Source organism: Camellia sinensis, chromosome 10 (genome assembly GCF_055761805.1).
Source record: "Camellia sinensis isolate YWXY chromosome 10, ASM5576180v1, whole genome shotgun sequence".
In the NCBI taxonomy this organism is placed as follows: Eukaryota; Viridiplantae; Streptophyta; class Magnoliopsida; order Ericales; family Theaceae; genus Camellia; species Camellia sinensis.
In genome coordinates, this window is record NC_138970.1 from 142,944,888 (window position 1) to 143,016,976 (window position 72,089).

The following is a 72,089-nucleotide window of genomic DNA, read 5'->3' on the forward strand; positions in this document are numbered from 1 at the left end:
AGAAATCAAATGAATTTTAAAATGCATTTGAGCATATTGTATATATATATTGCATCATGATCATTTTATGATGGTGGAGCATGTTTAGTTTTTGAAATATTCTCTACTGGCTTTATGCTCACCCTACGTGGCTGAAAATATTTTTCTAGTGTACATGTGTAGATGTGGAGTGTGACGTAAAGTTGTGTTCGAAACTGTGTTGGGTGATTTAGTTATTTGTAGGCCATGAGCCATTTATGTTATTTATTGGCCGTGTGCCATTCTTATAAGGGTTACACCCTTTGTGTATGATGTAAGCCTCAGGGCGTTCAATTTAATTTATAACATCTGTGTATGTTTTAGTTGCAGAACATTCATTTGACTTAAATGTTGTATATAGGAATGTATGAAATCGGATAAAGACATGTATTGTATGACTATATTGTATTCATTTGCGTGAGAGTTGTTATCTATTGTTCATCGTTGGCTGGTTTATTCACGTGAGCCGGACCGTGTAAATCCGGGGCGTGACAATCGGACTACGCCGAGAAGATCTATTGTGAGTCTCCTTTTGTCATGGCTTATGGCATAGAAGCTATCATTCCACTGGAGATTGGCATTCCTGGAATCAAAACCCAAGGAATGGAGAATAGAACAAATGAGGCATTTTGTAGACACCCTATTTTGACCGCCTTTAAGACTTGGCCGCTTCATTCCAAACACCCGATGATGAAAATTTATGTTGTGTGATCTTCTTAAAAGGAATCCGAATTCAAGCTCTAATCCCAACCTTACACCCCATTTTGACCAAAACCCCATTTTCAAAGCATTTCTTGCTAAAGTTTCAAAGTATATTTCAGATACTCAAGGGTGTCAGGATTGAGGTTTGATAACTAAGAAGACACTCCTCTTTCAAGAGGTAGAGCTTTGCTTTCTTTTCATCTACATCTTTTTTACTCTTTTCCTTTCTTTTTCTTGTTTTGTATACTGTTTTTGAGGTGTTTTGCGGGGCTGAAATATGTGATTGAGGTTACAAAAAGTGGAGGGGTTAGCCACCCTTCCTTAGGGTTGATTACTAGTTGTTAACTCTAACTTCTTTTTTTCCTTGTTTTCTCTTGTTTTTTTTTTTGGTATTTGTGGGCTATTTAGTATGTTAATTAATTATGCTTTGAATATTGTAGTTGCACTGTTGTAATGGCGTAATAGTCTTCGCGAATTTGGTGTGTTTAGGATGTAGCCACCAATTCGTTTGAGTTGACAGTTTTTTTGTTTTTTGTTTTTATTGCTTTTATTAATTGCGTAATAGTCCTCGCAGGTTTGGTGTGTTTAGGATGTAACCGCCAATCCGTTTGAGTTGATAGCTTCTTTTTTTTTTTTTTTTTGTCTTTATAGCTTTTCTTATGTATATTGGAACCTTGTGGTCATGGGAGGTTTAGAGCTTAGCCACCTCACCATAAGTTTGATTAACTAGTTGTAAATCTTTCTATTCCATGATATTGTTGTTTACGTTGAAGTTAGGTGATAGTTTCCATGTCAAAAGTGTTGAAAAACTCTCTTTTCGATCATTGTCAGAACATGGAAATAGATGTCTCATTCTTGTTCTATGAATAAAAGAGGAGTTATCAAAAACTTTGATGAGTTATGTGTTTAAATTTTGATAGTTATCTTGTTTTTTGAGTTGTTCTATTTGTTTTCTTTTAGTTTTATTTATTTATTTATTATTATTTTGTTCTCTTCAAAGCAAAACAAGAGCTCTTTCATTGAAAGGAATAGAGACTCTCTTCTAGTTCCATTTTGAAGCATGGAAATGGATATTAATCCATGTTCCATGAGTAGAGAGAGGAGTCTCTAATTCCTTTGTTCAATGATGCAACCTCTTGTTTCCAAGGCCTTTACCTAAAATGGTTCTAATTAACCTATTCTCTCTAATTCGAGTACTCATGGTACTCTTATTCACTATGAGAGGTAGTAGGTTTGAGTCATTTCTTCATTTGAAGTTTCAAGCTTTAATTCTCATTATGTGTTAGATCTTTCATCTTGTTGCTCCACTAATCATCATGTAATACCCTTGGGATGTTTGATGATTTGAGAAACAAACCTATTTCCTCTTTGAATATCTTCATGATAGGAGGAAGCAGGAAGGATGGACATTCTTTAAAAATACTCTGTTTGCACTGTTGTTCCTTACTGCATAAAACAGGTTTTTTGATTGAAACTGAAGCAAGGCCGACCCTTATTGGACCTAGCCGGAACTCATTATGGAACGAACGAGCCTCAGAGTGTGCAAACAGGGTATTATTGTTAGCAAAACAGAGAAGTGGCAGGGGGTAAAACAAAACAGTTCTCCCAAAAGCAGACAGAGCAGTTTTTGGAGGATGTTCTCATTCTTTATTTAGCTTCTTTAGGTTAGCTATTGTTTGTAATTGCAATTTGTATATGTAATAATTAGTTAATTCATTTGGTGTTGTAATAATTAGTTGATTAGGTCATTCGGATCCTCTTGTAAGAGGGAAAATTTGTAACACTTGATGTATGTCTTTCAACCTTCATTTCTTTCTTCATTTTATTTACATACTTACCGTGGTTGCATAAAACATTATGTTTTCCTTTATCATTCCCATGCCTCACATCCATTTTTGCGTGCATTAAGGTTTGGCTCATCATACTTGATGTTGTTATCATTTCCTATTTGATTACGTACGCTACCTCAAGTTTTGAAATTGATTCACGTGTCATGTTAATAGCCAAATTTAATAGTTGCATTTTGTATATGTTGCATTAATCATGTGCATTTTTGGGATAATGCATTTTTTTTTTTTCTAATCATATTTTTTTCTTTGGCTTGTTGAGGATGAATACTAGGTGAGCATTTTTTACTTTAGCATATCATATGTATGTGTTTGTGCTACCATGTTGAGCATATTATCATGAGGCTATTTGCTTACTTGAAATAAACCTATGAATGTCTATGGATGGAGGCTATTTTGCTTAAGTTGGAATGACTTGGATTGTTGTATATATGAGCTCATTTTTCCTTTGAGTTGTACATATTCAAAACTCTTTCAGAATTGTATAAGATCAAAACATTCCAAAGTACGTGACGTAGTCTATACTTGTTTGCATCACATAATAACGTTAGCATATTAATAAATTAGATTATGAGCATACAATGTCTATAAAATTGACATCATGATTTAGTAGAGGCCGATCTTTGATCGGGTGAGTGGGGTACTCAATTCATGACCTTTCTCTCTCATACCTAAGTTCCTGAACCGAGACAACTTTGGTTATGACGAACAAGTGGCCTTTGGTACAAGTCACGAGTTTCCTAATTCTTCCAAAAATATTAGGTGGCGACTTTGAAATCTGGCAATACAATCTATTTTTGGCATCTCTTGCAATTAGTGGATTTCTAGGATTTGCCAGATTTGGACTCTCATTTTCTTTTGTTTCTGACGACTCTGCTGGGGAGTAATAAATAAGAGAACTTGACTTGAACTTCATGATGTGAAATTTTATCTACATATATATGTTCATTGCATTGCATTTACATGGTGCTCTTAAGACACTGTGTTTTCCATCTGCTATTCCTGGATGGCTTGCTGAAGGCTGGCCAATCGTGGGCTTTGCAATGTTGGAAACACAACCCTCAGATCTGGATTATCGCCGTACCGCTTGATCCTCCTTTCACTTCTCGATGTTAGGTATAAGAGGTATATTAGGTAATCTTGCTGAGGTATCCTCTTTTTTTTAACCAATCGACCTAGTGCATATAGTAAGCTCTAGTGACCTTTCAAACTAAGACAGGTTGCTCTCCCATTTTCAGGATGTTGTGATACCGCTTGCTTGAATTAGTGAAACTCTAGATCGTTCCAAGGCTAGGACAGGGTAACCCCACCCCTCATAGGGGTGTTTTGCTCTTTTTACCTGTTATGTGTTATGCATTGGATCTATACAACGGTTCTTGAATTCATATCAGTGATTCAGTAATATCAGTTTGTGGGGCAGAATTCCGCGGGGAGTACAGTCATTCAGCTATGATCATATATGTTCTAGTGAAAATAGGCAAAGGTGCTGTCCATTTTTTTATTTTATTTTTCTTTTATTGCTTTGGTTAGGTATTCCTGTAATCATAGCTTCAGAAAGACCTGATATCCCCCAAGTTTTGTGGACTCGCACTGGTAGGCTTTGCAAGATCAGAGATCTAGTTGAAGGCGAAGCAATGTTAGTCTCTCTTCTATCAGTAGTCCGAAGAAAAAGGATTAGGCAATTGCCACCAGTACAATGCACTCACCAGTCCTCTCTTGGTTCTCACCCACTTAGCTTTCCAACAACTGATTCTTCTAGATCTGTAATGGCACAAAGTGTAGAAGAAGTTGTGGCTATGATGACGGCCTTTTAAAAGGCCATGGATACGCTAAACAATAAGATTGCTGCTCAGGATGAGACCATTGCTGAATTGCGCCACCCATCTAGGGCGTCTACTGCTCATTCTATTCCGAGCACCCAACCGAATCCTGACCCACCTTTGCCAATTGAAGATTTGCAGGGTCCAGATCTTTGAGAAGGTTTGTACAAGCTTGGGTTTTCAGACCTTTGGCACAGCCTAATGAGGGACTTTTCCTCCTTGATATTAATGATCTCGACCTGACCTTGTTAAAAATTGCTAAACTTGAGAAGGGGATCAACTCCATCCCGGATATTAAGGATGGGTACAGAGGCTTCCATAAGGCTCCCAGACATATTCAAAATGCCACACATTGACCATTTTGACGGATCTGGAGATCCTATGGTACATATCTGGCTTTTCTCAAACATCTTGAAACCAATAGGTTTGACTAGGCCTCAGAAACTCTCTTTGTGTGGAAGAACCCTATTGGAACCACTTGGTACGCCAAGTTGGAGGATAAAGTGAAGCAAAATTGAGAAGAATTGGCTGAAGCATTTGTCGGTCAGTATTCTTACAACACGCAAATTGAAATGACGACCTGAGAGCTTGAAACTACCCACTAGAATCCCAAGGAACCTTTTGTGGAATTTGTTGTAAGGTGGAAAGCAAAGGCAGCACAGACGACAAATTGACCTCCTAAAAGGGACCAAGTTCGGATAGTGATTCAGAACCTTGAGCCTGATATTTTACAAAAGTTAATAGTCACTCCATTGTTTACTTTCAAAGATTTGCATGAATTGGAAGTGCAGATCGAGAGTGCGTTTAACAAAAGGATCCTTCCAAGAACAAGTGAACTAGCGAAAAGGGCATTTACCAGAAGTAATAATGCCAGTAGTAGCACTATCTCCAAGCCCACTGAAATCAATACCGTCGCCACCAATCCCAAGATTGCCGATCCTTTTGCCAGCATAAGCCCAAAGACAACCTACTTGGCTCGAACCGAACTTAGAACCTTTGCCCCTCTCCACATGAGCCCAACTTGCGCACTAAAAGTCCTGATGGAGAGAGGGTATCTCAAACCCCTTGATCCCCGACCTCGTCCTGACCCATTCCCTACTAAGCATGACCCTACCCAATATTGTGTATACCATCAGAAGCATGGTCATCATACCGGTCGTTGCTTCTGCCTTCGTCATGAGATCTAGGATCTCATTGACAATAAGACTATCACTACAAGAAATAGCACATTCAGCGACTAATTTTGCCGACTAAACTAAATTTAGTAGTCAAAGGTATATGCATTAGCTACTAAAAATTTGTTTGTCGCCAATGGTACACACATTAGCTACTAAACAATATTTGGTTTCCAAAGGTAGATGCATTAGCTACTAAAATTATTTGGTCAGCAAAAGTCCACTATTTAGCTACTAAGAATAAATTTAGTCGGTATTGTCTTCACTTTTGGTGACTAATTACGTGTTAGTCATTAAAAGTATCATTTTGGCCGACTAAACATCAACGAGCTCCTCCACAGGCTTCCCTCTGACCAGCTCGTCCTCATCTCGGACGTCAAGCCCTTCAATGATCATTGCCTCCTTTAGCTTGACTTCTTTGAGTGAGGCGACATAACACTCCCTGGCAACTGTCTACTCTCCCCTCACTGTCCTAACCCCCAGATCGGTGGGGAATTTAATGGCAAGGTGGTAAGTTGATGTGATAACTTGAAAAGTGTTTAGGGCGGTGCGACCAAGGATGATATTGTAGGCGGAGGGGCAGTCGACAACAAGGAAGGTGAGCAACTTTGTGGTCTGCCGCGGGTACTCGCCAAGTGTGATAGGAAGATCGATGGAGCCGATGGAGTTGATGGAGGTCACTCGGTCACCAGTAAAACCGACCAAAGGGGTCTAGAGAGGAGACAGACTTTCCTCCCCAATCTTGAGCTGGCGAAAGCAATTGAGGAAAATGATGTCTGAAGAACTGACGTTGTCGATGAGAACTCGTCTGACCTTGTAGTTGAAGAGGAGGGAAGAAATGATGAGAGGGTCATCATGAGGGTAGCGGATGCCTGCGCAATCGGCGTCCGTGAAGGTGATAGGCTCATTCCCCTGCTTGGGCGGTTTGGAGGGTCGATCCACCATGGCAACTGCTTTGTCTGAGCCCTGCCTTATCTTTCTGAGCTTTGCTTTCTGAGCCGAGTGGGATGGTCCCCCACAAGCAAGGCTGCCCGAAATAACTTTGATTTCTCCAACAGGTGGGGGGGATTACCTTGCGGTCGAGGCTGCTGTGGAGGGCGATCATGGCCTGGGTTAAGTTGGGCTGGCTGCCGGGGGGGTGCGCCGGTGGTTGTTTCTGGGGGGCTCATTCATTTGCCTCAGTTGAGGGCAAGTGTCCGTGAACCAGTTGGTCGCTAATTCCACAATGTTTAGATATTATAAATTTATTTTATTGGTATTTATTTCATTTTTGGCTAGTAATTGTGTGTTAGTCGTGTAAAATCAACTTTTGGGCGACTAAATGTTATTTTGGTCACTAAATTTGCAATCTTTACCGACTATAATTTAGTAGCCAAACGTGACAAAAATTTGTGGAGGGAATATTAAAATTTTCATAAAAACATTAGCGACGAAAATGGAATTTTGGTCGGGAAAAATTGGGTGTCGTTTTATTCTTATTGCAATACAATACAAGTGCATTACCCTCCCTCTCTCACTCCCGCCTCTATCACTGCTTTGTCTCCATCGCCATCATCGCAAGGGTTGCTCGATCATCACTTTGTCTCCCTCCCAAGTATGTCCCCTATTTCGTCTCTCTCTCTATCTCTCTGCGTCTCCCTCTCGATTTCTGTCTCCTTCTCACAGAGGCCTCTCGATTTCCCTCTTTCTCTCTCTCGCTGTTTACACACACACAAACATACATGCATATATATACACACATACACACAAATCATATATACACAACCTTGATCCCATATATAATCGATTATACACTGGTACACTCACGCCTCTGTGACTGCGTCTCACTCACGCCTTTGCCCTCTTCTCTATAGCTTTGTCTCCATCATCATCACCACAAGGGTTGCTGGATCATCGCTTTGTCTCCCTCCCAGGTATGTCCTCTATTTCGCATTTCTCTCTCCCTCTCTCTGTATTTCCCTCTCGATTTCTGTTTCTTTCTCATTGTCTCCCTGTCGATTTCCCTCTCTCTTTCTCTCTGCCTCTGTTTACACACACACACACACACACACACACATACATACATATATATATATACACAAAAATCATATAGGAAATGCTGAAAAGTAGGGCATTGTTATTGAAATGTTATTGAAATTAAAAATTAGGGCAATGCTTGGGGTGAGATGTTATTGAAATTAAAAAACAATGTTATTGAATTTGGGTGAACAAATTACAGAAATGCTGAAGTTAGGGCAATCATTTACCATATGCTGTAAATTATAAATAAATAAATAAGTAGTTTAATTTGCCCAGAATTGTGGGCATATCATTTACCATATGCTGTAAAAGAAAATCTAAAATATGCAACCATGCTAGGTGGGTTCTACCACCATTTTGTTAGATTATTAGTTTTGTTACAATTAGAATGTATTAGAGGATTCCTCTCCGTTCTTGTGTCTTCTACATGGCTTGCTAATAATATTATTGAATTGCTTTAATGATGAGAAATGTAAAGTTTTCTAATCAGCTAGGCATTTGATAGCTTTTTATCCATTTTTTTTTAATAGATTAATGTTTTTCCACCTTTATATGTATGATTAAACTTATATTTTAGCAGTTTATGTTCTACCTTTTTGAAGTCAACAAAGTTTCTCCTCAGTGAGCCTTATGTTAGAATAAGACAAATAGCTTACTGTTTCCCTGGCTTGTTCTTGATACATTTGTTCTCACAATCTATTCAAATTTCAATGAAATTGTTTTGACTGCCGGTTGCTCCTGTGCAGCCCACATTCCCTATTATCTGTACGCTTTTGTTAATACAACAAGCAAATCAAGGCCATTTGAATACTTAAGGCTTACTTCCTTAGGTGTCATCGGTGCTTTGGTGAAGGTGCTTCTTCCTGCTGACATATATTTGTCTGTGTGTTGTCATGACTATTTCTGTCTTTTTTTTATATAATAGTGTGAAACATTATATTTGGAGGTGGATATGTTTATTTAAAGTTGATTTATGTACTAAATTTTAAATAAAAATCAGTTTAAAAGAACATTAATTAACTACTATTGACACTGTTGAGAGCATGAAAGGAATTTGATTCTTTTGATATATCATTCTATTATTGACCATATGGTTTCAGTAGTGGCAGTGCTTTACTAATTATGTTGTCTAGTGGTCCAAAATTAGGGGTTATTTCTTAAATTAAAAGAAACTAATTACTCAATTCACGGTACAAATTGTTTCATTTGGTCCCACCCTAAAAGAGATTTATATGAAAAGCCAAACAATGAATGAAAAAACAACACAATCTATCTCAACTTGACACGCGTGTTCTCATTTGTTCCTCGGTTAATCTTTGCTTGAGTTGTAGGTGACAAAAAATGGACAAGAGTTAGATGACGATAAATAATAGGTTGACTAGTAAAGAGTATCAACAAGGGGTGACGTCATTCCTTGATTTTGCTATGGCAAATTTAGGCGTAGAGGATGAAATTAGGTGTTCGTGTGTCGATTGCATTAATGGCACAAAATATAGTAGACAAGTTGTGTGGATGCACTTGATCCGTAGAGGACTGGCATCTTCGTATATAACTTGGGTGCACCACGGGGAACATGTTCCCGTGTCTCATCCTAGTGTATCAAATGACCAATGTGGAGGTAGTGGCGAATGTATGATAGATATCGATGATCCGGTCATGGGTGAATTGCTTATTATGTTGGAAGAAATTTACGTGAGTGGTCTTATGGGTGATCATACCGACGAGGAACCTAATGGTTTGAAGAGGGATGATTTGCATAAGTTAATTAGGTTATTCGAAGATGCATCATGCAAAGTTTACCCGACATGTGAAAAATTCTTTGTGTTATCATTCGTCATTAAGATGTTTCATGTGAAGGTGTACAACAAATGGAGCAACAAGTCATTCGATATGGTTATGCAGGTATTCAAGGACATTCTACCAGAATGTGATCGAACTGTTCCATGGACAATCTATGATGCTAAGAAGTTCTTACGTGACTTGGGTTTGGGATATGAAATGTAATGCCCTCAAAATAATATAATAAACCTATCTATCATGCGGAAGAATATAACAGAAATACAATACTTTCATTCATTAGAGTTTACTGTTTAACAACCAGTTAAATGCCATGTAGGCTTATATCTTCCCAAGTCATTGCTTGGTTGCACAAAGTGAGTCTCGCTCATTACATCTTAAGCCCTTGGCTTTACAAATAACAAACATACACACAACAAGACATAATTAAGAAGCTCTTGCTTCCCGAAAGTCCATCCCCGCTATTGCTTTGGAGGAAACATCTCACCTGCACCTGAAAATGGTATTCCCGTATAGGGTGAGCCAACAACCCAGTAGAAATAATCTAACACAATATATGAGGTTTAGAAAAGGTATAAATACCACGTGTATAAACAATACCGATACTAAAACATCCATGAGGCATGCATATTCATATGCCACTAAAACCAAACCTCATTTCCATTTTCCTTCAATTCATTTCAAGTTCATATATGCTACTTAATTCATGAGTTAAATTCATTATCATTCAACAACCAAAATGAGACTACGACTCAATGGTTTCCAATTATGCAAAACATACATAAACACTTCAAATCTGCCATTTTACGGATATTTCATCCGAAGGAATCGGCACCCATTTATATATAAAATTTCAGGTCTCTCACCCAGGACACTTCGGCCAACTTGCTTTAAATGGAGTCCATCCCCTTTCTCATCCCAAACAAATATACATATGCAATGTATTTATAAACATAATCACATATGGAGTACATCTCATTTTTCCTCCCAATAAACATACATATACAATGTATTTATAACATGGTCATATTCAATGACACCAATAATGGATTAGCATTAAATCGCCTAATTCTCATGTAATTTCTACAACAATCATAGCTATCCTCCACCGATAGCCCATTACATTTATCTCTAAACAGATATTCAATCTCAAGATAAATAGTTTATTCACAACTTCTAAAAGTGTAAGGTAATATATATCTAATTTCACCATCTATACCCATAACCTTCCAATTTCACATTTTCAATGCTAATCCCAATTATTTATACAAAATAATACTTTAATCAAAATTAGGACAAAATCTCCCTCTTTCCAAATATCAACCCAAACACCAAAATCAACTATTTTGGCGCAACATGATCTTATATTCAAGCCTCATACTTGTTTACCTTATATTCATCAAAACCCCTCTTTTCATTCCACAACCAAATCTCATCATCTATACACAATAGCAAATAACTTAGCTAAAAACCATATTAGAGTGTAGAAAATCCCTACCTCAAGCTAAGAAGAGAAGATGAGCAAAACAAGGTTAAAAATCCAAAGATGTCGAAACCAACTTCTACTTGGATCAAAACGAAACTCTTGACAAGCTCTACGCTTAATCTCAAAGGAGCAAGGCAAGGAGATGCTTCCAAGAGAGTAGATCTAAAGATCTTTGAGCAAAAAGTGATTTTGGAGAGGGAGAGAGTGACTCACGGCTTAGAGAAGGAAAAAGAGAAGAAAAGGTTAAATGAGGGACCTATTTATAGTGCTAGGTCATAATGAAATAAAGTCCCAAGTCAACCCAAAAGATCAAGTCAAAATCCCCAAAAAGTAGGCCCAAAACCGGACTGAAATCTAGAAAAAAAGTCTGCAGGGGTCGACCCTTGCAACACAGGGGTCGACCTTATGAAGAAACTTATGTTTGACAACATGCAAGAGGGTCGACCCTTAGACAGGAGGGGGTCGACCCTATTTTCCAGCAACTAACACACCATAAGAGGGTCGGCCCTCCCCAGACTGGTGTCTACCCTATTTTCTAGCAACACTTCCGAAAACTTCACCACAGGTATGGGTCGACCCTTAGGAAGGTTGGTGTCGACCCTAGAATAGAATTTCTAAGTCTCCAAGGAACTTTTGACAAGAACAAGTGCGAACAACCAAACCCAACAAGTTTAAATCGGATTATACTCCTCCAAAATCAACCCATAACAACACCAAAGATTTCCAAAATAAAAAAAAAAGGATTCGAATACACTTCCCAAAAGCTTTGAAGGACACAAGTGTTACAACCTCCCCACCTTAGGAAATTTCGTCCCTGAAATTACAAATCAGGCCCTAAAACATAATTGAACTATTCATAACCATGTTATTCCCACAAGTTCAACACCATGACCCATTCTCCGGTCATCTATTCACACCGACTCGATTCACAAGTCCCAAATTAAAATGAAATTTTCAATTTCCCAAAACATTTACAATGTTTAACGAAAGTCCAAATTTTCAAAAAATCGTACATAGCATATACAATGCTTCAAAAAATGATACAACATCATCAATATTCCATATTCTCAAAACACAAGCAATGTTTATATTGAATCCATGTTCTTCCCAAACAACCATAACATATACAATGTTTTCATAAGTTAAAACAATGCTTAGACTTTTCATTAATACAATAAATTCTCAATACATGCTTATGCATCAACAAACAAATCCAGATATTTCTCTCGGACTTGTAATTCACGTTCCCAAGTCGCTTCCTCAACTCCGTGATGTTTCCACAACACTTTTACCAAGGGAATTGCCTTGCCTCGCAAAACTTGATCTCGTCTATCCAAGACTTCCACCGGTCTCTCCTCATACGAGGCATCCTTTTCTACCTCTAAGTCGGTCCAATCCAACACGTGCAATGGATCCGGCTCATATTTTTGAAGCATACAAATATGAAACACGTCATGAACCTTGAAAATTTGTGGTGGTAACGCTAAATGGTAAGCAACCTTCCCAATCCGCTCAAGGATCTCAAAAGGGCCAATAAACCGAGGGGACAACTTCCCACTCTTCCCAAACCCCATCAAACCCTGTCTAGGTGATATCTTCAAAAAGACATGATCTCCCACTTCAAAAGACAAAGGTCTCCTCATACGGTCGGCATAACTTTTCTGGCGACTTTGAGCTGTAGCTAGCCTCTTACGAATAAGTGCCACTTTCTCCATCGTTTCTCGAACCAACACACAGGGGATCTACATGGTCGACCATACAAGGCTCAAACGATGCCATGCCAATACTCGATTGGAAACTATTGTTATAGGCAAATTCCACTAAAAGCAAATTCCACTAAGGGCAAATGCCTCTCCCATGAACCCTTAAAGTCAAGGACAAAGCCTCGAAGCATATCCTCAAGGATCTGAACAGTATGCTCGGACTGCCCATCAGTCTGAGGATGATACGCAATACTAAAAGTCAATCTAGTGCCCAAGGCACTCTGCAAACTCTGCCACAACCGAGCAGTGAAACGCGGATCTTTATCCGAAACAATCGTCACAGAGACCCCGTGCAACCTCACTATGTCCCTAATGTACAAGTCGGCCAGATAATCTATCGAGTCACTTACACGCATAGAAATAAAATACGCCGACTTAGTCAATCGGTCAACGACTACCCAAATGGAATCACTATCCTGTTGAGTCCTCGGAAGGCCCACAATGAAGTCCATCGTAACATGCTCCTACTTCCACTCAGCTATAGGCAAGGTTTACAACAAACCCGCTGGTCTCTGATGCTGGGCCTTCACTTGTTGACAAGTAAGGCACTTTAATACAAACACAGCCACATCCTTTTTCATACCTCTCTACCAAAACTGGCGACTAAGATCATGATACATCTTTGTGCCTCCCGGACGCACCGCAAGGCGCGAATTATGAAACTCTCAGAGTACTTCCTCTCGGCAAGACTCTAGTACAAACAAACGGTCACGGTATCTCACACTTTGGTCGGATACACAGTCAAACCTCTTTTTACTTTCCCATTGGAAATCTTCTCTTGAAAGGATTCCACCTCAAGGTCACCCCTTTGCGCTTCCAACACTCGATTCACAAGTATAGGTCGTGCAACTACTGAAAACAAAGATGCGAATTCAACAGACTCGCCCAGTTGCAAGTCAAACTCATTAAGAGTACCCAACATTTCCCATTCTCGGATGGCGATAGAAGCTGCACTGCTAACTGGCTTTCTACTCAAAGTATTGGCCACAACATTAGCCTTCCCGATATGATAATACAACTCAAAATCATAATCCTCTATGAATTCCATCCACCTCCTCTGTCTTGAATTTAAGTCTTTCTGTGTAAACAGATATTTCAGACTCTTGTGATCAGAGAACACTTCAAATTTCTCACCATACAGATAGTGTCTCCAAATCTTCAAGGCAAATATCACTGCTACTAACTCTAGGTCATGGGTGGGATAATTTCTCTCATGTGTTTTCAATTGCTGTGAGCCATAGGCTACCACTTTACCCTCTTGCATCAATACACAATCTAAACCTTCTCGTAAAGTATCACAATAAACTGAATAACTCGAACATCTCTCCGGTATAATCAATACTGGAGCAATGGTGAGTCTAATCTTGAGCTCTTGGAACGACCTTTCACAAGTCTCACTCCACACAAACTTGATTTCCTTTCTAGTCAACTTAGTCAAAATTGAAGCTAGTCTAGAGAAATCCTTCACAAATCGACTGTAATACCCGACTAACCCCAAGAAACTACAAATATTGAAAGCATTCTTAGGTTGTGCCAAATCTTGCACTGCTTTTAGCTTGGATGAATCTATAGTCACCCCTTCCCTTGACACTACATGCCCTAGGAATTTAACCTCTTCTAGCCAAAAGTCACATTTTCCAAACTTAGTATACAGAGCTCTAAGTAACTCGAGTACTACTCGTAAATGTTCTTCGTGTTCCTCCTCTGAAGGTGAATAAATCAAAATGTCGTCCACAAAGACAACCACAAAACGATCTAAGAATTCACCGAAGATCCGATTCATTAAATCCATAAACACAACTGGAGCATTAGTTAGCCCAAAAGGCATCATAAGAAACTCATAATGGCCATACTGCGTACGGAATGCCATCTTTGGGATATCCTCCTCCCTTACCCTCAACTGATGATAACCCAATCTTAGGTCTATCTTAGAGAAACAACAAAACCCCTTCAACTGATCAAACAGATCATCTATACGAGGCATTGGGAACTTTTTCTTAATAGTAGTTCAACTTTCTGTAATCAATACAAAGCCATAATACTTCATCTTTCTTTTTTGCAAAGAGAGCCGGCGCTCCCCAAGGTGAAGTACTAGGGCGAATAAAACCCTTATCTAACAATTTTTGGAGTTGAATCTTCAACTCACTCAATTCAGTAGGTGCAAATCTATATGGAGCCATAGAAACCGATGCCATGCCAGGCACTAAATCAATAGAGAACTCGATCTCTCAATGAGACGGTAAACTGACAAGATCCTCAGGAAAAACATCCGAGTATTCACAAACTACCCTCGGCAATTCAACTCGAATTTCATCACACTCACTTCTCAAAAAGCTAGCAAGGAGACAATTAAGTTCACTCCGCCCACGCGGATCATATATCGTTGATAAGACTCTATCCACTTGGTCTCCCAAGAAATAAAAGCAATCATCGCTCAAGGTACATACTGTAACCTTCGACGGTAGCAATCTATAACAGCCCGGTATGACGATAACCAGTCCATACCCAATATGACATCAAATAAGCATGTTAATCAATACAAATGCAAAAGGTAATCGATGACCAGCAACCCCGATGTCACAGCCTCGACATCCCTGTCTCAAGACAGTCTGACCACCAATAGGTGACTCTACACAAATAGGAGATGCTAACTGTGCCAACTCCAAACCCAAAACTGACGCATACACATGAAATAAAAGAATGGGATGCACCCTTATTAATCAACACATTAGTAACTGAATTGCAAAATAAAAAGGTACCTCTCACTACAAAAGGAGTAGTTATAAGATCTGGCCCTACAACTGTATACATATGTCCAGTAGGCCTCTGCTCAACCTGCTCACCCCTCAGAGCATAAGCCTGATGCACAGACTGAGTCGAAGAGACTCCCTGATTGACCTTCGAGGCCTGTGCTAATGGTGTTGGTTGGTAACTCTGTATTTGTCTTGAACCAGATGCACCAGGTGTACCACCCAACTGTGGGCAAAACCTCTTCAGGTGCCCCGCCTGGCCGCACTGATAACAAGTGAGCGGCTAGCCTTTTCCCTGACTCTGGCTCTGAAAACGAACCAAAGATGATGCTGTTCGCTGTCCTCCTCCTCTCTAAGGACAAGATGGAGACTTGTGGCCCAACTAACCACACTTAAAGCAAGTAAAATCTCCCTGCCCATCTCTTCCAGGACCTGAACTTGGTATTGGAAAAGTAAACCTCGACTGAGTTCCCTGGGATTGCTGAGGGTGGGAACCCCTCTGCCTCTTACTGTCTCCCTGACTATCCTAACCCCTCCAAGAGCCCCTCATCCTTTCATCTTCTGTCTGCATAATAGTTTCAAGGTGGGCTGCAGACTGCACAAGGCACCCATAATCTCTAGTCATGGAACCGACAACTTTATACATTAGCCCGATCCTTAACCTCTTTTCAAACTCCAAACAACGACGCTCCTCAATCGCCACCATCTCAGGTGCAAACCTCGACAGACTAGTAAAGGTTGCCTCAAACTCAGCCACTGGTGTGTTCAACAGCAACAATTTAGAGAATTGATCTTTCAACTTCTCCCTAACCGTGGGAGGTAGAAATTTATCCTAGAACGCCTCAACAAAAGCCTCCCAAGTTCTTCCAATGCGCCCACGCGCATACTTCCACCACTGACCCGCATCCCCCTTCAACTGGAAAGACACCAAAGTCACTTTCAACTGATCATCCTTGATGCCAAGCTTCTCAAATGTCTTCACTAACTGTTCTAGCCACTCATCTGCCTTCAGTGGCTCCCTGGGATCACCCACAAACTCACTCGGATTTGACCGGAAGAACTCCCTCTTCAGAAAAGATGGCCCTGCTTCAGCTACTTGGGCATGGACCTGATTCTCAGCCCTGAGAATGTCCATAGATTCCCTCAATGCTCTGGCCATTTCACGGGCTAAGGCACCCATAGCCTGATGACCAACTGGTTCAGCCACATTGGCTTGACCAATTCCTTTCTTCTGTGCCGGAATGTCATCCGGTATCGGCATTTTATGCCCCATAGGTCTACCACGTCTACCACCACCACGTCCATGTCCAGACAACCTAATAAAGGTAACAACAGGAGATTAGCACATTCACAAATGTAATGACGCTAACTCACTTGTGTCCTAATACATTGGACAACAATAAATCATTCCATGTAAGCACATAGTCACAGAAACACATACGAATTTTATTCTCAGATAATGACCGTCTCACGGCGTTGCTAGAGTTCTAATTAGAAATAGCAGTGATCAAGTGCCCTTCCAATAGGACTTCCAGAAAACCTAAACTCAATCAACATCTTAGGAACTAAATCCCATACTCACATAAGCACATAAGCAAGTTATCACATAAGCATACAATACATGCTAATGTCTCAATCAAGCAAGACAAACCCATTGTGGTACTAACCACTTCCCACGTACCCAAAGTATTCAAACCTGGTACGCTCTGGTACCAAGTTGTAACGCCCCCAAAATAATACAATAAACTTATCTATCATGCGGAAGAATATAACAGAAATACAATACTTTCATTCATCAGAGTTTACTATTTAACAACCAGTTAAATGCCATGTAGGCTTATATCTTCCCATGTCATTGCTTGGTTGCATAAAGTGAGTATCACTCGTTACATCTTAAGCCCTTGGCTTTACAAATAACAAACATACACACAACAAGACATAATTAAGAAGCTCTTGCTTCCCGAAAGTCCATCCCCGCTATTGCTTTGGAGGAAACATCTCACCTGCACCTGAAAATGGTATTCCCGTATAGGGTGAGCCAACAACCCAGTAGAAATAATCTAACACAATATATGAGGTTTAGAAAAGGTATAAATACCACGTGTATAAACAATACCGATACTAAAACATCCACAAGACCTGCATATTCATATGCCACTAAGACCAAACCTCATTTCCATTTTCCTTCTATTCATTTCAAGTTCATATATGCAACTCAATTCATGAGTTAAATTCATTATCATTCAACAACCAAAATGAGACTACGACTCAATGGTTTCCAATTATGCAAAACACACATAAACACTTCAAATCTGTCATTTTACGGATATTTCGTCCGAAGGAATCGACACCCATTTATATATAAAATTTCAGGTCTTTCACCTAGGACACTCCGGCCAACTTGCTTTAAATGGAGTCCATCCCCTTTTTCCTCCCAAACAAATATACATATGCAATGTATTTATAAACATAATCACATATGGAGTACATCCCCTTTCTCCTCCCAATAAACATACATATACAATGTATTTATAACATGGTCATATTCAATGACACTAACAATGGATTAGCATTAAATCGCCTAATCCTCATGTAATTTCTACAACAATCATAGCTATCCTCCATCGATAGCCCAATACATTTATCTCTAAACAGATATTCAATCTCAAGATAAATAGTTTATTCACAACTTTCAAAAGTGTAAGATAATACATATCTAATTTCACCATCTATACCCATAACCTTCCAATTTCACATTTTCAATGCTAATCCCAATTATTTATACAAAATAATAATTTAATCAAAATTAGGGAAAAATCTCCCTCTTTCCAAATATCAACCCAAACACCAAGATCAACTATTTTGGCACAACATGATCTTATATTCAAGCCTCATACTCGTTTACCTCATATTCATTAAAACCCCTCTTTTCATTTCACACCCAAATCCTAGATTTGTCCAAACCACAACCAAATCTCATCATCTATACACAATAGTAAATAACTTAGCTAAAAACTATAGACACCCCATTTTTGACCGCCCTTAAGACTTGGGCGCTACTGATTGTTTACTTGGTGATGAAAGTTGTGCAGTGCAAAAGTTTGATTTCTTCAGCAAGAAGAGCGTCAAACCCCAACCTCACACCCCTTTTTGGACCAAAACGATTTTGACCAAAAGATTTTAGACCTTAAAACCCTTTCTTTCAAAATATTTTTGAAAAAGTTCCTACGATGTTCTGAGGCTCGCATTTCGTTAAACGTTTCGCTTTTCGGTAAACTGATCAAGGACAAAGTGAAAATGAATGAAAGAGAGATGAAATCTTTGAAAAACATTTCAAAACACCTTATTTAGGGGTTTGGGGTTGAAGAAAAGAGCAGAGGAGGGAAGAGAACTAGCTGACGAGAAGTTAGGCATGAATCCGGTTAAACTGAAACTAAGAAGTCTTCACTAAAATGATCATAACGTTTTCCACACTTGGAATTTTGATGTGAGGATGCCACCATTGGAAAGAAGACTTCAAGGGCTTAAATTTAGGCTCAAGAATGACCTGAAAATGAGTCCAGATGAAGGAGATATTCCCGTTTGAAGTTGGGCCCAAAAAGCAGATTTTTCTGGCCAACCAGAGGAGGAGGTTTCTGGCCATGAATGGGCTTTGCCGGCCATGTGCCGGCCATGTGCCGGCCATGAATGGCCCATGCTGGCTAGGTGTCGTCCAAGAGTGACCCTTTCCGGCCATAAATGGACATGTGCCGGCCATCAATGATGGCTTGCCGACCATTGATGGAAAAAGTTAGATTTTTGCAGATACTTGTGTTCCAGCTGTTCCAGCTGTACATTTTGGGATATTTTTGACCTCAAGCTTCATTTGTCTATATATAAAGAGCCTTCTCTATTATTTTCAAGGTTAGAACATTTGAGGAAGAAAAATTTTGAGAGCCTCTCTCTCTATAATTCTCTCTCTACATTTCTCTCTCTCTTGAACCTTTGTGCATAAGTGCATACAAGTGTAGATACACTTCTCCTTTGCCTATACATCCTTGACCAAAGTTGGTTATCTTGGAGCTGAGGTTCTAGAAGGTCTTCTTGGAGCTCTTGAAGGTGATTTTGCTTGGTTTGGTTGCCTAAAATTGTGTTGTGCTTCAAGAGGTATAACGCTCTCCCTTTAAGCTTGTTTTTCATACTTGATTTGCCATCTTTTTCCACCATTTCAAGGCTGGTTTTGGCATGTAAAAAGTTATGTTTTTCAATTCTAAAAGTGGTGGTTTGAGCCTTTGTGAGTTAGGGGGTTGTCCCCCCCTTTTTGCTCTGTAGCTTGTTAAGCTTTTTGCACCATTTCTAATCACCTTCAAATCAAACTTTTTGGGCCTTTTTACCACTGAAACTCAGAGGTTTTTTAGTGACAAAAACCATATTTTGAGGTCCAAAATAGGAGGGGTTGGCCTCCCCTCCTTGTGTCTTATTTGTATGAGTAGATAGCCTAACATGTGAGAATGTTTTTTTACCATTTTGTGACTTGATCTCAGCATGTTTTTGATACTTTTTTGACTTTTCTAAGCTCTATTTTGAGCTAGTTTGTCCACTTGAGGCTTATGTTGCATGGTTGTAGTGCAAATGCCTTCACTAGCTTAGTGTTTTAAGGCCTCTAACATGTTGTGCATGTGTTGATTGCATGTTGTAGCATCATTTAGCATGTGATTTCAGTGCATATAACTGTGTCACACTCTCACTTATTTCACTTTTTCATTGCTTTTGAGAGTTGTGCCTTGAGCCTTGTTTGTAGCCTAACATGTGAGCATGTTTTTCTTGCCTTTTGTACTTCCATCTCAGCATATTTTAGCCACTGTTCTGACATGTTTTAGCTCTGCCTAGAGCTGGTTTGGTCATTTGAGCTTGATATTGCATGCCTCTAGTGTAGTGCTCTTCACTAGTTTAATGCTTTTGGCTTTTGAACATGTTGTGCATGTGTTGCTTGCATGGTTTAGTGCCATTTTTCATGCTATATCAGCATTAAAAAGTCTGCAACCTCCCTCATTTCTTCACTTTTCATTTGTTTTGAGGTTGGTAAGCCTTAAGGTTGTGTTTAAGCTTGGGATTGAGACTTGTGCTTAATGGTTTTAATCCTTTTTTGAGGGTTTTTACTAACCAAAGCATGATCTCTCTCATGTCTTAAATCACCCTTTGGTTGACCCCTCTCTCATTAGAGGACAATCACTTTGGACTTAACCAGTTAAAGAATGGCTTGGTAATGCTAAAATGTGTAAACAAGAATTGGACAAGTAAAACATGACCAAGATAAGCATGTTGTGTTTGCATTGCATGTGTTCAATCAGACGTTATATTGAACACAAGGTAGATTGGTCCATTTCATACTCAAAGTGATGAAATGAGCCAAGCTCTTTTGTCACCATCACCCTTGATCGTGCATGATAAAATGGTGGTCTTTAGAGTCTTGTTTTGTGCATTGATTGAAAGTGTACAACTTGGATCTTTGGCTATCATGCATTGAAAATTCTTAATTGGTGGTTTTGGATCCAAGAGTGCCACTCATTTGATGTTTTGAGATGATAAGGACGGTCACAGTACAAACATACCCTTGAAAAACCCTCCATTTTTCTCTGTCTGTGCTCTGTTGTAGTGTGGTGATTCAGCACACCAGTGGCCGTCAGTGGCTCACTGATGGCTGGCAGTGCTTCATCCTTGGTCGGCAGATGGCCGGCAGCAAGCACACATGGCCGGTAGGCCACTGGTGTATTCCTCAGCATTGGTTTGGTAAGGTGGAGCAGAAAGTTCCTGGAGTAACCCTGCAGACAGAGCCTCTCGAGAGCAAACCGGTGGGCTTTTCGGGGCGAAAACTGAGTGCATGCATATTCAAATTCCTAAAGCAGAGTTGAGGCAGTGTAGTTAATGCTTTATATGTTTAGTGTACATTGGTTTTGTAATTTAATTAATTAGTTTGCTAATTAGTTAAGTGTTGTAATAATTAGTAAGTAGTTTACTAGTTATCCGATTGGTTTGTAATAATTAGTCTAATTAGTTTAATTAGATTAGTTTAACTAGATTAACTTAGCTTAGTGTGGCTTAGCTTATTCATTCGAACCCTCCTTCGCGAGGGCGTAATGTTGTAATAAGTGTGCGTGCATGTGTGTGTGCATGTCTTCCAACCCCACGTCTTTCTCCCTTTTATTTAACTGCTTTCGATGGTTAGTTTAGGGACACGTTTTGATTAGCATACCTTATGCTTGCATGTTTGTATCATTCATTTGTATTGCATGCGCCGGGCTCGGTGCATCATTCAAACTGCATCGCAATTTCAGTACACTTATTTGAATACGTGTTTAAAAGCATGTTATCAAAGTGTTGCAAATACCATGATTAGGTAGCCGAGCCTATTTACATAGCATATTGCATGTGTTGCATTAGGCATTTTGAATAGTTAGGATCATGCATATTTTTCTAACTTTGTTTTCCTAGCTTAAAGTACTCGGTAAGCTTTTGTGCTTTAGCATACTTGCGTGAGTGTGAGTGATGCCATGATAGCATGCTTGCCATGAGGTTATGTGCTTATATGATAAACTGCATGAATGCCTGTGGGTGAAGGCTTGTTGTTTGAATTGGAACAATGCGATAAATGTGAGTTTTAAGCCCACTTTGCGAAGTGGCAAAATCATGTTTTAAGCCCACCCGAGGGTGGCAAATCTGCGTTTTAGCCCACTTGAGAGTGGCCCCTTCAAACTATTTTCGAAAACAAACATGAGTTGTTTTGTTCCAATTCTCGCGATTTAGTCTATACTTGTGTGTATACGTCACATAGTAAAGTTAGCTAATAACTGGATAAGAACACATGAGGTTTATAAAACAACATATCATACTTAGTAGAGGCCGATCCTTTGATCGGACGAGCGAGGGTGCTCATTTCAGGACCTTTCCCTCTCGTACCCAAGTTCCCGAGCCGAGGCAACTTTGGTGATGACGGACACGTGGCCTTTGGCACGAGTCAGGGTTTCCTAAATTTCCAAAAAAAAAAATATTTAGGTGGCGACTCTGTAATCTGGAAAAACAGTCCATGTTTGGCGCTTTTTGATTCAAAATTTGATTTTCCAAAATGATTTGCCGGATTGGACTCTTTGGTGTTTATCAGTCTCACATTGCATTTTGTGAGATTAGATTCAGAACCGTGACAGGAGTCCTAACTGTAGGACCAATTCGAGCTCTCCGAAAGGGGGGCGCGAAGAAAGTCGAGTCTACGAAAACCATATTAGAGTGTAGAAAATCCCTACCTCAAGCTTAGAAGAGAAGATGAGCAAAACAAGGTTGAAAATCCAAAGATGTTGAAACCAACTTCTACTTGGATCAAAACGAAGCTCTTGACAAAATCTACACTTAATCTCAAAGGAGCAAGGCAAGGAGATGCTTCCAAGAGAGTAGATCTAAAGATCTTTGAGCAAAAAGTGATTTTGGAGGGGGAGAGAGTGACTCACGGCTTGGAGAAGGAAAAAGAGAAGAAAAATAAAGAAAATGGTAAGTGAGGGACCTATTTATAGTGCTAGGTCATAATGAAATAAAGTCTCAAAGTCAACCCAAAAGATCAAGTCAAAATCCCCAAAAAATAGACCCAAAACCGGACTGAAATCTGGAAAAAAAAGTCTGCAGGGGTCAACCCTTGCAACACAGGAGTCAAACCTATGGAGAAACTTATGTTTGACAGTATGCAAGAGGGTCGACCCTTAGATAGGAGGGGGTCGACCCTACTTTCCAGCAACTAACACAAAGACATAAGAGGGTCGACCCTCCCCAGATTGGTGTCTACCTTATTTTCCAGCAACACTTTCAGAAACTTCACCAACAGGTAAGGGTCGACCCTTAGGAAGGCTGGTGTCGACCCTAGAATAGAATTTCTAAGTCTCCAAGGAACTTTTGACAAGAACAAGTGTGAACAACCAAACCCAACAAGTTTAAATCAGATTATACTCCTCCAAAACCAACCCATAACAACACCAAAGATTTCCAAAATAAAGATAAAGTATTCGAATACACTTCCCAAAAGCTTTGAAAGACACAAGTGTTACATGAAACCATTCATTCGTGCAAGAATGATTGTGCACTATTTTGGAAGGAGAATGCAAATTTGGAGAAATGCCCTACATGCGACGAGCGTAGATACAAGTTAAACGATGATGGTGGTAAAAAGATTCCACACAAGGTATTGCAGTACTTTCCTTTGACACTGAGGTTGAAAACACTGTATCTGTCCAAAAAAACAGCCGCAGATATGAGATGGCACAATGAGAAGCGTGTGGATGATGACATATTAAGGCATCTGGCCGATGGTGAACCATGGAAGGACTTTGATAAGCAACATTCGACGTTTTCTGATGACTCTTGAAATGTAAGGCTAGGGCTGGCAACAGATGGTTTCAATCCATTTGGAAATATGAGCACATCATATAGCTTGGGGCCCGTAATCTTAATACCTTACAATCTCCCACCGTAGAAGTGTATGAAAGAGCCATTTTTCATGATGTCATTGCTTATTCCTAGACGTTCGACACCTAGAAGAGACATTGATGTGTACTTGCAGCCATTAATAGAAGAATTTATGGGAGCATGGTGTGCAAACATGTGATGCATCGAATGGGCAAATTTTTAGAATGCATGCGGCGGTAATGTGGACCATTAATGACTTCCCTGCATATGGTAACATGTCAGGGTGGAGTACAAAGGGTTACTTGGCTTGCCCTAATTGTAACAATAATGCATCATCCCACGGTTTACGAAGTAAAATAGGATATATGGGTGCTCGTTGCCACTTGCCTGAGAACCACACTTGGCGAACAAGTAAGCTCTTCAACGGTCAAATTGAGTATAGGTCCAAACCTTTGGACTTATCGGGGGAACAAATACTAGAGAAAATTGATTCTGGGACTTACAAGCCGTATGGAAAGTAGCCACAAAATCAAAAACGACAAAGGAATGAAAATCTAAATTTGAATTTGACCAAGAGAAGCATTATGTTTGACTTGCCCTATTGGAAAACGTTGAAGCTTCGACACAACCTTGATGTCATGCATGTTGAGAAGAATATATGTGACAATGTTATTGGGACACTTTAGAGTGTAGATGGAAAGAACAAGGACATGGATGAACCACGCTTAGATTTGGAGGACATGAGAATACGTAAAGAGTTATACTTGAAAGAGGCGTTCTAATGGGTCCTTTGAGAAGCCTTCCACATTGTACACATTGTCTCTAAAAGAGAGAGAAGGCTTTTGTGATTTTTTGAAATCAATTAAGTACCCTGATGGCTATGCAGTAAATATCTCCAATTGCGTGACCGCTCAAGCTGGTAAATTATCTGGCCTCAAAAGTCATGACTGTCATGTCCTTATACAACGACTTCTTCCAATTGGGATGTGTGGCTACCTTACTAAGGAAATTGGAACGACACTTTTTGAGTTGGTAAATTTCTTCAAACAATTGTGTTCAAAGACATTGAGGTGTTTAGATTTGGAGAAATTGGATGAACAAATCGTACTCATACTTTGTAAGCTTGAAAAGATTTTCCCGCTGGCTTTTTTTGATGTCATGGTCCACTTGGCAATTCACTTGCCTCAGGAGGCTATGCTTGGAGGCCCAGTGCAATATCGATGGATGTACCCAATTGAGAGGTATTAACTCAGCCCTCTTATTAGTGTCAAATTTTAATTAACGCTTTAGTGCTGATATAAAGATTGCAGTATAACATTGTCGTCAGCTTGATCGTTAGGTTGTTTGGTCGTCTAAAAGGGTTTGTGGCCAACAAAGCTCATCCTGAAGGTTCTATTGCCAAGGCTTACATTTCCAAAGAATGTACAACATTTTGTTCAATGTATTTGTATGGAGTTGAAACATTGTTTAACCGCCCAGAAATGAATTATGACATGGGTGACCGTGGCCCAGGGTTGGCGGTATTCACTCAAAATGTCCGTCCCTTTGGTCTAATGACAAGGGCGTCCGATGTGTCCGTAGCTGAACGCGAGATGGCTTATTGGTTTGTCCTACACAATAGCACAGAAGTGGAAAAACACGTAGAATATGAATCCTTCAAATGTATTTAGAATATTTGTAGACGGCGCCCGCGTGGGCCTCGCTGCTACAGTTCGGACTCGATTTGTGTCACGGTTCTTAATCTGAACCAAAGAGTCCAAATCTGGCAAATCGTTTTGAGAAACAGATTTTTGAAAAAGTAGTGCCAAACATGGACTGCTTTGCCAGATACAGAGTCGCCACCTAAATATTTTTTTGTGGGAGAATTTAGGAAACCCTGACTCGGTGCCGAAGGCCACATGTCCGTCATCACCGGAGTTGTCTCGGCTCGGGAGCTTGGGTACGATCGGGGAAGGTCAGCTATGAGCACCCCCTTTCACCCGGTCCGAAGACCGGCCTCTACTAACCGTGATATCCGTTTTTGAAAACTTTACGTGTTCTTAAACCAATTATTAGCCTAGAATTACTATGTTATGCGCACAACAAACAAGTATAGACTAGATTGCCTAATTTGGAAATAAACATTGCATATCCGTTCGGTTTGAAAATGCTTTGGAATTTGCTACTCGCAAGTAGGCTAAAATACGGATTTCAACGAGTTTTTCCAACTCAAACAATCCAACCTTCACCCACAGGCATTCAAAACAGTTTAACACATAAGCATCTAGCCACATGTTAAGCATGCTGTCATGGCAATATTCACACTCATGTGATATGCTAAAGCGGAAATACTTACATAGTACTCCGTGCCAAAACAAAGAACTTGTTAGCAAACATGCATGATCCAAGTCCATGTGAAGTGCCTAATGCATCGCATACAAAATGTTACTAGAATAGGCTCGGCTATCCTAAACATGTTATGTGAAAATGCACAATTATCACATATTCAATTTTTGATTTGAAGTACGAATGCAATTAGCGTGATGTACCGAGCCTAATGCATGTAATACAAAATGCATGAATGCACGCATGCATAGCATAAGGTATGCTGAATTTAAACATGCCCTAATCTACCATCGTAAGCAGGTAAATAAAAGGGAAGAAAGAAGTGGGGTTGGAAGACATACACACCACCCACACACACTTATTACAGATTTACCCTCACTCGGAGGGACCGAATAAATATTACAAATTAATTAACTACGCAAGCTAATTAATATTACAAATTAACTAATTTAATTAACAAATTAAATAAATTAATTAAAGCAGGAAAACACCTCGGGAAGCGCGCCACCATGCATGGGCTACCTCTGTTTTCCTTCCTTTCCTCCTCTGGAGGCTGTCAAAGCCTCAGGACTGATCCCTTGGACAGAGAGGATCACCACCGGCTGATCGAAATTGCCACCGACAGTGTGGTATGGCCATCGGCACAAAATTGAATCTGTCGGCAGAGAAAATGGTGCCGGTCGGCACATTACACTGCCGGTCGGTAGAGTATTCCTGCAGAACCTGCAACTCACAGCAACAGAGGGCAAAACAAAGCATGGCAACACAATTCAAGGCATGTATGCACCAACCATGTCCCTTATCATTGTGATGACTCAAAGGGACATGTGCCTCGGTTCTCGGACCACCAATCACGTATTTCCATGCATGATGGCCCAAAGAACCAAGTATGCAACTTTGATTTCAAATGTATGCAAACCAATCAAACAAAACTCCCAATCCCTATCACCCAAGTCAAGGGACAAGGAATGCATGCAAGATGCAATGCAACCTAGGCATACAAGCTAAGGATGCAACATGGCATGGCAAAGCACTTATGCAAGCATACAAGCATACATATGGCAATGCAAATAAATGGAAAGATGGACTTATACATGAATTAGGCAGCTCTAAAATAGACCTAAAACAGTGGCCATAAGTGCTAAAGAGTGAGGGCTAAATGGCACACACACACACATGCACATAAGGACCAACACTTAAGCACAAATCAAGCAACATTCAAGCACACTTGAAAGGGACAAACATGAACAATTAGCATGCATTATAAGCCTTGAAATCATGCTAATACATGGTGCCAAACCAAGCAACAAATCAAGCCAAGCATGCACCAAATGGCCTAAGTGTTCAAAGCAAATCAATGAGGCATTGAACTACACTTAACATGACCAAACATGGCATGAAAAGAAGGACCAAAATCAGAGGTTTAGCATGTTAAAACAAAGCTAAAGGACTACTTAGATGGCATCTAAGTGACTCAAAAAACAAAGACATGCATAAACAACGGAACTTGGAGCATTGCTACACAAGCTTCCAAAGCATTAAAGAGGCATGCAAGGCAATCAAACAAGCATGGAAATGGGACTGAAATGGCATGTAGAATGATCCCAAATCACCAAAACAATGCAAAGATGGCATGCTACACATGCACATACTCAAGGCCAACAAGCCCAAATACAAAGGAGCTATATAATGCATGCTAAAATCAACCCAAATACTTATGGACAGACCTAGAACATGGCAAAATAAGCACATAATCTTCACAAGACTAAGCCTAAAACATGCTCCAACAAAGGCTAACAACCTAAGGCACATTAAGGCATAAACAAGGCATTACATGGCAACTATGCTAAACATGCATGGAGTTCCAAAACCAACTTAAAATCATGTTATTTTATGGATATATAAGCATGGAAAACAGCCTAAACATGCTCAATACACACTCAAACATGGGCTTCCTTTAGAGGCCAAAACATGCCCTTTTCAAGGACAACAAGGAGAGGGGGTGGCCCTCTCCTTCTTGGGACTTCAAGGCATCATCTTCACCACTGAAATCCCTTAAGATTTCAGTGGTGAGGAGACCCCAACACCAAAATCCCGGAGCTAGCACAAAATGGCTCAAAATGAGGCCTTTTGAGGCCTAAGGGTGGTCAACAACCCTCAAACAACAAAACACTCTTAATAAACAATAAAGAGGGCCTAAAAACAGAACTTTTTTATGTTATACAATAATCACAAAAACAGCTCTAAGATAGGTAGAAATATGGTGCAAAAATGGGGAATAAAGGTGTTAGTTTCTTACCCTTGTAGTCTTCTTCACCAAAGATGCTCCAATGGCCTTCCTTGGCTCCAAACCAGTCAAGAACTTCAAGCACAAGCCCTTAGAACCCTAGTTTCAAGAGGAAGGTGAAACACTAGGTGTTTGTGTGCAATAGTGAGACACAAAACACCTAGTGAACAAAATGAGAGGGAAAGAGAGATAGAATGTGTATCTCACCCAAACCCTAGAACAAGAGCTCAACAATGGCTGTTTTGCTCTCGAAAATATCCTAAGTCTAACCTTGTCTCCCCCTCTCCCTTGCCTTAGAGAGAGCTCCTCTCTATATGTCTCTTGTAAAGCTTACAAGACAAGCTTTGCAAGAGGGAGATCCCTCCATACACGTGTATGGAGGGGAGCAAAAGCAATACAGCTGTCTAAAAATATCTGCAAAAGCAGATGAACAGCAATCGGCCGGCCAAAAATGCCATCTTGGCCAAAAAGAGTGCCGGTCGGCAACAAATAGTGCTGACCGGCAACAAAGAGTGCCGGCCGGCAAACTATATTGCCGGTGGCAGCAAAAACCAGCCGGTGGCATCTAGCCACTGCCGGTGGTGGGTGGGGATGGTCTACAAGCCCCACCCTGCCTCTCAAAGGCAAGATGCAAGTGTTTGGTGCAAAACCAGACACTAAACGGTCGAGTTCGGGGATCCTGAGGCAAGGCGCGTGAGCCGAGGCCTCCGGGAACTCCAAACGAACACAAACATGGAAGATCACCGTGTGTTCAAACAGTGACGTCCAAGTCTTGAGGACGGTCAAAAATGGGGTGTCTACAATATTATGGTTGTAAATTGATTAGTCTTTATCTTATTAAATATTTTTGAATCGCATTTCTTGTAACTAGGAAGCACAAGAACTTGTTACAACAAAGAGCTAGTGCATTCGACATCGAAAACAAACAACGCAAAGAATTCCCTAAATGGTTCAAAGATCATGTAAGCTAGTATTCTCCTCATACAATCAATCGTACATTACGTTAATATTGTGCATGCTTGTAACATGACACATGTTTTTCATGTAGATGAATGAATTGCGGAGCCAAGTTTCCCCCGAAGCAATTGATGAGATGTGGTCATTAGCCAATGGTCCTAGTGGCTTAGTGAACACATATTCAGGATGTATTTGTAATGTTGTCCGTTTTCATACTATCGACTGTGACAACCGTCGTAAAAGTCAGAATAGTGGATTAGTTGTGGAAGGGGAGCATGAAGGCCAATTGATACACTTCTATGGACACTTGTGCAGAGTGTGGGAAATGAACTATTTGTTCAAACATCGGATTGTATTGTTCCAATGTGAATGGTTTAACATCGGTAGTAGCAAAACTATGCGTGTAGAACCACATTTGACAACAGTTGATGTAAGAAGTCGATGGTACAAAGATGACTCATTTGTATTACCAAGTCAAGTTGAACAAGTATTCTATGTTCATGACACCAAATTAGGTACCAATTGCAGAGTCGTAGAAAAGTTTCAACATTGAGGAATTTGGAATGTGCCAGAGATGGATGACGTACAACCTGATGACGTGTTCCAACAAGAAGAAACCACCGAGGTCGTACCAGCTATGGCTATTGATGATGATGTGGTTTTGCGTCGAAATGATATTGAATATGAAATTATTCCAATGGAAGTTTTTCAATCTGTCAGAGGTGTAGAAGCCAAGGGTGTTACAGATGATGCCTTCATCAGTGATGATGAAGATGGATTAATGAGGGAGGGTGACGACCTAGAAGAAGAATATGATCTACAAAGTGATTTTGATACAGATGTTGATGTAGAATATTAATATATTTGCATTTATGATTGAGATATGATAATAAACCAAAATACTTGTCTTTTTAATTTGGCAACATCATGTCATAGCTTTTTATTTATTTTTATTGTTTTTGTCTAATTTAGTTCATGTATATCATGTTTTATAACGTAATTAAGCATGTATTAGTTGAGTTATTTCATGCTTTCTAATTTATTTTTGTCTAATTTATTTAATGTATTTCATGCTTTATAATGTATTTTATTTCATGTATATCATGCTTTATAGTGTTACTTGTGTTATTACAGTTTGAAAAATGGTTCCTGGCTTAAAGACTGGTCGGCTTCGGAAAAAGATACTCACGAGCACAATAACAGACTCACCGGCTGCTATTCCTTTAGGATCAACGGTCACTCTATCTCCTGTTGTTCCCGTACGATCAAATGTGGGACCATCTCATCATGCCGCTTGCCCACCATTGGTTGATTTTGATGAGACACAACCCCCATCCGAAACACAACCGAGTGGCGTAGGTAAGATCAAAGCATATCAAATTTGTCAATTATTACTTGTCATTATTTACAATTTTCTAATTATTATTTTGTTAACAGGGACTTCGAATCCCACACATGTACGAGAACTGACACTTGGCAAAGGAATACAAAAAATAATTAGAGCCAAGAAAGGGGAAAAAATTTTATGTTCACATTGATCGTGCTTTGAATGCAATGACTGGCAAGTATGCCACTCCAGCAACTAACGAGTTAGGAATTCAAATTAGGAGCTTGTGCCCTGTGAAATATGTTATGTCGTGGCTAGATCTTGATGAGATTACAAAATCTGTCATCATCCAAGCTGTTCTTGTAATTGATATTACTTGTCCACAAGATGTATTTGTATTAAGTATACTTATAAGAAAACCTTTTATTTAATGACTGTAATTTCCATTTGTTATGCTTGTAGGACAAGTTTGATATTGGAGACGATTTCCACAATGACTTACAAGCACAATAGATTGTGAATAAGAAGGCATCTGGGTTGTACAAAGATTGGAGGTACACCTTGAAGCAAGAATTCGAACTATTAGAGGGACTTCCAAGTGATGAGATCTATGCTCATCCGCCGCTAGGGGTGAGTTTAGATTATTGGAAGCATTTGATCGATGTGGCATGGCAAGATGTATCTTACCAGGTAAAATAATAAGGAAAGAGTTCATAAATCTATGCCAAAATGTGATATGCCTTAATATTTATCAAAAAATTGTTTATCTGCTTGTCTTATTTTTAGAAACGGTCAAAAGCTGGAAAGAGTAATAGAAGGCGATTGTGGTACAATCATACCAATGGGTCTCGCTCATTTCCTATCGCAATGGCTGCTATGGTGAGATTGATTTTATTTAAAATTAAATCCATTATATGTTGTTTGGATATGAAAATGTTATGTTGTGATTTTTAGGGGCAATTTGGAGTCTATTAGTACACATATTTTTTTATAAAAATTTATTTGATATCAACTCTTTAACTTCCAAACTACTTGATTATATACCTGATTATAGAGAATAGTTCTTATATGATTATTGTTCAATCCAATTAAATGTTTGGCTAGGTTGGGATTATATTATGAAATGAAATCATATCGGTAAGAATTTATTCTTGTTCTTTAGTCGTTATATTAAATCGATCTTTAAATTCCAATTGAATGAGAATTTGTTTATGGTGTGAGTGTTATGGCTGGAAATTATCAAATAGATTATTTATTTATATCTAGTGTTTGAAATTGAAGCTTCAAATCCTAAATTTGTTATATAGCAGCAGGTAACCTGTAACAACCCTGACCCACAATTAGTTATTAATCCGTAATTAAAGATGCTAACGAGGGGATTATAATAAATTATGTGTTTATCATGTATTTTGTGTATTATTTGGCTTTCTATTGTTACTCGTAGTAATATCTGTTGTGAAATCTGCTTCGATATGATGATTGGAAGCCTTATCGATATCTGAAACTAAATTTGGTTACACTAATATGTTATTCAGAATTTTTAGAATGTCATGGCAAATTTTATTAAAAATTGATTCAGTTTGGTAAATTAAGTTGCGTTTGGCAAGCCTTATGTTCTAATTAATGTATTGTGGCATCATGACTATATATATGACCCTTTAAGCTCATTCTTGAGCTCAATTCTTTTACCTCTTAGTGCCAAAATCTGAGTTCATACATTTTAGAGAGAGAAACTCTCATTTTAGAGAGAGAAAGTGTAGATTCAAGGTAGAAGTTGAAGATTTTGCTAAAATAGCTCAAGTTCGGCAAGAATCTTGTGTATTTGAAGGCTTTTGGTGAGCATCTAATCCATAATTCATGAAGAATAAGAGTTTAATTGCATACCATGAGCCTAGAATGAAGATTTGAGTTGTAATTCATACATGCATGCTAAGTTTTGTTTAATTTCATCATTTTGAACATAATTCATGACATCCATGTTGAATTTAGAAGATGACTTGTACATGCATGCATGATTTTGCCATGTTTTGCTATGATAAGTTAATCTTGAGCATCTAAGTTGTTATCATAAATTATTTGGCACATGCATGTATAATTCATCATGTTTTAAAATTTGAATTCGTATGTTGAAAATGATTTCTCTCATGTATGGAGCTTTTGAGCTCAATTTTGTTAAAACCATGGTGTTGAAGAAAAAGAGTTTATAAAACTTATATACATGGAAGTTTCAACTCAATTTTGGCTAAATCCATGAGTTTTGAGATAAGGGTGTGTAAATGATCATATATTCATGTTTGTGGATAAGTTTTCCAAGTTTTTGAACAAGCCTTGCACGAGTTTACCCTTGAAATTTGCAGTTGGAAGCTCAAAACTCTGTTTTTTGAAAACCCAGAATTTCGCAATCCGTTCGAGCGACGAAACTTGCGCTCGAGTGGAGAATGCGAGCTCTCAGCATTTTTGCAGACATGGGCGCTCCGCTCGAGCGACCAGAGTCGCGCTCGAGCAAACCCTTTGTATTTTGTTGAGCCGCTCGAGGGTGGGAGTTGTGGCTCGAGCTTAGATTGAGACCAACCAGTACTTTTTCAGACAGGCCGGTCCGCTCGAGCGACCAATGTTGCGCTCAAACGACCAAGCCGTTTTCAGTGCATTTTGACAAGTTGTTCTGCATTTCATTTCCAACCATTTTTGGGCATTTATAGACATAAATTATGAGTTATTGAAGAGTCATGAGCTAAGAATCGATATATGTAATGTGAATTAGAAAATACGAGATAAATTCGAGAATTGATTCATGTGTGAGTCTTAAGTACTTAACTGAATAAGAAAGCTAAGCCATAGTAATAAGGATATGAAATAGAGACACACTAAGAAAGGAAGGTACTAAGTTAAGAAATTACGAGTGTGTGTTTTGAGTAATGCGTTAAGTGAAAATAAGAAACCTATGTAGAGAGATCTAAGCCGTAATGGCCAAGTACATGTGCAATGATAAGATATGTTTGTGTTATGTACTTTGTGGTTGTAGGTCAAGACACGAAGATTGATTGATCATTTACGGGAGCCCACTGTGAGTAACGTTATTGTAAAGATATGTTCATATGAAATATGTTCCAAATGTGATTTGATAAGTTATGATTTCTGAAATGATATTTGTTTACGTAAACGAATGTCCTATGTTTGAAATCTATTATGGCATCCATAGATAGTCCCAATTCATGGGGGACGACATGTTAATACGGGTCCATGACATATATGTGATTACGAGATCTCGTTAGCCACTTCATTATGGTGATATGTGTTTAATCGATATCTGGAACCGATTGCTCTAGTCAGAAGATGATATGTGATGTGTTCTATGGGATATACCATTAGTATGTTCAGATATGAGAATGATTATGTTATGATTTGTCTTATGATTATGAAATGTTCGGAATTCATTCACTAACCCCTTTACCTTAATGTTATTCACTGGGCTTTAGCTCACTGTGTGTATATATATGTATAGGTAGGCATTCTAGTGATCGAGCCTGAAGGTTTTTGTCTGGATCTGTGTTCTGTTGTCAGCCAACTATTGTGCCTCACGTGGGGGTTCCGAAAGTGTCACGTGTTATAAGTTCTGGTTGTTCCTATATATGAGACTTGTTTGTTTTTGTTGGCTGTACTTAAGTTGTTATAATGTGTGTGGATATAATGTAAGAATGATTTTTGGATATGTATATAAAGTTTTCAATATTCTGTTCATATAAGCCAGCATAGCTCATTGGACAATTATATTTATGTATTTGCTTCCGCTAGCCCCTTATTTTTGTTTATCTATTCAGAGGCCTTTGGTAAGCCAAGGATTACTGGCCGGTTGCGATGCTAAACCTATAGGGGCGGGTTTGGGTCGTGACATAACCAGTGAATACAAATTGGAATACTACTTAACGGCAACCATTTCTTTGCAAGTTCTGGAAAATTGTGTTTAATTGCTGTAATTTATTCTAGACATCAAAAATTGACAACTAATTGCTATATCTTGAGCTGTGTTTTCATTGATTTGCTGAAAATGGAATGTTTTTTTATGTTGAAACAAGTTTGTAGGTATCAAAATAAGCTTAGAAACTTGGAAAAACTATAAATCTGTTATTAAACTATAAATATGTTATTAAACTATAAATATGTTAGCTTAGAAATCTGTTATTAAACTATAAACTGTTATACCATATTTTTGCAAACAGTGTTTGAATTCGAAATCTGTCTAAACTAGAAATCTTCCTGCAAAAACTCTATTATTAAATATCTACTGTGTGCAAAAAATCTGTCTGCAAAAAAGCTGTTAATGATACCCTTGCCACTTGTGAAATTTGTCTAAACTAGAATATTGGTGCTTAATGGAAATCTGTTTGCAAAAACTCTGTTTGAATTCGAAATATGTCTAAACTAAAAGTCTGTCTGCAAAAACTCTTTTATTACACATACTGTCTGCAAAAAATCTTCTTAAACTCATATTAAAAAATTTGTAAGCAAAAACTCACATTAAAACTTGTTTCACTTATTTTCTTTTTTGTATTATTTCTAATATATATATATATATATATAATATTGATTTGTGATTGATATGCCTCTAATTAATTAATAACTGTATATGATAACATTTTTAAAGGCCCTCTTATGAACTAACATAACTGTATTCATTTGGCATCATCAAACACAACAATGTAAAGTATCATTGTTTTATACCTTGATGTGTTAACAGGTAGCAAAAAATGGAGAGTTGGATTTTCCTGAGTTCTATGAGGACAGCCGCACTTCCAAGAAAACGAATGACTGGATCCATCCGAAATGCGGTGAGCTGCATGTAAGTATGTAACAATGAAATAATTGTATTCAATATGACTTTACTTAGTACCCAATAATATATATGTTAGTTAGCTTTTTTTGTCTTATTTATTTGCAATGACAGCAAAAGATGGTCAATGTACAAGCGGCTGCCATCAAGTCGGGGATGCCATTGACACAGGAGGAGCTTTCAAGACAAGTGCTTGGAGAGAAGAAAAGGTACTTTCTTGGATTTGGGAGTGGCCCATAACCCTCTACCATAGCTGCATCACGAGCACGTGATAAGGACATTGAGGCAATGTGAGCTGAGGTGGAGGCACTTCGTGAGGAGTGACAAAAAGATCATGATGAGTTAATGAAAGAGTGAGAGGAGCGCAAGAGATATTACAATGAGATGTTGAAAGAGCGAGATGAGCGCGTTCGATGTTACAATGAGATGTTGAAAGAGCGAGATGAGGGACAAAAAGCAAGGAAGGAGACAAATACAAAGGTCGAGCATCTTAATAACGTAGTCGCCAAACTATCACAACTCTTGGGAATCTAAGTTGGTCATCTGACGCTTGCTTTTTGGTAAGAACAATTTCATTAATGTCACACGTACTTTGTTTAAATATGTTTGCTTTAAGAGTTGAAAATGTCATCAAGTTAGTCGGAAAGAAGGCGTTGGGAGGGCAAAAATGAAAAATTGTCCCGAACCACTGGTTAAGTGGATTCTAATTCTCCACTGGTTGGTTCTCTTAGGTTGTGTTTGGATTTAGAATTTGTATTAAAAATTGTGAAGGGAGACGGAAATGGAAGGGAAAATGAAAAAAAAAATAGCATCTACTTCCCTCCACGAATTCAAGATCCAAACACATCAATAATGAACAAGAGTTGGGCATCCAGGAGACTGAATATTTAAATCTAAAAATGATATTTAGGTTGTGGCTTGTTGATTTGATATGAATATTTAAATCTAACTATGATATGGAAGAAATGGAATAATAAATTTGACCCCAAGCAATTGAGGCTAAGGCTTGTTGATTTTAATGTTTATAATTTGTATATATGCACTTTTATGCAAGCATGCATACTTTCACATATACATCAACCAACATATGCATAGTGTAGACAGGTACTTTGTGTTTGGACCATAAGATACTATTAAAATAGATGGCCTATTGTTCTTAGTTGACTCTTGTTCCCACTCTACATGGTTGTATATGTAAATAACATTACCTTTGCCATTCATATACATGTATTCATTTTCTTCATCCTACTTTATATATTTATATATATGGATGCCTATATAATTTTTGTTTAATATGTATGTACTATATTCTGGACTATGGGCTGACTGTCTAGAATCATGGTCAAACTACAATACCAGGATTTTGCATTTTTATAGTCTCTGGCACAAGTGAACAGATTTTGTGGCTTCTGATCAATCCTTTCTTTTTTCATTTTTTTTTCCTAAGCACAATTTTGTACTAATTAAGAAAGAAAAAAGAGTTAAGAAAGCTACAATACAACCATCACATGCTATGCTACAAAGTAATTACGTAACGGGAAGCTTCCCGGTGCCAAATGTGACATGTAGGGCCAGACGCTACAAAAATAGGGCACATAGGTAGGGAGTTAGAGTTGATAATGTCATAAATTTGGTCAAAAAAAGGCGTTTGGGGGGCGAAAATGCAAAACAGCCCCCGAACCACTATTTTTACGTAACGGGAAGCTTTCCAGTGCCAAATGTTACATGTAGGGATAGACGATACGTAAATAGAACACGTAGGTTGGGAGATGGAGTTGATAATGTCATAAATGTAGTCGAAAAAAGGCGTTCAGGGGGCAAAAATGTAAAAAAGCCCCTGACCCAAAGTAATTACGTAACGGGAAGCTTCCCGGTGTCAAATGTGATATGTAGGGACATACGGTATGTAAATAGGACACTTACGTTGGGAGTTACGGTTGATAATGCTAAAAAATTAGTCGAAAAAAGGCGTTTGGGGGGCAAAAATACAAAACAGCCCACAAACCACTATTTTTACATAACGACAAGCTTCCCGGTACCAAATGTGACATGTAGGGACAGACCACACGTAAATAGGACACCTACGTTGGGAGTTGGAGTTAATAATGCCATAAAATTAGTCGAAAAAAGGCGTTTGGGGGGCGAAAATACAAAACAGCCCATGAACCACTATTGTTACGTAACGGGAAGCTTCCCAATGCCAAATGTGACATGTAAGGATAGACGGTACATAAATAAGACACCTACGTTGGGACTTGGAGTTGATAATGCCATAAAATTAGTCAAAAAAAGGCGTTCGGGGGGCAAAAAATTCAAAACAGCCTTCGAACCACTGTTTTTACGTAATGGGAAGCTTTCCGGTGCCAAATGTGACATGTAGGGATAGACGGTACGTAAATAGGGTACCTACGTTGGGAGTTGGAGTTGATAATGCCAAAAAATTAGTCGAAAAAAGGGATTTGGGGGGGCCAAAATGCAAAACAGCCCCCGAACCACTATTTTTACGTAACGAGAAGTTTTCCGGTGCCAAATGTGACATGTAGGGATAGACAGTACATAAATAGGACACCTACGTTGGGAGTTAGAGTTGATAATGCCATAAAGTTAGTCGAAAAAAGACATTCGACGGTCGAAAATGTTAAACAGCCTCTGAACCACTATTTTTATATAACGGGAAGCTTTCCGGTGCCAAATGTGACATGTAGGGACAGATGGTACGTAAATAGGACACCCATGTTTGGAGTTAGAGTTGATAATGCCATAAAATTAGTCGAAAAAGGCATTCAGGGGGCGAAAATGCAAAACAGCCCCTGAACCAATGTAATTACATAACGAGAAGCTTCCCAGTGCTAAATGTGACATGTAGGGACAGACGGTACGTAAATAGGACACTTATGTTGGGAGTTACAGTTGATAATGCCAAAAAATTAGTCGAAAAAAGGCGTTCGGAGGGCGAAAATGAAAACAGCCTCCGAACCACTATTTTTACATAACAAGAAGCTTCGCGGTGCCAAATGTGACATGTAGGGACAGACGGTACGTAAATAGGACACCTACGTTGGGAGTTAGAGTTGATAATGCCATAAAATTAATAGAAAAAAGGCGTTCGGTGGGTGAAAATTCAAAACAGCCCCCGCACCACTGTTTTTACATAACGGGAAGCTTCTCGGTGCCAAATGTGACATGTAGGGACAGAAAGTACGTAAATAGGACACCTACGTTGGGAGTTGGAGTTGAAAATGCCATAAAATTAGTCGAAAAAAGGCGTTCGGGGGGTGAAAATTCAAAACAGCCCCCGAACCAAAGTAATTACGTAATGGGAAGCTTCCCAGTGCCAAATGTGACATGTAGGGACAGACGATACGTAAATAGGACACTTACGTTGGGAGTTAGAGTTGATAATGCCATAACGGGAAGCTTCCCCTTTCTCACACGATTTAAGCATGTTTGGAATTTGTCTCAGGTTGCGTCGTGTACGCGCCTGATTGGTTGTTTTGGACCTCCTCTCACAATTTTAGCGTGGTTTGAGTGTCCCCTTCCTCACACGATTTCAGCGTGTTTGGAATTTATCTCAAGTTGTGTTGAGTACGCGCCTGATTGGTTGTTCTGGACCTCCTCTCACGATTTCAGCGTGGTTTGAGTGTCTCTTTCCTCACACGATTTCAGCGTGTTTGGAGTTTATCTCAGGTTGCGTTGAGTACGCGCCTCATTGGTTATTCTGGACCTCCTCTCATGATTTCAGCGTGGTTTGAGTATCCCCTTCCTCACACGATTTCAGCGTGTTTGGAATTTGTCTCAAGTTGCGTTGTGTACGCGCCTGTTTGGTTGTTCTGGACCTCCTCTCACGATTTCAGTGTGGTTTGAGTGTCCATTTCCTTACACGATTTCAGCGTGTTTGGAATTATCTTAGGTTGTGTTGAGTACGCGCCTGATTGGTTGTTCTGGACCTCCTCTCACGATTTCAACGTGGTTTGAGTGTCCCCTTCCTCACACGATTTCAACGTGTTTGGAATTTGTCTCAGGTTGCGTCGTGTACGCACCTGTTTGGTTGTTCTGGACCTCCTCTCATGATTTCAGTGTGTTTGGAATTTGTCTCAGGTTGCGTCGTGTACGCACCTGATTGGTTGTTTTGGACCTCCTCTCACGATTTCAGTGTGGTTTGAGTGTTCCTTTCCTCACACGATTTCAGCGTGTTTGGAATTTATCTCAGGTTGCGTCGTGCACGCACTTGGGTGGTTGTTTTAGGACCTCCTCTCACGATTTTAGCGTGGTTTGAGTGTTCCTGTCCTCACACAATTTCAACGTGTTTAGAATTTATCTCAGGTTGTGTCGAACACGCTCCTGATTGGTTGTTTTGGACCTCCTCTCACGATTTTCAGCGTGGTTTGAGTGTTCCTTTCCTCACACGATTTCGACGTGTTTGGGATTTGTTTTTCCTCCTCTCATGATTCCAGCATGGTTGGAGTATGTCACCCTTTGCATCTTGTACTATACTTACTCTTGTTGTCGCATAGAATATACACGTTACATTAGATGTACGTCGTTGATCCTTTTGCATAGAGTATGTACATCGCATGGAGCACGTTTTAGCCCTGTTTTCCATAGAAAATGCACTCTTCTATACTTGCATAGAAAATGATCGTATCTTTCGCATAGAAAATGCACCTCATTTGTATAGAACATGCATTTTATTGCACTGTTTTGTGCAGTTTATCACTCGCGCTGTTTAGCGCATCGCACTGTTTTGTGCAGTTTATCTATCGCGCTGTTTAGCGCATCGCACTGTTTTGTGCAATTTATCACTCGCGTTGTTTAGTGCATCGCATTGTTTTGTGCAGTTTATTAATTGCGCTGTTTAGCGCATTGCACTGTTTTGTGCAGTTTATCACTTGCGTTGTTTAGCGCATCACGCTATTTTGCACACTTTATCTATTGCATCGCACTGTTTTGTGCACCTTGCATCGCACTGTCTTGTGCATTTCATTGCATGCTTTCATCTTGCATGGAAAATGCTTGTATCCATTGCATTATTCGCGCTATCTTGCACACCTTATCTGCACTTGTTAGTGCATTGCATTATTCACGCTATCTTGTGTACCTTACTTGCACTTGTTAGTGCATTGCATTGTTATGCACACCACTTGCGTTGTCACGCATGTTTTACTTGCATTGTTATGCTTATTGCAGTTGTATTTTTTAGACTTGTTAGTGCATTGCATTGTTATGCACACCACTTGCGTAGTCACTCATATTTTACTTGCATTGTTATGCTTATTTCAGTTGTATTGTTATGCATCCCCTTGCTTGCATTGTCGCGCACACTTGTTGCATTGTCATGCACACCTTGCTTCCGTTGTTACACACCTTACTTGCGTTATTATGCACACTTTACTTGCACTATCACGCACACTCATTGCATTATCATGCAACCTTTTCACTTGCATTTTTATGCACGTTCTACCTGCATGTGTTCCTGTTATATTGTACTTGTCAAAATCTCTCTTTTGTGCAAGCACGATATTGTTTGTACGGTTCATTTAAAGATGGTGAAACCAGGCAATATTGTATGTATTAGCCTTCTCCGCGTGAGACATAGTGAGAATTGTATAATTTTCTTACATCCTTTCTGCATGAGATGTAGTTTGGTTCGTATTTACTCGCTCGCATACCATTCGCTTAAAATGTTGCATTTATTTTGCATAATTGCTTCATCACAGCTTTCTCTGCATGATCATAAGTTATGCTCGGCATTGTGCATGTCATTTGCATTTTGCCCCTGCCTGCGGGCGCATCTCTTTGTTATCTTGTATTTTTGTCTAAGTCTTCGGCCTCATCAAAAATAGGTCATCTCTAGGCTTTGACATTCACTCCCGTCATCTTATGACTTTCGAGTTCTGTCAAAGAGGGGTAACTGTAGACACCCCATTTTTGACCGTTCTCAATACTTGGACGTCATCGTTTGAACACTCGATGATCATCCATGGTCGTGTTCGTTTTGAGTTCCCGAAGGTCTCGGCTGCACGCCTTGCCTTAGAACCTCTCAACTTGTCTATTTTGTGCTTGGTTGTGGACTGAGGACTTGTGGTTTTGCTTCTGAGATTTGATTTTCCATAAGAAGGGAGACCCCTCTCCCTTTCCAGAGGGTCTAAAAAATTGATATAGAAGTTATATATATCTCTCTATATTTGCACTTGTTTGTGCTTAAAAGTGCATTTTGATTATACTATTGCACACAAACACACACTCAAAAACCATCCTTTTGTTGCTGAGGCTTCTTGAAGTTGGTTTTGGAGTTTTTGGACTGGTTTTGATCAAGAAAAGCTGCTGGAGTTGTAGCTTTGAAGTGGTTCTACAAGGGTAAGCTTCTAATCCTTAAAACCCTTGTTTTGGTTTAAGCTTTTGGACCTATTTGCATGCTTATTTTGGCTTGACTTTAAACTACAAAAAGTTCTGATTTTCAATTCCTAACATGTTTGTTTGAGGCGTCTTTGGTGTTGGGGGTGGTCTACCCCCTTTAGAGCCTTGTTTGGCCTTGTTTTGAACCATCTCTTGAGGCCTTTGTTTTCACCTTTATTTGGCCTTTCTACCACTGAATTCCAAAGGAATTTCAATGGTGGAAAGTGTGTTTTGAGGCCTTAAATAGGAGGGGGTTGTCCCCCCTCCTCTTCTCTTGAAAGCTTGTGTTGATGGCTCGCCAAGTTGGCATGTTTTTATACCTCTTTGTGGCTCCATTTCAGTGTGTCTTAGGCCTTGTTTTGCCATGATATAACACTGTTTTGGTTTGGTCTGATCATATCATGCATGCTCTTTGCACTTGTAGTGCAAATCCATTCACTAGCCTAACATGCATCATGTGTTTGGACCATCATTCTAGCATGTTTTGGCTTAACTCCAAGAAGCTTTTGTCCATATTTTAGCATGCTTAAGCTCTGATTTATGTTGTTTTGGACATGCATTCTATGCTTTGTATAGCCATAGTGCATTCTAGCTTGCTAGCTTTGAGTTTCCAAGTCACTAGCATGCATTGCTTGGACCATTTTCATGATTTGGCATCAGTTCATATGTGATTTCAATGCATGTAGTGTGTTCATTCACTCACATTTGTCACTCTTTCCATGCATTGGCGAGGTAGTTCTTTATACCTTAAGAATGAGTCATTGCGTATGCCATTTTGCCTAAGCTTGTAAGCTGCCATATCAGTGTGTATTTGGTCTCATTTTACCATGATATAACTCTGATTTTTGTTGTTGAAGTCGTCGCATGCTTGGTTTTGGTAGGTGTAGTGTAATCCTCCTCATTGGCCTTATATGCGTCATGTTTTGTGCTCACCATGCTAACTTGTTTTGGCCCCATTCCATGCACGTTTTAGACTCATTTTAGCATGATCTAGGACTGTTTTGGGTTGCCTTAGTCATATGCTTCATGCTTTGCATAACCATGGTGTAAGTCCCTTTTGCTAGCTTTGAGTTTTGAGCACCGTAGCATGCTTAATTTGTGATATGTATATGATTTGGCATCATTTACCATTACATTTCAGAGCATATAGACTTGCCATGCTCCCACCTCTTCCATCTTTTGAGTGCCTCTAAGGGTTGTGTATTGTTGCCTAGCTTATGGACCAATATGTGTGCATGCATGTCTTGCCTTTTTGGTGCCTTAGGCCTCGTTTGGGAACAGGCTAATTTAGTAACTTTTTGGCTATTTGGCTAAAAAAATAGGTAAAAAAAACTTATATGTTTGGGATGACTTTTTGGCTAATTGCAAAAAGATGTGCAAAAAGTAGAGAGAAAAGAGAATCTTTGACTTTTTGGTATGAGTTGTTAGCTTTTTGGCTAAAAATGTAACTTTTTGACTTTTTGGCTAAAAAGGTAAGTCCCCAAACAGGGCCTTAGTTTTCGTGTTATAGCCACTGATTTGGGCATGATTGAGATCTGTCCACTTTTGGTTTAAGTCCATTGTGTATGTGGTTTGCATGTTGTTCCATGCTTGGTACATTGCATGTTCGCATGTTTAGGTTGCATTGCATTTGGCATGCTTGAGTTACATCGCATTGTGTGTGCATATGTCGCATTGTGTTTAGAATCTTGGACATGCATTGCATTGTGTTTGGATAGGGAGTTAGTCCAAACACGGGAAACGAGGGACGTTTCGTACTTGAAGTGATGAAACGTGCCTCAATTCTCAATCGCCGACCCTCTTGATCATGCATGATAGAGGTTAAGGCATTTATGTGTTTTTGTGCATTCATGTGACATTGATTTGTGCAACTCGGCCTCTTTGGCCATCATGCATTGGAATGCGTGATTGATGGCTCGAGAGCCGAGTACTACACACCTTTGAGCCTTAGACATGATAAGGGGTCTAGTTGCACATTTCTTGCAAATACATTGTCATGCCTCTGTTTGTGCTCTGTTGCAGCAAAAGGAGGAGTTCGCAGGAAGCAGTGGCCGATCGGTTATCAAGTGTGCCGATCGGCTATCAATAATTGGCCGATAGCCTTGAAATTGGTCGATGACCATTATCCTTTGGCCGATGGCCACCCCTCTTGGCCGATGACCTCTCAGCATGTCCATGAGGTGGATCATAAGTGTTTCGAAGATTGGCATAATTTGCAGAAGTGTGCAAACAGAGGCAACATGAGGCATGGTAACGGATTTCCGAGCGAAGTCGATCGAGCATGCGTACACCCCTCTTCTCGAGGCTGTTTTAACTGCTTTGTATAGTTAGTGTAATTACGAAGTTAATGTGTTAGCTAATTTAATTCATCGTTGTAAATTCTTAATTAGCCTAGCATAACTAATTTCCAATTTGGTGTTATAATAACTAGTCTAATTAGATTATTAGATTAGTTGCTTAGCCTAGCGTAGCTAGTTTGTATTATTCATTTGGACCCTCCGTCGAGAGGGCCAACTATTGTAATAAGCGTGCGTGTGTGTGATGCATGTCTTCCAACCCCCATTTCTTTCTCCCTTTTACTTAACCGCTTACGATGGTTAGTTTTAGGGAATGTTTCGATTAGCATCCTTATGCTTCGCATGCGTGCATTCATTTATTTGTCTTGCATGCACCGGGCTCGGCGCATCATACAAACTGTATTGTATCTCAATACCAATTTGAATACATGTTATCAAGTTGCATTCATATGCCATTCTAGATAAAGCCTATTTTAGCTGCATTTTGCATGTGTTGCATTTGCCATGTTAACATGAACTTGGATCATGCATGATTACTAACTAGTTGTTGTTTTGGCTCGGAGTACACTGTGAGTGTTTTCGTTTTAGCATCCTTGCATGAGTGTAAGTGATTGCCATGTTTAGCATGCTTGCCATGAGGCTAACTGCTTATGTGTTTAACTACATGAATGCCTGTGGATGAAGGTTGGATTGCTTGAATTGGAACAATTCATTGAAATACGAGTTTTAAGCCCACTTGAGAGTGGCAAAATCATGTTTTCTAAGCCCACTTGAGGGTGGAAAAATCCACGACTTAGCCTACTTGCGAGTAGCAAACTTCAAACCATTTTCAGACAAACAAACATGAAATGTTTTGTTCCAACTTAGGCGATCTAGTCTATACTTGTATGTTGTGCATATCACATAGTAATTCTAGGTTAATAATCGGAATAAGAACACATGTGTTTTCAAAAACAACATATCATGTTAGTAAAGGCCGATCTTTGATCAGGCAAGCGGGGGTGCTCATTGCATGACCTTCCCCTCTTGTACGCAATTTCCCGAGCTGAGGCAACTTTGATGATGACGGACACATGACCTTAGGAACGAGTCAGGGTTTCCTAAATTTTCCAAAACAAAACATTTAGGTGGCGACTCTGTATCTGGCAAAGTAGTCCATGTTTGGCATTTCTTTGTTAAAATTGATTTTCCAAAACGATTTATCGGATTTGGATTCTTTGGTGATTTATCAGTCTTGCATTGTACTTTGCGAGATTAGATTCAGAACCGTGACATTGAGTCCGAATTCTAGTAGCTAAAGAACAAAACGATTCACGCCCTAGTGCGCAAAGAGCGGAGTTCTCGAGGCGGTCTACAGTAGGGACAGACGGTAACAACTCTTGGGGGTCTATGGGGGCCTTAAAAATATTTACATTCACAAAGTAACTTGAATAAAAGGCATGCTAAATGGTCTTCATTTCTTCAAGAGTACACACTTTAAGGAACTAGGGTTTAATTTAAGTTTCTTAACCATAAATCCTTTCTCATTTCAGGGATGACTGATTGAAAGAGAAAACCTGAGTTAACTATGTTCAAGAAAATAAAATAAACCAAACCCTTCTAAATAATAAAGATAAGAACTCTCTAAACGATGACAATGCAATGCATGTGTTTTGCCTTTTGTAGACACCCCATTTTTGACCATCCTCAAGGCTTGGATGTGCTTGCAGGTACATCCGATGACAAGTTTGATCACTCATCGTGTGCTCAACTTTCGCAACGGAATGCTCCAATTTTGATCCTTCCAAACCCTATTTCCATTTTGTCTCATTTTTGGACCATGCCTTGGTCCCTCCATATTGATGTTTGTGATGGCCTGCCGGCCATAGAGAAGGGGCTGCCGACCATGTATTTGGCCCTGACGGCCATTGATAAGGCCTACCGGCCATCAATGAGGCACTACCGGCTACCACTGATGGCCTGCAGGACACATTCTTTCAGCAGATATTATTTTAGATCTTTTGAGCCAGCTGTTTTGCACTGAGCCATCCTCCATACACGTATGGAGGGATGGAGGCCATTTCAAGCTTGTCAAGCAAGCTTTGCATTGAATTTCTCTATATAAGGGGAGGCTCTTCCCCCTTTCCAGAGGTTCAAAAATTTGAGAGCTGTAAATCTGTCTCCCTCTCTCTAGAGTTCTCACTCTCTCTCTATATATTGTGCTCAATAGTGCCTAAAGTGTGTTTTTCTTCATATATTTACACTACAACACCTAGTGAAACACCATTACCTTGTTGCTAAGGTACTTGAGGGTGTTGTTTGGACTCAAAAAATTGGTTTTAACTCAGAGAACTTGTTGTCTTAAGTTGTGCTTCAAGGGTGAGTGTCTTCCCTCTTTAAGCTTTATTTTGATCAAGTGTTTGGCCCCGTTTGCATACTATTTTAGGCCTTGCTTTCAACTACAAAAAGTTCTATTTTTAAGTGTTAAAGATGGCTGTTTGAGGCCCTGTGGGAGTTGGGGGTGTTTTACCCCCTTGTTTGCCTTATTTGTTAGGCTTTTGAGCCATCCTTTGAGGCTCTTGTTTTAGCCTTTGCATGGCCTTTCTACCACTGAAACTCAGAGGAATTTCAGTGGTGGAAAGTTGTTTTTGAGGTCCAAAATGAGAGGGGGTGGTCCCCTCTTCTCTTGTCTTGCTTCCATACCTTGTTGGCCTTGTACTTGAGCATGCTTTTCTACTTCTTTTAAGCAGAGTCCAAGCATGTTTTTGTGACTTTTTGAACCTGCCATAACTCTGTTTTGGGTTGGTTTGGTCATTGGTTGCTTGTTTTTGGTATTTGTAGTGCAATCACGCTTGTTGGCCTAACATGCTTCATGCTTTAGTTCATCATTCTAGCATGTATTAGCTTTGCTCCAGCACATTTTTGCCACTGATTTAACATGCTTGAGGTCTATTTTAAGTGGTCTTGGTCATGTATGGCTTGCTTTATATAGCTATGGCATAGTTGACTTCACTAGCTTTGTGTTTGAGGTCCCTAGCATGCTTGGAATGTGATGTTTGCATGGTATAGCCTCATTTCTCACATGATTTCAGAGCATATTTCATTGCCACACTCTCACATTTTCCACTCCTTCAATGTGTTTGAGAGTTGTGTCTTCATGCCTTGTTTGTGAGCCAATGTGTATGCATACTTGTATAAGCTTTTGGGCTCCCTTTTTATCATGTTTTGGCCTTTGTTTTGGCATGATTGAGCTCTGTCCAGAGCTGGTTTAGTTGTTTAAGCTTAGTATTGCATGTTCCTTGTGTATTGCTCCTTACTAGCCTTGTGCTTTAGGGCCTCTTGCATGCTATACTTGTGTTGTTTGAGTGATATGGCATCATTTAACACATAATTTCAGAGCATATAGCCTTGTTTTACTCTCATGTTTATCACTCTTTCAATGCGTTTGAAGGTTGAGATTTGTGCCTTGCTTGCGAGCCATAAGTTGAGCATGCTTTTCTTGCTTCTTGTGTTTAAGTTTCAGCACATTTTGGCCATTGTTTGGGAATGCATGAGGTCTGTTTGGGGTTGGTTTAAGTCCATTGAGCATTGTATTGCATGCCTCTTGGATGATGCTCTTTACTTACTTTAGTGCTCTTGGCTCCATAACATGTCTTGCATGCTTAGCTTGCATAGTTTAGTGCCTTTAACATGCTAAGATAAACATGTGTTGTGTTGCATTACATCGTGTTCAACCAGACGTTATGTTGAACAAAAGGTGGATTGGCCCACTTTATACTCAAAGTGATGAAAGTGAGCCAATCTTCCTTGGTCTCTATTGCCTTTGATCATCCAATTATGCATCGTCGTTTATCTTGCATTGAATATGCATCGTTGATTATCTTGCATTGAATATGCATCGTTGATTATCCTGCATTGAATATGCATCACTGACTATCTCTCATAGAACATGCTTTGGCTCCGTTTCTTGCATGATAAGCATTGAGTATGCCTTGGCATCATGTTGCGATCCTACATCTCGTATGAGATATGCATTGTATTATACCTTTCAAGTTTCTTTCTCATACATGCACAATATTGTATGAACGGTTCATTCAGAGGAATTCTGGGTAACACCATTCCTCTCCCTTACCCCATTGCTTAAAAACACCTGGGTGTGCCCAGTGTTTACACTAACACCCTCTTAGAAGCGTTTAGACCGTGTGCCCGACGCTTATAGCTCTTTGCTTTGGTTAGAAACTTTGGAGCGTCTTTTGATGTTTATACCACTCTTAGGTGTTTTCTTTCCCTCTCTCGCATGTGATACGTTGAGAGGTGTTGCCTTTCCCTCTCTCGCGTGTGATACGCTGAGAGGTGTTGCCTTTTCCTCTCTCGTTTATGATACGCTGAGAGGTGTTTTCCTTTCCCTCTCTCGCGTGTGATACGCTGAGAGGTGTTTTCTTTCCCTCTCTCGCGTGTGATACGCTAAGAGGTGTTGCCTTTCCCTCTCTCGCGTGTGTTACGCGGAGAGGTGTTGTCTTTCCCTCTCTCGCGTGTGATACGCTGAGAGGTGTTTTCTTTCCCTCTCTCGCGTGTGATACGGTGAGAGGTGTTGCCTTTCCCTCTCTCGCATGTGATACGCTGAGAGGTGTTTTCTTTCCCTCTTTCGCGTGTGATATGTTGAGAGGTGTTTTCTTTCCCTCTCTCGCGTGTGATATGCTGAGAGGTGTTTTCTTTCCCTCTCTCGTGTGTGATACGCTGAGAAATGTTGCCTTCTCTCTCCCGTGTGTGTTACGCTAAGAGGTGTTTCGTTTGAGACTTTGGGTGTTCCCTGGTAGTCACTTTTGGCCTTCCTCGCGTGATATGTAGTTAAGCTTGCATAATTTTCTTACATCCTTTCTGTTGAAATGTGTGAGACCTCTGCAACTTGTCGGTTTGCTTAAACTTGTTGTATTTATTTGCATAAATGCTTCATTACAGCTTTCTTTGCATAATCGTAAGTTATGCTCTTGCATCGTGCATACCATTTGCATTTTACCCCAGCCTGCGGGCCCATCTCTCTATGATTATATTGAATGTTTGCCTCAGTCTTCAGCTTTGTCAAAAATGGGTCATCTCTGGCTTTGACATTCTCTCCCGTCATTTCATGACTTTCGAGTTCTGTCAAAGAGGGGCAACTGTAGACACCCCATTTTTGACTATCCTCAAGACTTGGATGTGCTTGCAGGTACATCTGATGACAAGTTTGATCGCTCGTCGAGTGCTCAACTTTCGCAACGGAATGCTCCAGGTTTGATCCTTCAAAACCCTATTTCCATTTTGTCTCATTTTTGGACCATGCCTTGGTCCCTCCATATTGATGTTTATGATGGCCTGCGGGCCATGGGGAAGGGTCTGCCGACCATGTATTTGGCCCTGACGACCATTGATAAGTCCTACCGGCCATCAGTGAGGCACTGCTGGCCACCACTGATGGCTAGAAGGACACCTTGTTTCAGCAGATATTATTTTAGATCTTTTGAGCCAACTGTTTTTCACTGAGCCATCCTCCTGTATGGAGGGATGGAGGCCATTTCATGCTTGTCAAGCAAGCTTTGCATTGTATTGCTCTATATAAGGAGAGGCCCCTCCCCCTTTCCAGAGGTTCAAAAATTTGAGACCTGAAAATCTCTCTCTCTCTAGAGTTCTAACTCTCTCTCTCTCTCTCTATATTGTGCTCAATAGTGCCTAAAGTGTGTTTTTCTTCATATATTTACACTACAACACCTAGTGAAACACCATTACCTTGTTGCTAAGGTACTTGAGGGTGTTGTTTGGACTCAAAAAGCTGGTTTTAACTTAGAGAACTTGCTGTCTTAAAGTTGTGCTTCAAGGGTGAGTGTCTTCCCTCTTTAAGCTTTATTTTGATCAAGTGTTTGACCCCCTTTGCATACTTTTTTAGGCCTTGCTTTCAACCACAAAAAGTTCTATTTTTAAGTGTTAAAGATGGTTGTTTGAGGCCCTATAGGAGTTGGGGGTGTTTCACCCCATTGTTTGCCTTATTTGTTAGGCTTTTGAGTTATGCTTTGAAGATCTTGTTTTAGCCTTTGCATGGCCTTTCCACCACTGAAACTCAGAGAATCTTCAGTGGTGGAAAGGTGGTTTGAGGTCCAAAATGAGAGGGGGTGGTCCCCTCTCCTCTTGTCTTGCTTCCATGCCCTGTTGGCCTTGTACTTGAGCATGCTTTTCTACTACTTTTAAGCTGAGTCCAAGCATGTTTTTGTGACTTTTTGAACATGTCATATCTCTGTTTTGGGTTGGTTTGGTCATTGGTTTCTTGCTTTTGGTATTTGTAGTGCAATCACGCTTGTTGGCCTAACATGCTTCATGTTTTAGTTCATCATTCTAGCATGTGTTAGGTTTGCTCCAGCACATTTTTGCCACTGATTTAACATGTTTGGGGTCTGTTTTAAGTGGTCTTGGTCATATATGGCTTGCTTTGTATAGCTATGGCATAGTTGACTTCACTAGCTTTTGTGTTTGAGGTCCCTAGCATGCTTGGAATGTGATGTTTGCATGGTATAGCCTCATTTCTCACATGATTTCAGAGCATATTTCATTGCCACACTCTCACATTTTCCACTCCTTCAATGTGTTTGAGAGTTGTGTCTTCATGCCTTGTTTGTGAGCCAATGTGTATGCATGCTTGTATAAGCTTTTGGGCTCCCTTTTCAGCATGTTTTGGCCTTTGTTTTGGCATGATTGAGCTCTGTCCAAAGCTGGTTTAGTTGTTTAAGCTTAGTATTATATACTCCTTGTGTATTGTTCCTTACTAGCCTTGTGCTTTAGGGCCTCTTGCATGCTATACTTGTGTTGTTTGAGTGATATGGCATCATTTAACACATAATTTTAGAGCATATAGCCTTGTTTTACTCTCATGTTTATCACTCTTTCAATGCGTTTGAGGGTTGAGATTTGTGCCTTGCTTGCGAGCCATGAGTTGTGCATGTTTTTCTTGCTTCTTGTGTTTAAGTTTCAGCACATTTTGGCCATTGTTTGGGAATGCATGAGGTCTGTTTGGGGTTGGTTTAAGTCCATTGAGCATTGTATTGCATGCCTCTTGGATGATACTCTTTGCTTGATTTAGTGCTCTTGGGTTCATAACATGTCTTGCGTGCTTACCTTGCATAGTTTAGTGCCTTTAACATGCTAAGATAAACATGTGTTGTGTTGCATTGCATCGCGTTCAACCGGACATTAAGTTGAACACACGGTGGATTGGCCCACTTCATACTCAAAGTGATGAAAGTGAGCCAATCTTCCTTGGTCTCTATTGCCTTTGATCATCTATGATGGGGTAGTAGATTTAGAGTCTTGTTTGCATTGCATTTATTCAATGTGTACAAGTTGGATCTTTGGCCATCATTCATTGCAATGTTTGATTGATGGTTTTGGATCCAATTATGCCTCTCCCTTGATGTTTTGAGATGATGTGGAGGGGCATAGTACATACATATTCTTGGGAGACCCTCTATTTCCTCTGTTTGGTGCTCTGTTGCAGTTTGGTGTCACAACACACCAGTGGCTGGCACCCTCTCATTGTTGGCCGGCACCCCTTCATCCTTGGCCGATAGAATGCATCTGTGGCCGGCAGGGGGTTCGGCAGAAGCTTCTCATGGCCGGCAGGCCACTGGTGCACTCCCCAACACTGTTTTGGTAAGTTTCAACAGCAAGCTTTAGAAGAAACCCTGCAAACAAAGCCTCTAAAGAGCAAACCGGAGAGCTTTTCGAGGCGGCAACCGAGAGCATGCATCCTTCATTAATTAAGGCAGAGCTGAGGCAGCCTAACTTAGATATTTTGTATGCTTAGTTGGTTTTGTAAATTAATTTGTTAATTAGTTAAAGTGTCGTAATAATTAGCTTAGTGTTTGATGGTTATTCAATTTGGTTGTGTAATATTAGTCTAATTAGATTATTAGATTAGTTAAGTAGCTTAGATTAGAATAGCTTAGCTTTTATTCGGACCCTCCGTCAAGAGGGCACAATGTTGTAATAAGGGTGCGTATGTGTGTGCATGTCTTCCAACCCCATTTCTTTCTCCCTTTTACTTATCAGCTTTTGATGGTTAGTTTAGGGCATATTTCAATTAGCATACCTCATGCTTTACATGTGTGCATCATTCATTTGTCTTGCATACACCGTGCTCGGTGCATCATACAAACTGCATTGTATTTCAATACTTACTTGAATACGTGTTTCAAAGCATGTTATCAAGTGTTGCATTCATATGCCATCTTAGATAGTCGAGCCTACTTAGTTGCGTTTTGCATGTGTTGCATTAGGCATCTTAACATAGCTAGGATCATGCATTGATTTCTAACTAGTTTTTTGTTTTGGCTTGGAGTACACTGTAAGTGTTTCTGCTTTAGCATACTTGCATGAGTGTGAGTGACTGCCATAGCATGCTTGCCATGAGGCTATGTGCTTAAATGATTAACTGCATGAATGCCTGTGGATGAAAGCTTTATTACTTGAATTGGAACAATTCATCCAATGCGAGTTTTAAGCCCACTTGGTTGTGGCAAATCATCTTGTTTTAAGCTCACTTGAGGGTGGCAAATCCGCATTTCTAAGCCCACTTGAAGGTGGGAAATTCAAACCCTTTTCGAAAACAAGCATTGAATTATTTTGTTCCAATTTAGGCGATCTAGTCTATACTTGTATGTTGTGCGCATCACGTAGTAAGCTAGCTAAATAATCAGAATAGGAACACATGTGTTTTCAAAACAACATATCATGATTAGTAGAGGCCGATCCTTTGATCGGGCGAGCGAGGGTGCTCATTTCAGGACCTTCCCCTCTCGTACCCAAGTTCCCGAGCCGAGGCAACTTTTGTGACGACGGACAGATGGCCTTAGGCTCGAGTCAGGGTTTTCTAAATTTTCCAAAATAAAATATTTAGGTGGCGACTCTGAAATCTGGCACAGCAGTCCATGTTTGGCGCTTTTTGATTAAAATCGATTTTCCAAAACGATTTGCCGGATTTGGACTCTTTGGTGATTTAGCAGTCTTACATTGCACTTTGTGAGATTAGATTCAAAACCGTGACAAGAGTCCGAACTATAGTAGCATGAACCCAAATCTGCGCCCTCTCCGAAAGAGGGGGGCGCGGATCGAGTTCGGGCGGTCTACAGTTTCTGGCAACTCTGCTGGGGATTTAGAGAACTTGACTCGAACTCATGATATGTTGTTTTGTTTACACTTATGTGTTTCTTTGCATTACATTTGCATTGGTGCTCCTAGGACACCGTGTTTACCGTCTGCTATTCCTGAACGGTTTGTCGGAGGCTTGCTTGGAAAAGTGTGCCATAAGGCTGACTAGTTACGGGCTCTGCCACAATGGGAACACAAACCTCGATTTTTACCGAGGCACCCTTTTTGACCATTCGAACTAGTTACATATCGGAAGCCTTAGAGACCATTCCAAACTAGGACAGGTTGCTTACCTGATTGTAGGTTGTTTAAAATCGCTGCGTGCGTAGTGAAACCCTAGCTCCTGACAAGATAGGACAGGAAAACCTTACCCCTCCATAGGGGTGTTTTGGCTCTCACTTGCTTGCTATGTGCTTTTAGAGTGTGTCTCTACAGGAATGCATGTATCAGTTTGTAAGTCTGAGTATCAGTCTGAGGACATCAGTATTTGGGGGTATCATATTTGAGGCAGTGATTTGGGGGCAGTGATCAGTGTTTGAGAACAGTTCTTTCAGCTTGTGATTATCAACTGTGTGTTGTGTTTATTTAAGCCGAAATGTTGTCTATTTTTCTGTTTTTTTTTCCTCATTTTGCTTTATTTATCTTTTTGCAAGGTAGTATAGTATCATTGTTTCCGAAGAGGCAGTTTCCCCTAAAGCACTCTCGGTTAGAGGTAGGAGGCTTCATCAATCCAAGGATCTAGTTGACGGACAAGCAGTGTTCTTTTTATTACCCCCGGTTACAAGACGGAGGGCAGTTAGGTAGAGAGTATCGGCACAGCAGTCGTTGGTTCAGCGATCATTGTCCACCCCACCAGTGAGTAGTCGGGCTGAGGTTTCCATTTCTACCATAGAGAGAGATATACCTGTTCAGTTAGATCAACACTTTATGGCAAGTATGGAGGAGATGATGTGTCAACTCCAAGAGACCATGCAAGCCATGGAGCGGGATACTGCTCGCCAAGCAGAGGTTTCCGCGCGTCAGGCAGAGGTTGTGGCTCAACAAGCAGAACTGATTGCCAGGCTCCAGCAATAGCAGTAACCGCAACAAGCCGGAGCATCTGCTTCGCATCCGCCCCCGCCCCCCACCTTGAGTTCCAACACTTGGGGATACTGCAAACGTCTAGGAAGATACGGACGCTCCAACAGGGCCAGTCCCGCCACCAGTTTTACCACAAACTTCAAAGACACCGGCCTTCTCAACAAATACACCGTTTGAATCTGAGATGGACCCGACCGCTCTGAAGATGAGTAAGCTTGAAAAGTTGTTTAAACGGGCCCAGGGGGTCAATTCCATTCCAAACATAGAGGATGGTTACACTGATTCGGCGGTAAGATTGCCGGAGAGGTTCAAGATGCCCCACATAGACCGTTTTGACGACTCAGGCGACCCTATGGTTCATCTGAGGCTGTTCTCAGATATTTTGCGCCCAATGGGCTTGATGAGACTCTAGAACTATCACTTTTCGGCCGGACCCTGTCGGGTATTGCGGCCATTTGGTACGCTAAGCTGGAGGACTCAGTGAAAAGGAGCTGGGAGGACATGGTCGAGGCCTTCGTCGCACAATATTCATACAACACCCAAATCGAGGTCACGACCCGTGATCTTGAGGCGACCAGGCAAGAGCCAAAAGAAGGCTTTTCTGACTTTGTCACTCGATGGAGGGCCAAAGCCTCCATGATGATAACTCGACCATTGGAGAAGGATCAGATAAGGATGGTTGTACACAACCTTCAACCCAAGCTGATGCAAAAAATGATTGTCTTACCCCTTCCCACCTTTGCGGATTTACACGAGATTAGGGTACAGATTGAGGACACTATGAAGCAGGGTCTGATCAACCAAGACAGGGAATAGCCCAAGAGGGTATTTACACGTAGTTCGAATGTAGGCACGAGTAGTGCTGCAGTTGCCAGAACTTCTGATGTGGGCATGGTCACCACTGCCATCCCAAAAATAGCTACAACTCTACCCTTCACTGGTGCGTCCGGTACCAGCTCACAAATAGCCAAATACCCACCATGCGGCCAGAGGACTTTTACCCTGTTGTATATGCCTTTGTCCAAAGCTCTCAGGGTTCTAATTAGAAAGGGGCATCTGAAGCCTCTGGAACCGCGCCCACTGCCAAATAACCTCCCACCAACCCATAACCCGGCCAAATATTGTGCCTTTCACCAACAGCACGGTCACGACACCGACCAGTGCTTCAGACTGCGTCATGAGATTTAGGATCTCAGTGACAACAAGGTGATTGCACCTCCCGACAAACCAAATGTCACCACCAACCCACTCCCACCATATAACCAAGCTCCACCACCTAAGCACATCAACTTGATCCAAACTGCGGCCATTCCATATGACCCAAGCATATACATCACGCCCTCCCACCTACCCAAGCCTGAGGTGTTCATCCCAGACAGCACGAACTTGTGCATGTTGAGCATCTCCCAAACCCAACCTGAACCGATGGTGGTGACTGTCGAAGACAGAACCGGGATGACTTTGGAGGCAGATGGAATGTTGATTCAGAGCTTGAGGGATCTGGGAGCTTTACCGAGGGAGCATACAACCCGAGTGGTTATATCGTATCGTCAAATCAAGTCAAGCCGAGGGTAGAGTTGCCAGCTGGGGAAGAGATCAGTGTGGTCTGGGAAGATGGACCAAGTCAGGGGTTAGATGACCTAGCAAAGCTGGAAGAGGATATTGCCAATCTGCAGTTCTTCAACAAGCAGGACTCAGGGGATGTGAACATCAACTGGTTCGACTTGGATGGATCGGTAGAGAATACGGGGTGGCTCAGTGACCAGCCAGATGTTGTTAAAGAATCTCAGCCAAAACAGGGACCATCAGGAACGAGAACATCAGCAGTAGCCGAAATGACAGAGAATTAGGAAGAATCACCGAAGAGCACTGGTGCGAAGAATTTTGCTCGGGATCCAGGCAGTCTGAGTATAGTAGACACTGAATAGGAGGCTCTATCGAAGCGGCTTGAGCAAGAAAAGATCGAGGATCTTGAGAGGTCTAGGAAGGCCAAGGCCCCTACAGGGATGAAATGTGCTGTGAGCACAGAAACAGTTACAACAAAATCGAACAGCTGTCTGTCAGTTGCCGACGGGATGTGGTAGGAAGATGACGACTTACGTCTTGCCCACACTGACCAAGATTGGGGACAAAACCAACCAGATGACACCTGGTATGTTGAGGAGGTTGACCATATGACCAGAAGTGGGCGATATTTCAAACCCCCACACTTGGACCAGCCAGAGGCATCCGGGAAGGACAAAGAAGCAGAGAGGCAGAAAGAAAAGCTGCTAGATGAGGAAGCTGTGCTGAAGCAGCTTAAGAAAATCCAAGCAAACATCTCCATCTGGGGACTACATATGGCCTCGAGAGTTCACAGACAAGCTGTCCTTGCTGCCATGGACAAGGCGAAACTTTCAATTGATACCACACCCAAACAGTTGGTAGGGTCGGTTTTCCCGAGAGGAGCTTCCCTAACCTTGACCTTCACCGTCAAAGAATTACCACCCGAGGGCTCAGATCATAACAAACCACTCTACATCTCTGTGGAGTGTAGAGAGAAATGGGTACTGGTGGTCCTGGTCGACACGGGGTCCGCAATCAATGTATGTCCGTTAAGAACGGCGTATGCTATCATGTTGAAGCCCGCGGATTTCGTACCTACAGCCCAAGTGATTCAGGCCTATGATAATACCAGCCGAGAGGTGATGGGGACCGTACGGATTAAGACTCAGGTTGGTCTGGGGCAACAGGACATTGAGTTTCATGTCTTGGATGTTCCCGCAACCTTCAATCTACTCCTTGGGCGGCCGTGGCTGCACCAGGTGAAAGCCGTCTCTTCTACCTTACACCAAATGCTGAAGTACCCCCACGGAAAGGGGGTGGCGATCATTTTTGGGAATTTTTCAATACATCCATCGCCAGAGGTTTCTACACCAGTTCTGGAGATTGAGCATGGCACGGAGGATGTATTTCTGTCAGGATTCACCCTAGCTAAGGCCCGGGTTGTACATGATATGCTGGCTGTTGATGAGAGGCTATACATCAGTGCACAGTCTGTCTACCTTATGAACAAGCTTCAACACATGCCCGGGATGGGAATGGGGTGAAATGGTCGGAAGGGCGTTGCAGCATCGGCCGAAGTACCGCATAACCCATATACCTTTGGCTTAGGTTATCTGCCTACCAAAGAAGATTGGGCGAGGAAAGAAAGAGAGATGGCCAAAAGAGCCAGGGCAAAGCAAGCCGAAAAGCATTATGAGCTGGTGCACAGGCCTATCTAGGGGACCCTAAATGGACACTTTGTCCGGGAGGGGGAAGACTTCCTGTTTTGCGGCTTCCCGGAGCCCTGGTTGAATTCAGAGAAGCAGCGTTTGCCTGGCTTCGAAATCTTTTATGATCTTCAGTTGTCCGGGGATGAAGTTGCCGGAGAGCAGACAGACCCATCAGATGAGGCTGAGCAGTGCAAGGAGGAGGATTCCGAAAGCACAAAAATTGAGATGGGGGTAGTGCTAGCTTGTCTCCTCTCAAATCCTCAGATCCTACCAGAGTGCTTGGGGGATAACTTCTCAGTTTCCATGATCGGAGATGAAGTGGCTGTGGGCCTATTTTCAGGCATTCTTGATGCATCCATCGCACCATCCCTCGTTTGGGAATACGAGGAGGGCTTTTTATCGAGCAGTTTTGGGTCAGGTAGTGAGCCGGAATCTGATTCCACTGAGTCTGTGGAGTCGGAATCAGATTCCAGCTCTTCTAAGTCTAAGTCTGGTATTCCTGAGGGTGATAACACAGATGCCACTGTCCTGTCCAGGTCATCTTTTTCTTTTTCCTTTAAGTCTGTTGTGACAGAGGAATCAGGTAGACTGGATGTTATTAATGAGAATGGTACGGTTGTGGCTTCCGAGTACTTTTCTGTGCCTTTAATTTATTGCATTAATCAAGACTTTTAAAATTTTGATGAAAACGACGAGGAAGAAATTCCTCCGGTTTTGAAATATTTGCTTGATCAAGAGAATGAGAGGTTTGTAAAACCTTTGGTTGATGAAATCACCACAATTAATGTTGGTACTGAGAAGGACCCGCGGCTGGTCCAGATCGGGTCCACGTTGTCTTCGAAGGAACGCGAGCGCTTAGTCGCTTTATTAAAAGATTTCAAAGATGTTTTCGCATGGTCCTACGAAGACATGCCTAGAATCGATCCTGAGATTGTACAGCACCGGAGCCCTCTTGACCTAGAGACCCGACCTGTTAAGTAGAAGCTCCGAAGGATCCGCCTGGACTGGGCTTTAAAAATCAAAGAAGAGGTCACCAAGCAGATCGACGTAGGGTTCCTGTTAGTATCTGAATACCCTACTTGGTTGGCCAATATAGTTCCGGTGCCGAAGAAGGATAGAAGAATTCTGGTATGTTCTTCAGGGACTTGGACAAAGCCAGTCCGAATGACGACTTTCCTCTGCCGCATATTGATGAATTAGTGGGCTTCACTGCTGGGCATGCGCTGCTCTCATTCATGGATGGGTTTTCAGGCTACAATCAGATTTTGATGGCACCCAAAGACAAGGAGAAGACTGCTTTCACCACCCCGTGGGGAACCTATTGTTATAGGGTGATGTCGTTTGGCTTAAAGAACGCTGGGGCTACGTATCAACGGGCTACGACCACGATTTTGCACGATATGATCCATAAAGAGGTTGAGGTGTACATAGACGACATGATTGTCAAGTCCAAGGAAAGAGAGGGCCACTACACCACCTTGCAGAAATTCTTCCAACGGATCAGAGAGTATCGGTTGCGGCTGAATCCTCATAAATGTACATTTGGTGTTACAGCAGGGAAAAATGCTAGGGTTCTTGATCACACAAAGGGGTATCAAGGTCAATCCTTCTAAAATCAAGGCCATCTTAGAAATGCCACCACCGAGGACTGAAAAGGAGGTGCGAGACTTTCTGGATAAAGTGCAATTCATAAGACGGTTTATTGCAAAATCAACCTTGACTTGTGAACCACTGTTTGGTCTCCTGAAGAAAGGAAATAAGTTCCAATGGGACGACCGATGCCAAGTTGCTTTCGAGCAATATTTACAGAACCCACCTGTGTTGTCACCGCCTGAGCCACGGAAACCGTTGATTCTGTACCTATCAGTGACCGAAACAAAAATGGGCTGCATGCTTGCACAGGAGTCTGAGGACAAAGTGGAGAAGGCTATCTACCATCTGAGCAAGAAAATGTTGGATTATGAGACCCGTTACACTCCGCTGGAGAAGGCTTGTCTGGCCTTGGTATGGGCTACTAGGAAGTTGAGGCACTACCTGTTAGCTCACTCTGTAATACTGGTTTCGAGATTAGATCCCATCAAATATCTCTTTGAGAAACCAGCACTTACGGGTAGGCTAGCCCGTTGGTTGCTTCTGCTTTCCGAATTTGATCTAAAGTACATGACGCGCAAGTCAGTGAAAAGGAGAGCGGTAGTGGAGTTCCTAGCCGACCACCCAATTGAAGGGGAAGAAGCAGTAGAATATCTGTTCCCAGACGAGGCCATTCTGTATGTCGAAGAAGAGACTTGGACGATGTACTTTGACAGAGCGTCAAACTAATACAGGTATGGGATATGGGTGTTGCTGATAGCACCCAACAATTCCCGCATACCCTTAGCATTCAAACTCCTGTTCAAAGTGTCAAACAGTGAGGCAGAATATGAGGCATGTATTGCTGGATTGGAAGCCGCCCTAGAACTAGGGGCAAAATAGTTGGATGTCATCGGGGACTCGAACCTTGTTGTATCTCAAGCTAAAGAAGATTGGAAAGTTAAAGAAGAAAAGATGAGAATTTATCACCAGACCTTAGACATTCTGATTCCTCGGTTTGAGAAACTAAATTTCGCTCATCTGTTAAGAGAGAACAACAGGTTCGCTGATTCATTAGCAACTCTATCTTCTATGATAGACATCCCTTTCAGAGTCCAAATGTGTCTGATCATCATCGAACAGAAATTCATGCCGGCCTACGAGCTGATTGCTACCATAGATGAGGTACAAGATCAAAACCCCTGGTATTATGACTTCTGGAACTTCTTGGAAAAGGAAGCTTATCCACCAAAGGCAAATGCCAAAAGATAAGAGGGCAATTCGAAGAATGGCTGCTCAGTTCATCGTCTGCGGGGGTAAACTGTACAAGAGGGGTCATCTCGGGATGCATAAGCTATGCGTTGATGCTGAAGAATCCAAGCACCTGATGGAGGCCAACCATGGAGGAGAGTGCGGAGCACACATGAGTGGAGTGATGCTAGCCCGGAAGATCCTTAGGCAGGGTTATTACTGGTCAACCATGGAGGAGGATTGTATTGGCTTTGTCCGGCGATGCCACAAATGCCAGATCCATGCAAACCGCATGAACATTCCGCCGTCGAAGCTGTACAATATGACTTCGTCATGGCCTTTTTCAGTCTGGGGGATTGATGTAATTGGGGCTGTCACTCCAAAGGGGTCCAAGGGGCATGAGTACATTCTGGTAGCGATAGACTACTTCACGAAGTGGGTTGAGGCCCAATCTTACGTGGTGTTGAAGGCATCGCATGTCGCTAAGTTCATCAGGAACAACATTATTTGTCGCTACGGGGTCCCAAATGAGATTATTTCAGATAATGGTTTCCACTTCAAAAAGGAGGTGATCGACTTCTTAAGAAGTACAACGTGGCTTTTCATAAGTCATCTACATATCGACCGCAAACCAACGGAGCAGTTAAGGCCGCCAACAAGAACATCAAGCACATTCTGCAGAAGATGGTGGAAACCTACAGGGACTAGCCAGATAAGCTGCCATTTGCTCTTTGGGGCTACCGGACTTCAATTCGAACTTCTACTAAGACAACTCTGTATTCCTTGGTTTATGAGATGGAGGCTGTTCTGCCTATCGAAGTTGAGGTTTCGTCATTACGGGTATTGGCTGAGTGTTAGATAGCTGAGGCAGATTGGCAGCAAAGCATGTTCGAAGAACTCATGCTCTTTGTTGAAAGAAGGCTGAAAGCACTATATCACGTCTAGGGTTATCAACGAAGAATTGCCAGGGCTTTCAACAAGAAAGTTAAGTCTAGGAATTTGAAAGAGGGGGATCTAGTGCTCAAAGACAACTGAGCTCCCATCCACGACCCTAGGGGCAAGTTCAGACCTAATTAGATTGGTCCTTACATCATCAAGTCTATCTAGTCGGGTGGAGCTGTCATTCTGATGGATTTAGATGGCCTTGAGTTCTCCCAGCCGATCAACATGGACAAGTTGAAGAAATACTATCCCTAAGTGGCTCGCTAGGCTGAAAACCCGAAAGGGCGACCTAGGCAAAAGTTAGAGCATGAAAAATTTGAAATAATAAAAACTGAGATCGCAAGGTTAAAAACCTAGAAAGGGCGGCCTTGGCAAAATTTAAAGCGCAAAAGGAAAGTGTTAATACACGAGTGAACCTGAACCGAACTACGTAAAGCTTGATTCCCATCTTTGGGATACGTAGGCAACTTCATTTCGAAGTCTAGCCATAAACACTTCCAAATCAACTTTGTCATCTTTATCTTTTCTGCATTCAAGAGCTCGGTTGTGATCTCCAGTGCAGTGCTGTTTAGACTAGGGGCAACTTTTCATTTGTTTGGGATTCGGCATTGTACATCTCAGTGATAGATCTCGGGCATGCCCAGTTTTGATCCATATCGAAAATGGTTTTGAAAAGTTTTAATAAAAGTTGATTTTGCTCAAATTAATCTTTTTACGACTTAGACCATTTTTCGACCAAACGGAAAATTTTCAGTACCCACAACCTTCAATTACATTGATTTCAGTACAGAGTTCTCCTAGTCTTGAATACAAATTGAAGTTGCTTTTTATTACATTCATAAAGAAAACTTGAAAGTATTGATAAAGCAATAAACTCGGGGCATGAATAAGTCAGGTGTTCCTATGCCCCTCCCAGAGTTTGTGGAAGCCTCTGATGCCAAAGTAGGCCCAACCCGCGCCTCTTCATTGAGCCAAGCTATGCACTCATCAAAGAGGGTGCAACTGAAAGTGAGAGCGGGGGCCAAAAGCTTTTTCGTCCTCCATACTGTGGCATACCGAGCTAGCTGTGTGCCTCGGACTGGAAATGTAGTAGGGTACTCTATCCCTTTTTCCGGGCAAGTCTGATCGTGCCCAAATTGGCGCCGGAATCGGAATGGGAAGTAAAAGACACAGTGTGTCAGGCCAATCAGCTGAATGCCTGGTTGCCGGGACATGCTGTATCTCATCGCCGACAGATTAAGTTAGGGGCAGCGCCAAGCAATGTTGACAGCGGATAGGCTACACATCTATTTGCACCACCATCCCTCATCTGGGGCATCAACTAGTCGTTGCCTGAAGAAATAGTCACGAGCTGAATATGTGGGGCATGAGTCCACCACTCTCAACTTATCCATCAACCATATCCGGGAAGGGATGAAAAATGAGAGATTAAAGAATAAAGAGGTGTACGTTGAGAGAAAAGTGAGGAAAAGATTTTGAAAAAAAAAACAGAGCCTGAGGGCCGAGTGATGTGAGGAATACACATGTGAGTAGGGAGGGAAACATTACCTGCAGCAGTAGTGGACTCCCCGTGAATCTAGTCGTCTCTCGGCGATGGAAAGCATCCAAACCCATCAACGTCTCAGCTAGTGTCATGGCAATGCAGCTCTTGACCTCTTTTAAGCCTTGGGCAACCTCAATCAAACGGACGCTAGACCCATCGGAGCCTGGGGCACGCAAGAAATGAGACAACATGCACAAGCATAGGGCGTGTTGCTGGAAACCTTGCCAGTGATGATCGCCGCGGTCACCGGCATCAGAAAACCAATGAATCAAGCTGGGGATGTCCAACTCTTCGTTGTGAATCAAAGACCGAGCGTCATGCAAAGTAAGCCCGCACATCCGTCCTAGAGCTTGGATGTGACCAAAATGAAGTTGGGGCAAGATCTCTTCATCACGCTGAGACTCTATCAAAGCTTGGAAGTCTTCGAGAGTGGGACATATCTCTTGTCCGCCAAAGCTAAAAACGTGCGTAATCAGATTCTAATGCCTAGCTGCGGCGTGGAGAAACGGAAAACGTAGCGGGGTACGGCTCAGCGTAAATAGTGCATTCATTCTAAAACCCCAGAAATTCAATTTTTTCGAGCCATCCAAGTTTGCGATCCAATTTGTGAGGTTTTAGGAAAGAAATGCTTCCATTTGGGGCAAAAATAGAGTTGAAATAAAGAAACCACGAGGCTGGAACCTTTATAGAAGATAAGGCAATGAGTGGAGGACAGATGTCGACGTTTCGGAGGTTCTATCATCGATGGCCGGCAGTGCCTCATTGATGGCCGGCAGTGCCTCATCAATGGCCGGCAGGGGTGAATTGATGGCCGACAGGCCTTCCCCCATGGCCAACGGCCTTTCCTTCAGACTCCCTGACCTCGTTGGTGAAGATCCAGTTGTTTGCTGCTGTGGAGTCCAGTTATTTGTGCCTTTTAAGGTCTTGTTTTTGTCCTATTGGACTCTGTTGTGTTTCGTTTAAGACGTATTAGTCTTTGTTTTGTTTATCGAGTTGTAATCATCTTCCTCTTATTCATTGTGTTGTTGTAATTTGCTTATCGAGTTGTAAACTTGCTAAGGCCTTCTTGCTTATTGAGTTGTTTTGTTTATTTCAATTGTTAGTCAGTTCACTGCCTAATTCAGACAAATGCATGCACAATTTTCAAACAAAGATCAATCTCATTTTCATGTTGTACGATGTTATGCGATGTTCAAAATACAAAATACAACACCTTTTGATCAAAAAGCTATTTTCATTACATCATGGATTCTTTTTACAAAAGAGCACAAGTTTTAAAGAAAATAAAACTGCATGAGGCTGTACAATGTGCTAAAACTACTAGTAAAAAGAGAATAAAGCAAAAACATCTGAATCGGTGCTATCTAGTTCAAGATCGAGAAGCCCTCTTGTAATACCCCTGTTTCGTAATATGTTAATTGGTCCTTAACATGATGTGATTATGTATTTTGATATGATTTTGTGTTCCACTATGTGAAAATATGTGGTTTGAAGTTCTATTTGTTCACCGTAGGAATATCTGTTTGAATAATCAACTTTGGAAATTTAATTGAGGGCCTTATCGGCCACAGAACCCGAAATCGATTACGCCATTGTGATTGGCATAATTTTTAGAGCCTACGGTGAAATTTAATTGAAAAATGATTCAGGCCAGATTAAATTGATTAATTAATGAATTGGTGCTCAAATATGTAATATTAAATTAATGAGGCTTAGTGGGGTTATATGGGACCCTTATGTATTCAACTCCCTCATCTTATTTCATTCTTGGCTGATTTAACTCTCTAGAGGAGGAGGGACCCGAATTAGAGAGAGAGAGGGGAGGAAATCAAAGTTTTGCTCTTGAATCTTGGAAGTCTTGAAGACAACTCTAAACTTGACCAAATTGGAAGAATTGAGCCCCTAGGTAAGCATTGATTCTTGAATTCATGAGTTTAATGTGTAATCTTGTGTGTTCAAGGGTTGTTTGTGATCAAGAGCATGATTTGAGTTGGTTTTATTGAAATTGAGGCTTGATATGTACATGCATGTAAAGAACTCCTATGGAATCACAAAATCTAGCATGTAATTTGTGAAATTGTGAAAGATTGGTAGTGTAATCCCACATGCAAGCATGTCTTTGTTAAATTTTATGGGAATGAGCACTAATTACATTATTTGAAGTGAATATGAAGTCAAATGGGCATGCATGCCTGAATAATTGAAGATGGGAGCTTTGAATGCATGAATATGTATGATAGGATTGAGTTTGGTGTCAATTTGAGACATGCAAGTGTTTAATCCTTGAAATTGAGCTCCATAATAAGGTGTTTTGGTGTTTATACCTTGTTAGTATACTTATATGTGATATTTGAGCTACAACATGCATGATTTGTTGGTTAAAAGTCGGAATGGAGCTCAAGAACTCAACCTGGGATTCCCAGATTTTCGACGTCCGCTCGAGCGGGTGAAGTGACGCTCGAGCGGAGAAATCGAGCTCCCAGCATTTTCTGCAGACATGGTTCCCGCTCGAGCGGGGAAGTTGACGCTCGAGCGGGGAGCTATGTAGATAGGCAGTACGCTCGAGCGGCCGAGCTCACGCTCGAGCTGGAATTGAAGGCAACCAGTACTTTTGCAGACCTAAAGGTCCGCTCGAGCGGGGACCATATTTTCTGAAATTCTGTTTTTGCATTTTGTGTTCTGTTTTCCGTTCTCTTTCAGTTGCAAGCACTCTTAGGCATATGTTAAGCATTGTAAATGAGTTGATGAGATGATAATAAAGCCTAAAGAGGAATATGTGAATTAAAGAATGGATTGAATTGTTAATGACCCTTTTGTGTGCATGGAATGTGTAGGGTCAAGCTCCAGGGCGAATCCACAAGCCGATCACTGTGAGTAATATCGATATTCGAATAATTGTGAATGTCCAATTGTCTATTCCCTCATAAGCTTTATGAATTGTTGGAATTGCTGATTGGGATTGTGGGCAAAAGTCTGTCATGAAAGTAATTGGACCAGAGGTCGTTTTGATAGAAATGAATGGACCAGAGGTCGTTTTGATAGAAATGAATGGACCAAAGGCCGTTTCGACATAAGTGAATGGGCCGAAGGCCGTTTTGCCATGAATGGAAACCCAAATGGGCCAAAGGCCAGAATGTTGGAACTACAGTTACTTGATTGGCATTTCGTATAGTCTTATATATTTGCTAATTAGAAGTATGAATTGGGCCCAAGGCCGTTTGGAGCATGTTGTTCTACATATTGTGATGTAACTGTCATATTTGATGATATTATTCACTGGGCTATCGCTCACGCTCATTCATGTCTTTGTAGGTGAGCCAAGAGAAGTTCAAACCCAGCCCCAGTGAAGTCTGCCAGGAATAACATGAGTTTGGAGAGTCAGCCTTGTGTCTCACGCACGAGACTCAACCTTGCCATTCTGTTATGTATTTCCATTGTCTTGTTGGCAAGGATCTTGTGTATATCAGTATGTAATTGTGATATGGGTTGACTCAGTTTAGATGATCCTGTCTGTAATGAATTTTGTGAAACTGTATTTTTGACGTGGGTTATTAACATATCTGAGCATGGTTTGTTTGATGTGCATATAAGCACGGCTCTATGGACAAAGTTTTAAATTTGGCTTCCCTTTGGCCCCCTTTACTCTGATGTGTTAAGTCTGTTTTGGTTTGAGGCCGTAGGTGATCTTAGGATTACTGGCCGGTTACGTCCTTAACCCATGGGGGCGGGTTCGGGTCGTGACAGAGTGGTATCAGAGCACGAGTTAATAACTCACACACTTGTCCAAAAGAGCAATAAGCGTCTAGATAAGATCTAGGATGCATTCATGTGATAATATGAATCTGAAAGCATTAAAAATACGCTTAAATGTTTAATGTGAACGATTATGTGCTATAAATTTGTGGATTGCTTGCATTGTAAACCATTGGAATATGTATGCTTTCTGGTATATGCATACTTGTGAATTTTTGTATCAAGTATAATACAAATTCAATCGGATGGTGAGTAAGAACTCTATAAAGTTACGTTTAGCCTTAATTATGTTATGATGATATGAAATGACAAAGTCCCCTAAAATGTTATGTTTGTATGAATTAATGATTGTTCAAAATTTTCCTTGAACATAGTTGTGGTATCCTTAGCAGAGGCCCTTGCCCAGGGGACATAATACTGTGGCTTATGGTCATGAGGCCCTCGCCCGGGGGAAACAATACCGTGGCCTATGTATGAGATCTGTTACTCAGTACCGGAGGTTCCATTATGGAACTTGTTATGCTTGACCAATATGTTATGTTATGCTAAAGGAAGTACCACACATGATTGGAATATGAGATATGAATTGTTACACTAATGTGTACAATAAGTTTGTTTTGATATAATGCACATACATGAATATATGAATCACGAAAGGTTGTTTATGTGCATCCGATTCTGCCAATGGGTGTCTACGTGGAATATGAACATGATTTGAGTGTATAATTACTTAGTAAATGTTCAGCATGCGATATTTGATAAATATGCAATTATCTGTTACGTAAGTGATTAATTGCGTACGATATGTGAAAGAAGAATATAACAACGTGCCTATGTGCGAATGTACTCATGTGATTTTGTGTTTAATTTCGTATTGGGCATCCCAGTATTGGTAAAGCTTGATAAGAATTTGTGTAGAGTATGGGCAAATTAAGGGCATACGGGTTGGAAGGTTCTTCCACAGCCCGACTTGATAGTCCGGAAAAAGTAGTACAAGAATTGGCAGAGATCTTGAGACAACAGCGTCAGTTGCCGCTACGGCAAGAACCTTTGCCACCACCAGTGTGAGAAACACCGAAGAGTTTGTTATCTGACTTCTGGGGCTCGTTATAGATATTGTAAAATGGACCATACGGCAAGGACCTGTCCCCGGATTGAACGAAATGTGAATGAATCCTCTGCCTTGGCTAAATCCGTACCAGTGGTAGGAATTGCTACTCAGGATGGAGTAATCACACTCATCCCAGAAAGCACTCAGAATGTTGTAACCATTATCCCAGGTATCTATACTGTTTACAAATGAATGCTTATGTGTTGATTTATTCTGAATTAGTACGCTTGTACATCTTCGCTTGGGATATTATTTGATTCAGATCGGCATATATTTCATATCTGCTGCATGTGTATCTAGATTGGTTAGACCCACATGATCGAGACTGTATTCTTTGGAGGTATATGCCCCGTTTGGGAAATTTGTGAAATACGTTTTGAGATATTGATTGACTCTGCACATGCACATATATATATCTACACCTATGCTCAGGGTGATTTATTATGTTACCGTCTTCAATGACTAAACCATTGGAATTATGATTCTGTAGTCGTGTGACCAAGTTGAGCGCCCTAAATGATGAACTCTATAATTGTGAGACCATATATTTTGATTGGTAGAAAGTTGACTGGGTGATGTGACTAATTTGGAACCTTTGCGTAACAATCCCATACTATGTGTACCCGAGGAACTTTGTATAATGTATTACTGTGCACGATGTTCTTGCATATAAGGCTTATTTGGGAACTGCTATACTGATTGTGATACGTACCTCCTGATATGAACACTTGCATGCTTATGTAACTATACCTGAACTTATGTGGATAATACCGTATTGTACATGATTTGAAACACTTTGATATGAATAGTTATGATGAATGATTCTGATACGTCCTTGAGAACTGATAAATTTAGGGCAGTTGTGAAACTATCAGCCATGTGCTTAAACAAACGAAGTGAGCTTTACAGAATCAAATGTACCCTATTTGAGGAAACTTCTATTTGACTTGATCCAATAGAACCCTCATTGGATATAATTTGACGAGACCTTTGTTTACTTTAATCTGACAAGACCCTTGCTTGGATTGATTGATGAGAACCTCTATCTAAGTTGATTTTGAAAAAGGGGGTTAAGAATTGTCTATAAATAAATGACCAGATTATTATTGGCAGGAAAACTGATGGACCCAAAACTTGAATCCGTTTGGAGTGTTTGACTTATTTGAAAGACCTTTTGTAAGCTATCAATGGATTGATCTACCTATGAACACCATTGAGAACCAACCTTCAACTATTGAGGACATATGTGTTATAGATGAACTGAATTGTACAAATCCCGTGATTGGGTATCTTAAGCAACGATGCTTGTGTACTGTCCCATCTTGGTTGGTTTGATGCTATGGGGACTGATGATGGCAGATTGATTTGACTATAAGCAGTACTAAACAGTTGTCCTTGACTGATAAGAATATGTTGTGTATGGGAGAGTGGTTGCTTCAGTGTTATCGAATTTTGGAAGATCAGGTTACGGTGAGTGGTATTATGTTTGTTTTGATGACATTCTTGGGGCGTCCTTTCGTGCTAGGGGACGTTAAGCCTATGTAGCACCTTTGATCGAGATACCTTTTGCCACTGACGGTTTCGTACGAGTGGGTTTGACTAATCGATCTCGAGTCGGCCACCGACGGTTGTGAACGGGTGTGCTTGATTCCGAGACGATTATTCCTTTGTTTTGTCCGGAATGTCATCTTTTGGTATTATGCAGATGTTATAGACATTCAAGAAGCTTTGAAAAATCCTGATTATCCATAAGTGTGCGAATTCAGTACACCTTGTGAACGCCTGCCCAGCGCCATTATATTCTGTAATTGGAGCCCTGAGGATGTGTAAATTGCGCTTAACATGTGATTGATTCCTTTGATACTACTTTTGCCATTATGGAGGTTTATATATGAATTGCCTTATGCTTTTGATGACTATCAGATAATGTGGAAAGACTCGATAGAACAGGGAATTGAACTTTTGTGACACGGAATAGACCGAACTTCTGTGATAAAGTTAGCTGACATTGAAATAAATATGTTGGTGACCTACCTTGAAGAGGTCAGTTGGTGAATATGTCTAAATATTTTTCGGTGCCAACAGGTCGAAGTTGAATTTTAGATAGTGGCGGGACTACTTCAACCTCTCCCCATTTTGGAATGGAAATGGGAATATGTGGCTACGAGTTTCGTTGTGGGGCTACCTTGAGTACCCAAGGTGTAAGTCCCATTTGGGCTATTGTAGGTAAAATTATTGAAGTTGCCCATTTCTCCCTATAAAATTTTGTATGATGCTTGTAGACTAGCCACTGTTTACATCGATAAGATCGCTCGGTTGCATGGGGTCCCAGTATATATTGTTTAGGCAGAAATTCTAAAATGTGTTTGAATTCTGAAAAGCCTTCAAGAGGCAATGGGGGCTCAGATTCTGTTCTGTTATGTTATCCGGACCCGAAGGTTCCCTTATGAAACTGGTTATTCGTAACCTCACGTGTATATGTTCTGTTCTGTTCCGTTCTGTTCTGTTCTGTTAATGCTAATGGATGTGTCACGTAAACTTAATCATGACTTATGATTTCTGTATATGATCTGGACAAATTACGAATTTGATACGAAACTGAATTATGATTCGGCGCTGTTTTTCCATCCGCAAATTGATGTATGATCAGAAAGAACTTGTTAGACTCTGGGAGAAATGCTCCAAATGTGTACCTTAGATTTTCGAGGAATTGGAAAGATCTATTCATCGTTGGCAGACCTTACTCACGACGACGGTTTACACTCTAGTTTCGGTATGGCACCATACAAGCCTTGTATGGAAGAAAAGGTAAGTCTCTGACTGAGTAAGAACTGAGTTTTGTTTGACTTTGGGGCTAAGTAAGTGGCTATCAAAAAGAAATGGAACCGTTGAATAAGAAAGTATTCCGAATTATTTTCGGCTACAGGTAAATTAAGTTTGGAGGACCAAACTTCCTAAAGGGGGGAAGACTGTAATACCCCTGTTCCGTAATATGTTAATTGGTCCTTAACATGATGTGATTATGTATTTTGATATGATTTTGTGTTCCACTATGTGAAAATATGTGGTTTGAAGTTCTATTTGTTCACCGTAGGAATATTTGTTTGAATAATCAGCTTTGGAAATTTAATTGAGGGCCTTATCGGCCACAGAACCCGAAATCGATTACGCCATTGTGATTGGCATAATTTTTAGAGCCTACGGTGAAATTTAATTGAAAAATGATTCAGGCCAGATTAAATTGATTAATTAATGAATTGGTGCTCAAATATGTAATATTAAATTAATGAGGCTTAGTGGGGTTATATGGGACCCTTATGTATTCAACTCCCTCATCTTATTTCATTCTTGGCTGATTTAACTCTCTAGAGGAGGAGGGACCCGAATTAGAGAGAGAGAGGGGAGGAAATCAAAGTTTTGCTCTTGAATCTTGGAAGTCTTGAAGACAACTCTAGACTTGACCAAATTGGAAGAATTGAGCCCCTAGGTAAGCATTGATTCTTGAATTCATGAGTTTAATGTGTAATCTTGTGTGTTCAAGGGTTGTTTGTGATCAAGAGCATGATTTGAGTTGGTTTTATTGAAATTGAGGCTTGATATGTACATGCATGTAAAGAACTCCTATGGAATCACAAAATCTAGCATGTAATTTGTGAAATTGTGAAAGATTGGTAGTGTAATCCCACATGCAAGCATGTCTTTGTTAAATTTTATGGGAATGAGCACTAATTACATTATTTGAAGTGAATATGAAGTCAAATGGGCATGCATGCTTGAATAATTGAAGATGGGAGCTTTGAATGCATGAATATGTATGATAGGATTGAGTTTGGTGTCAATTTGAGACATGCAAGTGTTTAATCCTTGAAATTAAGCTCCATAATAAGGTGTTTTGGTGTTTATACCTTGTTAGTATACTTATATGTGATATTTGAGCTACAACATGCATGATTTGTTGGTTAAAAGTCGGAATGGAGCTCAAGAACTCAACCTGGGATTCCCAGATTTTCGACGTCCGCTCGAGCGGGTGAAGTGACGCTCGAGCGGAGAAATCGAGCTCCCAGCATTTTCTGCAGACATGGTTCCCGCTCGAGCGGGGAAGTTGACGCTCGAGCGGGGAGCTATGTAGATAGGCAGTACGCTCGAGCGGCCGAGCTCACGCTCGAGCTGGAATTGAAGGCAACCAGTACTTTTGCAGACCTAAGGGTCCGCTCGAGC

At 40.8% G+C, this 72,089-nt stretch overlaps 1 protein-coding gene across 1 annotated transcript; it reads left to right on the forward strand.

Annotated features, from left to right (window-relative positions):
* Positions 1–24,040: 24,040 nt before the first annotated feature.
* Positions 24,041–29,923, forward strand: LOC145800734 (uncharacterized). Its single transcript, XM_082890464.1, has 5 exons — positions 24,041–24,212; positions 24,688–25,042; positions 25,105–25,404; positions 29,285–29,375; positions 29,462–29,923. Exons 1-5 carry the CDS (start codon positions 24,041–24,043, stop codon positions 29,921–29,923), a joined length of 1,380 nt encoding a protein of 459 aa, XP_082746590.1.
* Positions 29,924–72,089: the final 42,166 nt, after the last annotated feature.

Coding starts and splice junctions, on each gene's coding strand:
- LOC145800734 (XM_082890464.1), top strand. CDS start 24,041: ATGTGGACCATTAATGACTTCCCTGCATATGGTAACATGTCAGGGTGG. Junction 24,213..24,687: donor GAACCACACTTGGCGAACAA/GTAAGCTCTTCA, acceptor ATGGCTATGCAG/TAAATATCTCCAATTGCGTG. Junction 29,376..29,461: donor CTAAATGGTTCAAAGATCAT/GTAAGCTAGTAT, acceptor TTTTTCATGTAG/ATGAATGAATTGCGGAGCCA.